General features: G+C 45.9%; 2 protein-coding genes and 2 pseudogenes across 2 annotated transcripts; 3 read left to right on the plus strand and 1 right to left on the minus strand.

Moving 5' to 3' along the window:
* The first annotated feature begins 16,630 nt into the window (after positions 1-16,630).
* Positions 16,631-17,604, plus strand: LOC136188189 (uncharacterized; annotated as a pseudogene).
* Positions 17,605-35,436: 17,832 nt separating this feature from the next.
* Positions 35,437-37,334, plus strand: LOC136188190 (uncharacterized). Its single transcript, XM_065975919.1, has 4 exons — positions 35,437-35,463; positions 35,517-35,628; positions 35,684-35,751; positions 35,803-37,334. The coding sequence occupies exon 4, from the start codon at positions 35,823-35,825 to the stop codon at positions 37,332-37,334; it is 1,512 nt and encodes a 503-aa protein (XP_065831991.1). The 5' UTR covers positions 35,437-35,463; positions 35,517-35,628; positions 35,684-35,751; positions 35,803-35,822.
* Positions 37,335-37,522: 188 nt separating this feature from the next.
* Positions 37,523-39,018, plus strand: LOC136188244 (uncharacterized). Its single transcript, XM_065975959.1, has 5 exons — positions 37,523-37,754; positions 37,817-37,996; positions 38,050-38,149; positions 38,209-38,353; positions 38,413-39,018. Exons 1-5 carry the CDS (start codon positions 37,595-37,597, stop codon positions 39,016-39,018), a joined length of 1,191 nt encoding a protein of 396 aa, XP_065832031.1. The 5' UTR covers positions 37,523-37,594.
* A 20,482-nt stretch (positions 39,019-59,500) lies between these two features.
* LOC136188191 (uncharacterized) lies at positions 59,501-60,553 on the minus strand (annotated as a pseudogene).
* Between the last annotated feature and the right edge of the window lie 395 nt (positions 60,554-60,948).

Here is a 60,948-nt window from a genome sequence, read left to right on the forward strand (position 1 = left end):
AAGAAATCGATCGATCGTGTTCTGGCCCTCTTCGCGGCCAAATGCGTTGGCGAAACCAACGTCTACGAGCGCTATCTATTTTTGGATCGTCGCCAGGGCGCTTCTGAAGATTTTGAGGAGTATCTTACGGATCTAAAGGCCACCGTGCGTCGCTGCGATTACGGCTCTAATGAAGATGCCCTCCTTCGCGATCGCATCGTTCACGGCATCGTGCGCGAATCCGTGCGAAAGCGGCTGCTGTCAAAGAAGGATCTCACGCTCGAGAAGTGCGTCGCACTTTGCCGTGGCGAAGACCACAAGCCAAGCGCCGACGATGCGCCGTGTTTCGAATCCGAAGCAGACAGTGGACGACGAGCTTCATGTCGTGCGCTCATCGTCTCGCGGCGCCGCGACGCGCAGCACACCGGCTGCGAATGCTCCCAAGAACGCCCCTTCGGCGAGAAAGAATGAAACTGATAACTCCCCCCGCAACACTACGTCTCGACCGCGACGCATTGACTGCCACTACTGTGGTCTAAACCATATCTATGGATGCAAGCACTGAGCTCAGCACACGTCTTGTTTATAGTGTAGCCTACAAACACTTTAATTAACAAATCGCTAACGAAAGATACGTTTGCCGGGCCTTAGTTTACATACGGACTCAAACATATGCATTCAAACATTATGTTATATCGACTGTCTAGTGGATGACATAACAATTTCAAAAATTTAATTAAACCAGGCGATGAGGTCAAAACGTTGTACACGAACGGCGATCATCTGACAATCATCGTCGATATCAACTTAGTTGTGGCAATACCTTCTATTAGTCACTTTCTGACAGGGCCAAATAACAGTTATAGAAGATGTCGGAGAATGACTGGCAAGTGTTTTTCAGCGCCTCGCCATATTGTCGCTTTTTGATTTTCCTCGCACGCCTCTGACTTCAAGCAACTCGCGAGCCTTCATCGAATGCCGCCAGGAGAATGAGTTGGCACCGTTCCGCGACCTGGTGCTGGGCTCGCCGCGCGCACGGAAGGAAGTGCCCAACATCATAGCGTGCGTACGCCAACGTGCGGTGCACGAAATTTCCGGAGGACGCGCTTCCGCAGCTGGCATATCAACGCATTGTTGTGTGCCCCGCGGAACCGCGCGGAGGTTTTGGTTGGCGCAACGACAAGTGGTTTCGCAGATCAACGGTGGCAAACACATGCAGTCAATAATGGTCTCGCGCCGACGGAAACATTCTCGGGGATGTTTTCTACAACCGCGAATCGTCTGCAAGATGCGATGGTCCGATCCGCCCACTAGCGGGCGGCAGCGCAACGGCAACGGAAAGAGCAGCGACAGGAGGAGCGGTCACATCAGCAAAATGAGCACGTTGGCGCGTCTTTTTCGCCCGCGGGAATGGCTACGAAAAGAGAAGAGCAAGAAATTCGAAGATACGTGCGAGGAAAGTGAGCCAACACAGAGCGAAGATCACAACTATCATTTCAAAAATTACATGTGCCAGTGGATTTCTAAGGTTGACCGAGGAGGCCTGTTGAAAGTCAACGGAAGCACGTACGGATTTTTCTACGCTATGGAATCTGCTGCGCGGCTGAATTTACTTCCTAAATTGTCAAAAGTGGAACATGCTAGAGAGTCGTCTGCAGTCGATATTGTACGTGGTGATCCTGCAGTAAATCGGTACTGGGATTTAATTGCTTCAAGCCTCACTTATTGGAAAGTGCACTTCTCTCTCCAGTTTGAGGCTAGCAAAAAATCGGTATGCCTGATCTGAGACACAGTTAGTCCTTCGCCCTGTGCTAGTCTTGCGTGGCTATGGCCAGGCTTTGCCGTAGTGAGGGTTAGCGCTTCACTCGGGAGAGAGGCGCTAACACGCGCTTCACAACGCGAAAAGAAGAAATAATTGCATCCCTAGAAAACGCCGGTTGCTGTTTCCAAGAAATTTTGCGTCAGCAAATCGACAAGATCATTAAATGAATACTGGATCTACTGGTAAAATACAAACCTGACAGAGGCAGACCATCTCAAAAACGACAGCGAGATGGAAAAGAACCCGACGTTCAAGAGGCTCTTGCCTTACGGCTAAAGCAGAAAGCCCTACGGCTTAAGCAGAAAGTTCTTCGAGGAGCGATAATATCTCGGGTCTTGTTATAAAAGTCTTTGATGTCCGATGACGCTGAAGTGCGTACATGTATAAGCAATGGAAAGAAAAAAAGATAAGCTCCTAAGGAAACGACGGAGTTTCATCCAACTTCGGCCGACCTAGCGCGCGATTGCGGACGACCCCCCTGGCCCCAGGAAGGGCTGTACACTACAGACATTTTCGCCTATCGCCACTATGCATTTGTAGACACAAAAACATCGTATGAATTTGAAGTTTGCATCTGTCGTTTCGGCCGATTGACTAAAGCGACCAAACAACCGCTATGTTTTGTCGCTAAGGGCGTAGAAACCTGCCTAATTTTGAGCCTCCGTTCTCGCCCTATAGTTACGCTGCGATAGTGTCTTGAAGACGACTTTTTCCGAAGAGCAAGACTAGAAAAAGACATGTGTGACAATCCGGAAAGACGTTGCAAATTAAAATTTGAAACTGAAATCTCACAGGTATCGGTAGGCTCGAATCCGGCTTGTTATCCGGGCGGCTCTTACTGCGTGAGCCTGTTGTCCAGGCTCACACAGTAAGAGCCGCCCGGATAACAGGCTGGATTCGAGCCTAAGGTATCGGCAACAAAAAAGTTATCTTTTTGCGGAACTTTCTTCGCGATTTGCCGCCCAATTTGCCATCTCGTTGCGCAATAATGCATACAAAGGTCACGTGCTGCTATATGATAAGCTGGTAACGTACGCGACCGTTAGGTTCCCCTGGTGACGCCGTAGCGTCGTACACCTGAGTGCCGTCGCTGCAAATGCAATATGTTTGTGTTGACTGCATTTATGGCTTCGTAGGGTGGCTTCCCAACAAAGCATTACCCTGTTGGTGACTAAAGACAAGTGCATTGTCTCACTTCGCGGAACGGTATCCGCGATAGGTGATTGATAAAAAAGCCGAAAAGTGAACTAATAAACGGTGTTTTGTGCCGCGTTAAACAGCTCAAAACTAATGTATTTTTTATTAAGTTGGACTCACACTTAGTAAAGAAAAAAATGGAGCTCCAAAAAGGGGCCTAAAGTAAAAATACATACACTATAAGACGAGTAAGCAGCTCACGTACGTTTATCTATCACAGCGATTGAGTTGGAGGAAAAAGATGGAACAAAACGGTAGGATGAACCGTCGTTTACCGTTCCGGGTTTTAGGAGTTTACAGGTTTCATACAAGTTCCTGCCATAAACTTCGAAAAGAACTAGACAACTTTCAACAATGATTCCCTCGTGTAGGGTAAGTGAAGGTAAATCCCGGACAAAACTTCACTCTCCCGGAAGATCGACCCCCTGCGCTCGCTTGACGGAGTTCCCCTAAAAACCCTGATACCGGCCTGAACCGCAAGGCCCGTAGCTTTCTAGATAGCCGGGCGTCGTATTTGGCTTGGTTTTCGAGAGAACCTCTCCTAAACCGACTCGAGCAAATCACGTGAGAGCGAACCAACGCAGGTAATTACCCGGACACGCTGTATCTCGGCCAAAAACGCATCAAAAATTCTACTTATAACGGTTTCTGGGGTAAAATTTACCGCTGAATCCAATGGTATAGGTCGTTTTAGTGCAAACGCAGCCAATCCAGCGATATTCTCGATTTAGTGCGTACGCTACCAAAAGTCAAACTAAAGCTCTAATGACAGAAAAACGACATCTAACAGTACTTAGACCTCACAGATTTTTACTAAAGAGTTATCGAAAATAACGTAAGGCTCTGGACTGCTGCCGTGACTGCCGTCAGGTCTCTCAAAGCGACCAAAAAGGCCTTTGGCTTGGGGACTGTAGGATTATAAACCTCAAAGTTTGCCAAACGCATCAGGAATGTTACTCTACGATGCAGCTGCAAGAGCATTTGCTTTGAAATCGAGCATTGCCTATTTATCTGGCTATAGAGGCCACCTGTACCTTCCCGTCTCTGTTAGTTGCGAACGGACTTGACGTACCGGCCCGGAATCCGTACATCTTTGCTTCATAAGTTTTCATCATGTCAACGCTTTTTTCTTGCGTTTTTGCGAAGTTTCTTCAGGAGGCGGAGTCAAGCTGTTTAGTTTGCGGAGTTTCCCGGTCGTCATTTGCATCCGAAAACGGTCGTTATCTACCTAACGGTGGCATTCAAACAATGGAAGCAGCGATTGAGGCCGTAAAGATCAAGGCCATGACTGTTAGAACGGCGGCCGATTTTTTTTCAGTTCCAAAGAGCACTCTTCACGACCGACTGGCAAAAGCGACTGCCGCACCCCAGAATGATGAGTCCCATAGCCGCGGAAGGCCGACAGTTTTGACGCGCACTGAAGAAAATGGCTTCGTTGGGATTTGGTTTAGACCGTAATCACGTGACTCAATTAGTGTCGCGTTACTTTGAAACGACTGGGAAGCCCAATCCATTCAGAGATGGGATACCAGGTCGATACTGGTGGGTCGGTTTTTTGGAAAGATGGAAGGAGAAGCTGGCAGAGAGGAAGCCACAGCACCTCTCAATGAATCGCGCTGAGGCATCAAATGACGACGTTGTTGCAGGCTTTCACGCTTTACTGGAGTCCGTTCTTCAAAAAAGCGGTCTCTCTGATTTACCTTATCACGAGGCAGCTTCGCGCATGTGGAACTGCGACAAAACTGGAATGAAACTTGGAGGATGCACCACGAAAAGCCGGGTCCTTGCTGCAAAGGGGTCCAGAACTGTTTCAGAAACTAGCTCTGGCTCTAGAAAAGAACAAATTACTGCTTTGATCTGTGGCTCGGCTATTGGACAAACCCTTCCACCACACGGAAACAAAGGTGCAGAAAAAGAAAGGCAGAGCCAAGTTGCGAAAATACGGAAAGGCTATTACAACAGAAGAGGGATTGGACAGGCTTATAAAGAAAGAGGAAGGCAAAAAACGAAAGAAACCAACGACTCAGCGAAAATCGAAGCGCGGAAAAAGGCAGATTCAACGCGACGAGGCCGAAGTAAATGAACGTTTGCCCATGTTGTGAAGGAAATTTTTACGATGATACTCCTGAGATACAGGAAGCCTGGATTGGATGCGACAATTTAGAATGTGGGCGATGGTTTCACTCTGTCTGCGTCAATTTCGATAGCGCTCACAGTACTGCAAATTACTGGATCTGTCCTAAGTGCAAAGAGTAGCAATTAATCTATAGTGAAGTTAGTTGGGACTTGGGAGAAAAGAGAGCTACAGTAGATAAGGAATTATTAAGTCTAAAGCAACTGTTTATTAAGAATCTGTGAGGTCTAAGTACTGTTAGATGGCGTTTTTCTGTTATTAGAGCTTTAGTTTGACTTTTGGTAGCGTACGCACTATATCGAGAATATCGCTGGATTGGCTGCACTAAAACGACCAATACCATTGGATTCAGCGGTAAATGTTACCCCAGAAACCGTTATAAGTAGAATTTTTGATGCGTTTTTGGCCGAGATACAGCGTGTCCGGGTAATTACCTGCGTTGGTTCGCTCTCACGTGATTTGCACGAGTCGGTTTAGGAGAGGTTCTCTCGAAAACCAAGCCACATACGACGCTCGGCTATAGTCCGCTAGAAAGCTACGGGCCTTGCAGTTCAGGCCGGTATCAGGGTTTTTAGGGAAACTCCGTAAAGCGAGCGCAGGGGGTCGATCTTCCGGGAGAGTGAAGTTTTGTCCGGGATTTACCTTCACTTACCCTAGGTCTTTCTGCGCACCACACCAATGACACGCGAAGTTTGTCCACCTTCCACCTCAGACATTTCAGGTACAAAACAATTGGTGCAATTGCGCGTCTGACATAGAATGAAACTACTAACGTGCGTGCGTTTTAAATACATCTCTTCTACCATGGTACCAGCTTGGCAGCCGAGAATAGACGCTTCTTCTTAGCGCTAGCCGTCAATCCCACTCTACCCTAAATCTTGCTTCAGATAGCAAGGCGTGGTGCCAGGAATCGAACGCAATTTGATTGTCTTATTGTGATAAGTCGCAAGAAATGAACAATCTCTCCCCCAAAGAGGCACCAAGATTTGTGCATTCTGTTGAATTTGATAATGAAATCGGAAGCGCGGCTCAGTGAGGCACGCTTCGGTCGCCTGCCGCCCTCTATCGACGATCCGGGAGTAGAAGAAGACATGTTGGGGTTTAAAAACTCCGGTTGGAGAGGTGTTGCAGACGAAGAGGGAAAACAATCCATTCAGACCATGCGCGAGAAAGCGAAGAAACCCGTGCAAAACCCGTATGCTTGGCCGTGTTCCCAAAAAGGGGGCCGCATTTTAATCTCGTTTATTTAGTAATCTTTAATTTTTTAGTACTCTATATAGACTAAGCCATCGGTAAAAACCTGTTTGGAAAATTTTAAAATTAGCCGGGACTTTTTTGCGCTCGGACGTGGGATGCACGTGTCTCTACTACTGTTGACATTTGTCCTACCCTGTGGCCGTCTTCGACTCTTGTGCACTTTCTGTATCGTTATCTTAGCCATCTCATAGTCTGGCCTGAGCGCTACGTTTCACGCGGAACCATGACTTAAACTTTGTGAAACACTGTCGAGCATGCGTTGTTGCGATAATTCGACTGCTTGGAGGTGTTTATTGAGCGGCCGAGTAACCTTCTTGCAAAAGGCCAAAAGCCCAAACTTTCAGCTCCTACAAACATCACAGGACGGTCAAGTACCTTACAGCGATTACTCCACAAAGATCTGTGAACTTTATTTCGGAAGGCTGGGCAGAAGAGTCAGCGACAAAAGACTTACTGTGGACAGTTGCCTTCTCGCTAACCTTTTTCCAGGCGACACTATTTTGGCCGATCTGGGTTTTGATATTCAAGACTCTGTACTGCGCAAGAATAAAATTCACGCCTTTTACCTGAAGCAAAAAACAGCTCGATAGAAGTCAAGTCAAACAAACACGAAACATTGCCAATTTGAGGAGTCATATTGAAAGAGTTACATGTATCGGGTTTCTGCGTCAAAAATACTCATATCTCGGCCCTACTGTACCTATCGCACGCACATGGGGCGGCATGGGGCGGGCCCGCCCCACACTCCAATGTGCGCCCGCACTACTGACTAACCGCCCCACACTTTTCAATGAAGCCAAATTATCATAGAGTGCATATATTTAATAATAAATAAAACGAGCTACATAATTTTCTGTTGTTGCCACGTCATCTGCATAAAGTGCGTTATTGAGAAGTTGTTGCTATGTCTTTGCTGACGTACTTTGAGCCAAAATCCTCGTCTGAGGGCAATTCGAAAGGTTCCTCTCGCCGTATAACTCAACCGCAATCGCCCGAGAAAAGGCCTAGGCTCAAAGATGAGAGCGACGATTAGATCGACGTCCTTTCTGAAGTCAGCCGTTTCTATTAGAGACAAATGCGGAATCTCACGCCGCCGTTTTTCGAAAAAAGCGGCATCTCATGCCGCCGTTTCTCTAAGAGACGAAAGCGGCATCTATTTCCGCCATTTCTCTAAGAGACGAAAGTGGCATCTTATGCTTCCGTTTCTCTAAGAGACGTGAACAGCATCTCATGCCGCCGTTTCTCTTAGAGACAAATGAGGCATCTCTTGCCGCAGTTTCTCTAAGAGACGAAAGCGGCATCTCATGCTGCCTTCTCTCTTAGAAACGAAAGAGGCATTTCATGCTCCCTTTTCTCTTAGAGACGAAAGCGGCATCTCATGCTGCCGTTTTTCTAAGAGACGAAAGCGGCATCTATTTCGCCATTTCTCGAAGAGACCTCATGCCGCCGTTTCTCTACAGGGCCGTCAGAGGCGGTGCGACTGGCACGGTTCGGGCCGTACCACTTTTTCCAGAACATATATAAATATATATAAATAAAATATGCTTTCTAATCATATACCAAAAAATAATTTTTTGTTAAGACGGCTTGCTTGAGATTAAATCTTTTTACTCAATCCGAGATGCTACGCAAGAAGACACTGCGCGAGAAGTGGCGACCTTCTATTTGAGAGTAGTCGACGACCGAATGAGTCTAAAACGGTTTCACTATTACTTTTATCGAACATAAGGTCAGCTTATGGTGACACAAGAATACGCTCGCCACGGATTTCTGCAATCTGGCTACTTTACAATTTCTTTATGTGTATACAGTTTCCCTTAAGCCTATTTCGCCTCTCGTTATAGCATACTACTTTAAACACTCGTGTACGCTTTTTTCGTCAATCGCGCTGTCTCGCACCGCCACCGTCAAGATGCAGCAATCGGATGCAGCCAAATATGCCAAAGCATGGAGAGGCTCGGCGTGCTGCGCCATCGTTCGAAAGGCCGCCTGGGAAACCGCTCCTGCTTAAAGGCGTAAGCGAAGGAGTACGCGAGCGGGGAATGGACAAGTGAAAAGTCGCTCCGTTCTTGATAAGGCCGAACAATGATTTGACGCGAATTCTGACCGCGATTTCTGTAACGGGAGCAGCACTAGCAAATTTACGAGGCCGTGCTTTGTACCGTTAGTGCAAATATTTTAAAATGAGAGGAGCTGTGAAGATGTTGTTTGACGAGATTGAAAAGGATAATCTCATCTATAGAATTTTAACCATGATATTCGCAAAATTCCGATTAGTGGAGTGTACGAGGTCAGAGTAACGGAGACGAATTGTGGAATGATGCATGTCAATTGGAGAAATAGACGTTGACGTCGAAGTAAGTGGACGTGACCACTGCTACATAAAGCATCTCATGCAGCGTGTGACTAAAGTCTAATCTCTTCATCGCATCATTAGAACAACAAAAGTCATCTTTGATTGAAACCACACTACCCCTATTTGACCGAATAAACGCCCGGGCGTCTATCAAACTCAAACCTTATTGGCTCCTTGTGCCCCATTTCTTTGCAACGAGACACGGCGTTTAAAAGACTTTCTCTCATATAGTTGAAACAGTTATTAGTTGCATGGAACTCGTTTCCGTTCAATCATTTACTACATAGCCAGCAGGTGCAACACCAGACAGGCACTCCCAGAAGGGGGTCCCTCTTCTGCATGCAACACCAGAGAGACACCACGAGAAGGGGGGCCCCTCTTCTGCATGCAACACGAGGGTTCTGCCCAGGTTTCCTTGTATGGGTCATAAGCGATGGGGGTTAAAAGGCACAGTTCCCAAAAAATTTCGGGGCGTGGTTTATGCGGATAAATTTTTACGCCATTTTTTACATTTAATTCAACAATCCAAACGCTTACCAACATGCTTTATTTGACGGAAAGTCTGCGATTCTTCTTTAGAGCCCACAGTTTAGCAGCATCTTTCAAGGGAAAATGTTCCAAAGAAGGACCGTTTACAGCAATTCTTAGCAGTGCGTCCAGGGTTCTTTCGCTCATTCGATTTTGTATATTCATTTTTATCAAGTTGAGTTGAGAGAAACTGCGCTCAACACTCTCTGTGTGCATCGGAATAACTCTGCAAATGCATGCTATTGATGAAAGCTTGGGAAACATTCTTTTGGTTTATAAATCACCGCTTAGATCGTCCAGAACTTCTTTGCAAGTGTATGACGCCGATTCTTTCCTTTTTATAGCTAGACGCTCCTTGTAGCTTGACCATTCTTCAAGGCTTTCCTCAAAAGATTCGTCTGCGTAAGAGGGATAAAATGAGTGAAGAGATTTTCTATTTCACGGTTGCCGTACTCGGCAAACTCTTCTCCAGAAAATCGACGCCATTTCATTTGTCTGTTGTTTAGGTGGTGCCTAAGAATGGAAAAAATTCCGAGCGACGACTAGAGAGAAAGAGCCGGGTGAACGACGATCGTGAAGTTTATGAGCCGTTTTCTCAGCATCTTCATTCTTCTGTAATTCGAAAAGAACAGATATTCTTCCATTCAGTAGCCTGAAAGACCCCAGTTCATGAAATCACATCCAATTGACGGTTAAAACTAAAGCGTACGCCTATTGGCAGGCGTATGACAGAATTAGTTTTGAGCGTTCTCGTAATCTAGCGTTCTTTCTCTCTGCGGAAGGAGTCTTACACTTTTATCAATTCTTTCCAAACTATAGCTAAGGCAATGAGAGCTTTGTATGTGCTCGCAGCTCATCTTCTACAGGTGAAAGGGAGACTGAAGCGCGAAGAAACATGAGCTACGCTAAGTGTGACGTGCATCTTGTCAGTACGCTGAATTGACAATTACTGCGTCTACAATAGAGTGAATGATATAGTAAGTACGGCTATAGTGCGATTCTCCCCTCACCTTTGTCGTTTTCACTTTCGAGACTAGATAATGCAGTTTCTCCTGTTGAAGTCTCCATCTCCTCTACTCCAGTCGGTTCACTGGTAGTCCTTGGTCGAGAGATGAACGCAACACGTGGCGACGATTCTCGCCGTCGGATCGAACGTCGAATGGAAGTCTGGACGGACTCAGCGTGTAGAAGATATCAACATTCTCAACTGAGTCGCTTTCGAGTTGCGTTCTCCAGCACGCTGGTGCTATACTTCGAATGAGCTGCTATCGCCTACGTCACAATGAGACACTTCGCCTGCAAACAATAATGTGATAGTTGCCGTCGCGCTGCATGATTCAAATGCGTAAAACTGAAGCACAAATATTTTTTCTCGGTGATTTGATCTGATTTCGGATCCTTCTGTCTTGGAAAAAGAAGCAAATATTGCAACAAATCATAAGATCTGTGAATTTTGGTGATGTGTTTAATTGTATTCTCTCTATTAGAAAGGACGATGTGGCGATATCTTTCTTGACCTTTGGGTGAAATACAACCTCTCTTTTTTCCGTCTTCGTGTTGACAAATCAAGTGAACTGTAAGAGAGTCATTTGACCTTTCGGTTTCAACCTTCAATTTGAGGCGGCATTCCTGTTTGAATTCGGATAGATGATCTTAGTAAAATATATGGAGAAACTGCCGCATCATAAGAGATATGGGCGCTGACCTCGTGTCACTGGACGCCTGTGACCTGTCGCCCCAGGGGCCCACCGGCCGTAGCTCGCGCGCTGGTGCGTGCCTTATTCGATGTACCGCAATGTACTTCGGCGCTCCAGTCCTTCCCGGACGCGGCGTTTGCCGCCTACAGACGGGTTTTCCTTCTCTGGTGATGTATGATCGTACAGTTGGTCGACCAAGGTAATAGACTTGTTATCTGCTTCTGGCGTAAGAGATTTAACAAAGTGATACTGTATGCACAATTCGTTCTTGGCCATGGCGACAAAGTTGGGCGTTGTAAGCCCGCTGACTTCCCATTCTCCAGATGGTGTGTCATTGGGCTTGTACTGCAGACGAAAATCTTCACCAGGTTGATTTCACGGATGCAGCAACAAGTCATTTCCAGTGACTAGAAGCAAAATGCTTTGTAAAATACTATGAGAAAAAGCTAAAGCCCTTCTTTTGACATGTAATTATCGGCAATTTTATTTGAAAGTTTTTTCCGGCTAGTGAAAAAGGTCTCAAGGTAAAAAGTCAAAAAACAATTCAAATGCCGCACCTATATTAAATAAAGCGTGGCTATCCGCAGAACCAAACACGACCACTCGCGCTATAGCTTATGTCATTGTTTTCAAACAATTAATTTTATACGCTGCTCGCATTTTTAGCATAGTTTTTTTTCAAAGAGTACGCGTATAAGATTTGTTTTTGTTTTTGTTTTCGAAGACAGCAAGAGAGTTCGAAGTCGATCCGAAGCGAATTCGTGAGTGGAATTCAAAATACGAGGATCTCATGAAGTTGAACCACGGCACCTCAATTCCAGGGCCGCTGTAGCGTCACAGCATCTTGATAGCAGAGTTTTCTCGTACCTAGAGAATCAGCGTTGAGAATGTTTTTTCGTTTCCAACAAAGATCTTCGAGCATTTGCTAAAAAAGTTGCCGGAGGTTTGGGATTGTCTCATTTTGCTGCGAGTCCACAATGGCTATCTCGTTGGAAGAAACGAGTTGGCGTAGGCCTAAGAGTTGGGACCAATACTTCTTAGTTTGTCTCCACTGATTACGAAGAAAAACTGCACGCTTTTCGCCGGTGAAGACGAATTTCTATTTCATTGACTGTCGCTTTATTATAACTAATTTCTTTAGGTCAGTGATCTTTCATAGAAAAACTTAGGGCGTTAGCTCCGATCGAATTGCTAACATGGACAAAACTATTGTGAGGTTTGACATGCCGTCCATACGAACCAATGCCTTACGAGGTCAGAAAACAATCCGAATCAAGACGACCAAAGCCTAAAAGAAAGGTTTTACAGTCGCCTTAGCAGCGACAGCAAGTTGGTAAAAATTTTTAGCTTTTTTAATTAATTTTTCAAAGAGAGAAACAGCAAGCTAGGTGACAGAATAAGGAAATCGTTTAGAATTCCGGATACTGTTCGTGTCCATGCAAGCAAGAATGGTTGCATGACAAACGAAATGTTTCATACGTGGCTTAGGACAACGTATGGAAAGAAACCAGAATGTCGTTTACTTATTCTTGACGAGTACCGTCCACACCAATCGAAAGAGAGCCGGCAGATCATGATCAAAGAATGCAATTCCGATGTAATCTTAATTCCAGGAGGCTGTACTTCAATTGTCCAGCCAATGGATCGTAGCCTCAATATGCCTTTCAAAAAACATATTCGAGACTCGTGGAGCTCCTGGATGAAAAGCAGTGGAGGTGAAAAAACTTCATGGCAACTTTAAACAGCCTTCAAGGCAAAACGTCATTAATTGGGTCTCGGCTTCGTGGAGACAAATATCTGATGGAATCATTGTCAAATCATTTCTTGTTTGCGGAATTTCCAACGCGTTAGACGGCAGTTAAGATGAATACGTCGACGACGTTCTTGTCATTGAAGAAAATGATGAAGATAATCCGGATGAAGAAGCCACGGAACCAGACTCTAGTTCCAATTCTGAAAGTGATGTTTCTAATCCTGAAAGTGATGTTAAGGAAATAGGTGTTTTTAGTGACTTAGAAGACTAGCGCCGAAACTGTACCTTTCATTTTGCGCATTAAGGCCGCGATAGGGGTAGTCAAGGGCGTGGCCACCGTATCCAGGAAAAGGCGTTTCTTTTCTGATTAGAAACAACAACTCCGGGCGTCGCTTGACGTAAAATGACGCATAGGCATAGCACTTTAGTTCTGGCATTCAAACGGTTCGAGTCGTTCGAGAGCGTTCGTACCCCGAACGCTAACAATCGAGGGACATCGAGCGACTTCGAACCGTTTCCTTCCTTTCAGGAGTAGAACTGGGCTGAACTGGGCGAACGATCGCGATCGACACCTTCTTCCGCACACAACTACGACGGCTTTTTTCGATTGATCTCGTTGGCTGTCAGAAAAAGGCCGAAACGTGAATGAAATGGCGCTTAGAACCCGTACTTCGGCCGAAAACTCGCTCTATTTTTCGAACGAAGTAACTTATCGAAAAAAGCGATCGTTGTTTTGTGCGGACGAAAGTGTCGATCGCGATCGTTCGCCCAGTTCAGCCCAGTTCTACTTCTAAAAGGAAGGAAACGGTTCGAAGTCGCTCGATGTCCCTCGATTGTTAGCGGTTGGGGTACGAACGCTCTCGAACGACCTTCGAAACCGTTCGAATGCCAGAACTAAAGTGCTATGCCTATGCGTCATTCTACGTCAAGCCACGCCCGGAGTAGTTGTTTCTAATGAGGAAAGAAACGCCTTTTCCTGGATACGGTGGCCACGCCCCCTGACTACCCCTATCGCGGCCTCAACGGGTCCCTGAATAAAACATTTTAATACATGGGCGTTTACTACGTGAAGAGTTTATAGTAAGCGCCTACCCCTATCTTCTGGACAAAAGTTGTACAAACGCCCATGGGCGTTTACTCGTTTACGGTATTACAATACACGCGCATGCAGCCCCATTCTCAGTCCTACAAGCGCATGCGCCTGTAAACCAGAGTCTACGGTATATTGCATGTGTATACAAAACAATACCAGCGTGGGAGTTGACCAACCTGAGAAAGCTTTAACTCCGCTATAGTCTGTTAGCTTTTCTTTAACTTTTTTCCTAATCCTAACTTAAACAATTTGGTCTTGACACGTTGGACCGTTCCAAGTAAAATATGGACATCCGGCAAAACTGACGTTCAAGCTGGGACTCCTCAACGTCAACCAGTTGCTCATTGATCTCCAAATTAGCCAAACACCCCCCATAACTTGTTACGTTAACGCCATATCTAAGAACCTCTTTGTCCATCGTTGGTGAAGCGCCCTCATGTTCCATGCCACCGAGATAAAAGTTTTCCAGAATGTTGGACAAATAGGCGAGCACGTCTATTTCGAATGTAGTTCGGTGAGAAACTGCGTCGACTGTAACAGCGAAATTTGTCGTGTCTGTTGTCATGTTGACTGTGTGCCACGCGCCGTTATATAAGCAAAAGAGAAAAGAATTATCTTCTGACTGGTCACCCTTCTTGTACCTCAAATTCAATTCATCGACGCGTGACTCTATGAAAGAAAACCTCTTTTTTTGTTGCTGTACGCGGCTAGAAAAAGACCGTTCGGCCAACTCGATCGCATTCTGAAACTGACTTGAAGCTGGATGCTTGACGACGACGAAAAAGTTCATTTCGCGTATCCAGTGCATCAGAAATGCATTCCTTTGTCAACCGCTGAAGGACAGCCATTGGAGCTCTAGCTTGCGCTTTTGAATTTCATCTCTTTTAAGAGTCTTACTTCAAAGAAGGGGAGGCTCTGCTTGGGGGGCTTTAGCCCTCCTAGCCCCCCCGCCTGTTTCGCCACCTATGGACTGGGAGGGCGTTTTCTTCTCAAACGAGCATCGGTTTGTTCCGACTGAGAAACACAGGCGCATCGTCTGATTTAGCAACTTAGTTGAGCACACGTGATTTAGGATTGTCGCGTCGCACGAGCGCGCTACGACAGACGCGGGCGTAGTGTCCATGTTTTCCACGGATTCCGCATACTGCGTTCGCGGCAGGGCAATAGACCATATTAGATAGGAGGAGCCTGTTCAGGCATGCGCATACGTCAACAGTTAAGTCCGGAACACCTCGTCTGCTAAAACAAGCCTGTTTCCAAGATCAGCTTCTTAACGTGGCAAATTGCCGCTTTCCCAGCGGTTTCGCACGTTCAATAGCACTGCGTATCGTGTCTTTAGCTATGTTACAGTGCCCGTCAGCATAAACGCCCGCGCGCGTTAGTTCTTTTCGAAAGCGCGCAGTTCAAATTTTAGAACCTTTACGTGTTCCTAAACCGTTTCTTCTGACGATGCATTGGTATAATACGCATTTCTACCATCAGACGTTTCATAATTCATAGTCAGACTATTTATTTTTTCGGAATTTTCTTAAAACGTCTTTTTTCTCATACGTCTTTGGTGAGGCGTTTTTGAGAAGAGCTGCTTTTAGCACACTTTTATGACCTCTTTACCAGCGAAATTGTCAATGTAAAAAGTCGATCTTTCACTTTGTTATCAAAGAATCTGCGCAAATCAATCATTTTAGGATTTCTTATAGTTCTTCTGCTTTGGTGTCAATTAGTGACATCTTTGGAAGAGAACGTGAGGAAGTCGTGATTGTCGTCTTGTTCAGATTGGCATCTAATTAGCGCCCTTATTTTCTAAATGCAAAATTTTTTATGTAAACTGCTTTGGCACGTGACGTGTGACGTGCCTTATTTCTCTACAGCGCAGTCTCGATGGCTTTCTCTTCCTTTTTCGTGAATTGCCAGCTTCGCGGCGTCCGCTTTCGAAACGGATACCGTTCCGCGGAGTCAGACGATGCACTTATTTTCAGTCGTCGACCCACTAATGCGCACGACCGAAATGCAATCGTTGGTCTGTACGGTGGAGCCGAACTGGGCTACGTTGAAGCAGACGTAGCCGCCATTCTCAGTCCTCTTATTGACGAGTACGCGATTGGCGATTTCTTGTCTAGACGCATTATTTCTCCAAGAGCTTCTCTTTACATTTCTTCGCGGGACCCCGTACTCAAACAATCCCAAAGCATATCAAAGCTGGCGTTTTCGATTCGAGTATGGGACATCGAATTAGAAGTCGAATGCCAAGGCACGTCGATTCCTGAGGAAAAAATGACGTCCGTCTTCGCTCAGTTCAAAGAACGAGGAAACACGGTGACGTGGAATGAAAGCAGCGGTCGACTTACCAAAGAGCCGTCGGAATCGGTAGTTTTTCCAATTGACGACGATCTGTATGCTTGTATGCTCTGAAGGCGCAATGACTACGTGGTTGCTGCTACGTAATGTTCTTCGAATGTGTAGAATCCAGCAGTAGAGCTGATTTTAATTAGACTGAGAATACAAAGATGCGGCTTAATGCTGAAGAGAATTTAGTTTCCTTGTTCAACATTGTCGATTTTTTGCACAAAGAAACAGCCTATACGTACAAATAAAAATTGGTTTGGTACTGTAATACTCGTCCTCTTTAGAAAAACTTCGATTGTTACAACATTGCTGCTTCTCGTTTGTTTTGTACTGCAGCCGTTGCCGAGGAAATCAGTAAACTCCGTGCTCAATTTCACTCTGACTGATTCGACGTAGAGAATTAGATGTCTGTTCCTAAGCAATTGTTGCTTTTTAAATACTTGCTGCAAACTGCTCAAGAAAAAACTTACGATGGTTACGGTTGTTTTATCGCGTTCACTGATCTCGCAGCTATCCAACTGCTACAAGTTTGTGAAGCTGTTTATCGCACACAGCTCCAAGTCGGCCGCGCAAATATCTTTTCACCGCGTCAAACCCGAGTCCGTAACAACAATCGGTACAGTGTATTCGTAATTGAATTGTCATCTCGTCTCGATTGAACCGCGCAAAAGTCTCTGATTTGAGAAGTATCTTACGTACAATTTAAGTATCTGTACTTTTAGGTTGCTCTAGTGGTTGGATTCCTAATGCAGATTTGGTATTCATTTCCAAAACCAACACATCTGATTATCACGATGAAATGAACAGCACTCACTTTGCTGAGTAGTTCAAAAAAAAGCTTGTTCCAAATTTGCCACCACGATCAGTAATTGTTCTCGATAACGCCCCATATTACAACGTGGTGGTTGAAAAAGTTCCGGTGAAATCTTTCACGAAAACGTTCATGAGAGAGTGGCTAACCAAGCATGAAATTCCTTGAAACAACGGAGATCTAAAAAAAAAAATGTTTTAAAAAGATAAAGAAACATCTTTTCAAAAAAAGTATGGTGTCGATGGCATTGCAAAGACTGCGGGCCACAGCGTTTTAAGGTCACCTATTGCGCACTGTTAATTAAATCCGATAAAACTTGTCTGGGCGAGCGTAAAAAACTACTTGAATTAAGAAGCATAACGCGACCTTCAGGCTTACCGACTTGAAGGAGCTTGTTGCGCTCGCTTTTAATAACGTTACTCCCGAAATTTGGTCGAACTGTTGCCGGAAAGCCGAGAAAAATGAGCAACGGTATTGGAGAAACGACGGTCTGCAAGAGGACGCCGTTGAACAAGTTCTCATTGATCTCGGAGAAAAAGATGACAGCAGTAGCAAAGAGAGCTCAATGGATGACAGCGAAACAGATAGTGAAGTTATGGACGAAGACGATAGGAGAGCTGTGAGTACATTCTAAGAAGTGCTGCCTAATTAGATAACTTGATTAGGACGTCACGAGATCATGACGTATTCGCTGACACGCCTCTTCAGTCATGCACAACGTCGAAGTCAATTCCATTGTAATTGGAAGCTCAAGCGCGTTAAAACCAAGTTAAAAACCGTCCTAATCAGACGTTCTACGACGAAGATATGGCCGATTTTCAATCGGCCAAGTGAACGTGAACGGACTGTACATATATTCCTTCGTTTGATGAAAAGATGTTAGAGTGCGTGCAAGAGGAATCGAAGAAGAGTCGAAGCGGTTTACGGCAGCTGCGTGCAATATAGGGGCTAACCCCACAGCGTAATTAAAAGCAATTGCTTAGTCCAACTCCACATCCTCGTCGATCTCCTTGTTCGCCTTTTCTCCTTCCGTTGCGTCGGCGACGTTGGGTTGTTCTTTCTGGCTCTCCGCGTCAGCGTTCTCCGCTTGAACCTCCTCGTGCCCCTCGTCGCTGTCGGCGTTCGCTTCGGAATTCTCCTCGCGGGCGTCGTCTCGTCGTTCGTCGTTCGCTGGCACGTCCACCTCTTCCCGAATGCACGATATCGCCGCTCGTTCCGATGCTCCTCCCCTTCGCTCGACGTCACGACGTGGGCATTGGCGAGCGATGTGACCCGTTTCGTTGCATTGAAAACACTTTCGCGTCGTTCCTTCGCTGCATTCCCTCGCCAGGTGACCATCCTTGCCGCAATTATAACAGGAGCGAGTCTCACTTCGCCGACGCGCCTCGAGCTCGTTTTCGCGCGAATCGCCTTTCGGCATTCCGCAAAGTTGTCCTAGCATCGTTTCGATTCTTTTCATCCTTTCTTCAAGCGCCGCAACTTGTGGATCCTGCGCCGACGCAACGGCGCTTATGCGCGGCGCACTTCGCTCTCTCGATCGGTGTCCTCCTCGATACGGAGCGGCAAAAGTCGGGTCGCCAGAACGTCTTTCGCAAACAGCATCAGCTCCGCCGCGCGCGTAATTGTCTGGTCGAACGTGTCGACGGGGTTCACCTCCAGCTCGAAACTGATTTCTCCAGGTAGTCCGGCGACGAATTTCTGTATCAACTGATCTTCCCTTGTCGCGTCGTCCAGATTCGGAAGCGCTTTGTCCAACAGTCGCTTGATTTCGCGCGCGTACTGCTCGATTGACTCGTGCGTCTTCCACGTTCGCTCGCCTAGCTGCCGACTCGCCAATCGTCGCTGCTCTCGCGTGTCCGGCACGAAGGAACGACTGAGAGCGTCCCTTAGCTGCTGGTAAGTCGCCGCACCGCCTCGCTGCACGCGCTCGAAGATCGCCCACGCGCGACCCTTTAGAAACGTCGGAAGCATTCGACGTCGCGTGGCGTCGTCCCAAACGTTTGCGTCGCTGCACGCTTCGAATTGTCTGATCCATCGTTGGAAGTCGCCGTCCGAGAATTTGTCAGGCGTCGCCGCCTGTCGCTGTATCACATTGACCTCCGTCCGCAACCGCCGCATTTGGCACGTTCGCCGCCGCATTTGGCGCGTTCGCTGCAACGTTCTGCCCTCCGCCGTCAGCGTTGTTCGCTGGCGCATTCGGTTGCGCGTTCTGTCCTCCGCCGTCAGCGTTGTTCGCAGGCGCATTCGGTTGCCCGTTCGGTTGCGCGTTCTGTCCGTCGCCGTTCATTTCGCTTCGTCTTCACCAGTCTCTTCGGAGTCGTACGGTTTGGATCCGAGTCCTGTCACCAATGTAACGTCGTCGCCTCTTCGGTTCTCGATCGTCGTCGCTCGCTCGCTGATTCGCTTCGGTCGCTCCGCTCGCTCACGAGTTCGTTAACGTTTTTATTGAACTTCACTGCTCGCACACACTCGACTGGACTACAGACTCTCGACTACTCGCACACGCACAGACTCCCCTATTAGCACGCATACGCATCCAATCATCGGCCGCCTCCACTTAACTAATTAAAACATAAATGTCCCGGAGTGCCCTTCACTACATCCGTTCTTCCTTCGAAGGACGGATTTTCGTTCAACATGTAGGCTAAATGTTTTTTATAATGATTTACTTTTCTTTAGCTGCATGGAACTTTTAGTCCAATTTGTCGTTCATTGAATAAAATCGTCATTAGAATGGACAGCTCGAAAGCCGGCGATTCCTTGAAGAGATCTTTGCCTCTGTGGTCTCCAACGGGCCATACCCCCACGTCGAAGTCCGCTAGAGCCGATCAGCATGAACCGGCGGCACCAGCTGCGAGTCCACGAGCGCGAAAATCACTTTTCGAGCCATTAAGAGCACGCTGGTCGGAAGAAGAGGACATGGCCTTGCTTAAAATAATTTCGAGCGAAAACGAGCGGTGGCCGCGAGACGCGGGCGTATTGGCGGTTTGGATCGACGCTGCTGCAAAATTGACAACGGAGACGGGATTTCCTCGTACAGGTATAGCAAGAACATCAATGGGTCATACTATCGTCATACCATAATTATGCGACCAGCTGCATCGTGTCGAGCTCGAATCATGAAAAAATATAGATTTCGCCATAACAGCGCAATGGAAGCTTACCTCTTTTTGGAGACGGCGGTTGTCGAAAATCATTCACGTGCAACGCAAACGGAGAGGCAAGAAATTTTGACGGGTGTTCAAACAGACAGTGTCATTGCTGACATCGATTTCCTCTTTGGCACTTTGTCGTCACGAGAAAAGGTTTAGTAAGAGTATCTTTTCCTGCAAAGCATTAGCAAAGGGTTGCAATTGGCAGATACAATTTATGAATAGGGCATTTTCTTTGCTGTGCCAGGATAAGGGAATCCACCAAGAGTGTAGTGGCTTCATCGAGGACTCATTGAACGGAACGAAAAACCTTCAGAACGCAGGTAAATGCTATCACTTATTACTTTCTTCAAAGTACATGCCCGTGTTTAGGACGATCTAACATGATTGCAGGACTGGCACGCTGCATTGGCGTTAAGACCAGTCAAGGAAATGAAGCAAGATTGCCATTAGATCGCATCCAACGGGTCTGATAGAATATCAGATACTCTTTTTCAATTCCTCGCACCGCAACACGGTTTGTTCTTGCATAGAGTTTCAAATTTGAGATAATTATGTTGTCTAAATTTAAGATTCCTCAGTGTCCACCAGACTACCTGTCTTGGGCAGATACCATGTACCATAGCTTCGGCAATAGGTGGTTCAATCTTCATCGAGGTCCTGGGTGGTCATCTATACCTCCCCTACTGATGACGTCGTGTCGAGTATGCATGACTACTTGATCGTACCAACGCCATTATTCGAATGGATTAACCACTGTTCTGCAAGCTAAGATAAACGTTGCAGCGCCTTCTCTCAGCAAAATTTACCGTGACTTCTCTGAAGGCAAATATAACAAGTCGTCTGCAGTACAGGTAGGGCATGCAGCGTCACATAAACTTACTCTATAATTAGCGACTTATTTTTGAAGACGGCAGCACTTGATGACGCGCAGAAATCGCTCCCAGATTCCCACTATTGGATGAAAGCCGACGCCTGCGACATACTGGCTGGCGTGCAGGAATCTGTAAAGGGAGAATGGTCGGGTGATGTTGACTTGAACGACAGGAGTTTGGAGGCGGAGAAGGAAATATACACGACATTGAAAAAGAAGATGGTAAATCTTGGAAAGGAGGACAGTCATGAAGCATTGACTGGCGATGCTGGCTACATTCTATCAAAACTGAGCGCATACAAACAACGTCTTCAAAAGAGTCAAGAATAGTTCCGTTCAATTAGCCATTAATTATTTCCATCATTTTTTTAGAACTTGAAGACAAACAGAAGTCCCTGCGCAAAAGCAAGAGCTCCAGCGACAAAGAACGTCTGCCTCTTCTCTGGGAAATTCATGATTTGAAAACGGCAATCGACGACAACGAGAAAATCAAAAGTAGTCTGTTGATAATACAAGCATCCAACGAAGAAGACTTCCGTGATATATTTCTACTATCGCAACGGTGACCGTGAAAATTTTGTTAAAATGTACCATGCAGCAGAGTTAATACTGCGTAGATTCGTGAGGAGGGTCCGGCACTTCTTGAAGGAATAACACGTCTCGTCAGAGTTCCAGCGACGCACGCAATGGTGTTTATGATAAGTCCAGAGGAACGAAGCAAGAAGCCTTATGCTACGCCGGTCCAACTAGTTCCTTGTAGAGGAATGACCGATGCTACAGTTAGAGATCTAACCAACGGAATTAAGCGTGCTATGGTGGAAGGAAATATGAAAGTTAGAGGTAATGTACATCGGAAATGTATAAAATAGACTTTTATTTCCAATAGGCTTCGTTACGGACGGAGAATTTAATTCTCTCCGTTCACGAGGTGAATCACGGCCTGTCCATATTTTTCAAATTCGGCCAGATGTTCGCAAGAAAGTCAGCAGTTGGAGTTTGACTACAATGCAGAACATGTTAATGCCATCACGTACGTTTCTCAATGGTATTGAAATGGTGCAGGCCATATCTGGCTTGTTTATAGGAAATGAGGAGAATCCGGTAGCCGTGACAAAAAATGACAACGTCACACAGGACATTCTGCGCTACATTCGACGCGAACTAAACAAAGGACGACTTTGGCTAACAGCGGTACGAGAGATTCGTATGAAAATGATTCCTGAAGGCTATTCTGTGGACAGTTTGGAGTGGCGGTAAATTCATTCCACGTTATGTAGCATATTTGGCGCTATGATTACTTTGATGCAGACATCCTCGCAAATGCTGCCAATGAAAGCGAGAAAGACTGCCTTCGATCGCTTTTGGCACAGAGGCGAACTGTTGGCGTAAGCGGCGGAGAACGCAAAACCGCGAAAATGGAATTTCGAGTATATTTCGCTAAATTTTCTCGCTGTCGATTCTATGAGGACGAATAATATTGGACGCACATATCTTCTCTTCGCTTTCGCTGCGTATAAACCAACTTGAAGAAGGCGGGGTTAGGAAAAAATTATTAATTATTCTTATTTGCAATAAAGTAAATGATTAGGCTCACTTGGTGAATGTTTGTTCATAGTTGGTTTTTCGGTGTCTGGAGATTTCTCACGAGATGCTGACTCCATCGTTGGATCCGGAGGAGGATTCGGATCGCTTTCTATCTCGAGAGGCTCTCTGTGCTTGGTGCGACACGTCAAAGACTTCTTACGAGGCATACCCTAAAAAAGAGTTGGTGAGAAAACGGCTTAAATAAGACGAACCGCAAGCCGCAGCAAGAAAATCGTGTTTTTATACGGGAAAGCCACTGAGGAATCCATAACGACCCTGGCAGGGCGGACAAACCCGAGCGCATGTGTTTGTCCGCTCTGCTCTCTCGCGCAGCAGGGCGGACTTTCAAATACGCATGCGTCGTAGTTAGGGTGATATCCCACTATCTCGCGTTCCACGTAGGAGCGCAGTTGCCCTCTTAGCTGTTTCATTTAACGATTTTTGTAAAGAAAAATTACCGGTAATTTCTGACAGTTATCTTCTTCATAGTAAGACTCTAAGAGAGAAGATTTCGACATAAATTCGAAGAGCTCTCTACAGCATACTACAACCCGAGACACGACCACAGTTTTGAAAACATTGGACAGATGACCTCTGTCTGCCCACATTGTTCTGCGCTGAAATGGAAAGGAGAATGCGCGTCTATGTGCTGCTCTCTAGGAAAGGTTTCACTCAATGCTCTCCCAGATCCACCCAAGCCTCTCAAGCGTCTCTTATCTTCCCCTGAAGCAGACGCTGCACATTTCAGAAATCACATAAGACTATACAATTCCTGCTTTCAAATGACATCTTTCGGAGTTAAGAATAGGGTGTTCGAAAGAGGCTTCATGCCCACGTTCAAAATTCAAGGACAAGTTTACCATTCAATAGGATCTCTAAGAGAAATTCCTTGGCAGCTGCCTGCTTTTCTGCAAATCTATTTTATAGAAAACGGCACCCAACAGGCACAGAGAAGAATGGAATTCTTTCCAACAGAGCGACAGCACATTCGCAATAGCTTGCTCTTACAGTTGCAGAACATGCTCCACATTTTCAATCCTCAAGTCGCGAATTTCAAAACAGCACGAGAACGATCTGTCCTAGACGAGAATTATCGAATTGTAATACGTGCTGACAAAACACCCATAGGAGAACACAGACGCCGCTACAACGCTCCCACTGCCAGCGAAGTTGCCGGGCTTATAGTCAACGAAGATGCGGGACAGAGAGATGTCGTTCTTCACTCAAGAAGTAATTCCCTTCAACGTGTATGTCAAACTCATATGTACTGCGATTCTTGGCAGTATCCCCTACTCTTTCCGCGCGGTGAAGAAGGATACCACCTGACTATGTGGCTAATTAATCCCGCCACAAGCGAAGAACGACCAGAACATAAAATATCTCCAAGACAATACTACGCTTACCGAATTATGCAGCGATCGGGGAAAATCCATACTCTCCTACGCGGAAAGGAATTATCACACCATTATCACACCGGTATTTAGTCGACATGTACGCAAAAGTTGAATCCGAGCGACTTTCCTTCTTTCGCTACAATCAAAAAACTCTGAGAGCAGAAGATTACATTCATTTGAGAGACGCTGTTAGAAACGACGGCAATGTTCAAAATGTTGGCCAATTAGTTGTATTGCCTTCAAGTTTTACAGCCGGACCTCGCTACATGCACGAAAGAATGCAGTCATCCCCGAACACCCTTAGCACGGTGTTGTCCGATCTCTGTTAGTGCCTACAGCCAGTGCATTTATGATTATGGGAATCACATTGCCAGCCACACTTTAATCTGCCCGGAAATATGTATTTTCTGTAAAAATCGGAATAGGGAACCTAGTGGCTATGCCTTTGCACCACAGATTTTAGGTGTTCTGTTTACATGTATATATCAAAAGAGCGATTCACCTGTCGAGTAAAGGTGGCAAAGAGTTACCCTTCCCTGCATGGCCCCCTCGGGTGCATGATCAAGTGACACGTTATCAGCTCGCAGTTGGGTTTGCGTGTTTAGAGCGAAGACAAACCCAACGTGCTCATTTACTGCGTTCCCTCGATGAGCGTTACTACTTCCGAGTACGAAGTCAGCTGGAATAGAGAGTAATTAAACTCAAATGTTATGTGCCAGCTATGCTATGTAATATGCCTATATATGTACTCGTTACAGAAAGCTTTGTACACAATCCGAAGTTTTTATCTCTGCTGTGTTACTTTGGGCCTACGCACTGTTTTTTGTTAGAGGCCTTAAATAGAAAAGGGGCGTGGTCCACAATTTTTTGCGCGCTTTGCGCGCGAACATCAGCATCCACCTCTCCTTAATCCTGGCTACGCCACTGTCTTCGACGCTGGGGGGCTGGCTTCTGGTGAGAAAAGGCGTGATGAAAACGTTTAAATTCTGTAAGGATGCCGACTTTGCCTTGCTCAAGCATCTTCTCGACGACTTGCTGCCTCTAATTTTCTTTTTCTATTCGACGGTGATGAGAGGAGGCGACTACCACCTGTTGAAAAATTCTATGATACAATTAGCGTTTATGTTTCTTACTCAGAAGCGGCATCATTATGACTAATCGACCATCTCGGTGATCAGCGATCTAATCTATTGTGAGACTGTGATTCCACTTTGGAAAGAGCAATTCAAGAGTCACTTAAATGTTTTTACTGAAAAAAAAGTAGAAGTATTTCATGATATGCTTAGAATTAGTCGAAAGATACTGCTTTTACCTGGTAGAGATTTCAAACTTCCGTTTGATTCATCTCTCCAAAGTTTGATAATACACTTGAACGATGTGTGAAGATCTTTAAAGAAGTCAATTTTTTTATCAGTAACTACACTTTTTTGACGCTTTATGATGTACCACAGATGTTCAATTGGATTGAGATTCAGACTTTGGGCAGGCTATCTCATGACTTTAATGTTTTTCTGTTTAAACCATCACCGCGTAGCTAACGCGGTGTGCAAGGGAGCATTATCTTGCTGAAACTCGAAGTTTCGGCCAATGAGTTTCTGTCCGTCTTGAAGTACATAGACATGTGGAAAGGTGACCTTACTACTCTAACAGCTAAAAATTAGTGCTCGACCAGTCTTATTTCATTTTATGATTTGGATGTCCCTACATCAGAGACAATATCAAGATGCTTAGACGCCGCAATTTGATCTTAGAAAAAATTACCTAGTTTTATTATGCAAGAGCGAGTGAGCGATTACGTAGATTTAAACGTGCTGAGCACACAGTTTTACTCTCTTGATGCTCTCCAACTGTGCAATTCGTTATTCAATTATTCAAGTTTTAGACTGTCTTTTTGAATACGAAATGAAGACTTTGTGCTGTACCACGGATTTTAAGGCAAACCTAGAATCGAATATTTGTGGCTGTACCCTGCGTTTAGTACCTGAAGGCAACACGCAGACTAAAGACCTTGATTAAGCGAAGCCCATAGAATTTATGTTTCAACATAAACAACAGCCTAAGTATATTCCAGAGTATGGTGGTTTTGCAATAGAACCAGCTTGAAACTATTTTTCTCAACAAGGACATATGGCGAGTGTCAGTTGTTAACGAAACGATCCATTGAAATCAATTTTTAACTTTAAACACGTACTTCCTGCATAAGGTATAGTTTAACATGAATACGTCATGTAATGGAGGAAAACTTAGTATATTCAGCATTTCCATCCACCAATTAGCAAAGGTTCTTCTTATTTGCGACCACATTGCTTCAATTCGCTGATTGAATATAGACCATCCACTTCTATAACGTTTTCGCCACAAAGAGCAACGTTGTTGTGACGTTCATCTGAAATGGCGCTAGAAACTGAGACTGCAGCTAAAAAAGTAGAGAGGTAGTACGCAAACAAATGGCACTGTGTATCTATTCACCTGTGGTACAGTCTGCGGTACAGTACAGTAAAGAGTGATTGACAGATATCCTTTGCCTTCGTCGACCAAGTAAATCGACTTGTTGTCCGCTTGGGGTAAGAGAGTCAATCAAAAGTGTTATGCACAATTCATTCTCGGCAAGACGGAAGGTGGAATCCCAGTGCTGGAAGCGATCGATGATGGGGATAGTCATGTTCTTAGTGGAAATGAGAAATTTGGGTGCGGTATGGCTGCTGATTTCCCATGCACCCACCCGGAATTAGAACGATCTCCGAGTTGCATTCTTCTGACGCAATTTTTCGACTGTCGTCTGCCTTATGAGGGCGATATTCATCTAAAATCAGCAACTTTCGTTGTTGATGTCTTTTGTATACCGTTCTCAACCAAGTGTTGAACAGTTCACGGGTCATCCAGCCATTGGTAGATGCAAACACGCAAACATTACCGGGATAAATCAAATTTCTCCTCACTCGTTGCCCAAGTTGGCCGCTGCGTTCTTTGAAGATCAGAAATGCCGGAAGTTTGTCCCCTTCAGCAAGAGAAACAGTGAACCCCTTCTTTTCCGCGCGAGAAGTTTTTATTCGAACAGTCTTGTTTCCTTTCAACTCGTTTGTCCTCCTGCAGGGCATGTCAAACCGAACCATTGTCTGATCCATATTGACAATTTTATCGGGGATAATGGAATGCTTGATCCTTGCAGCAAAAACGGAACTGAGACAAAAATTAGAATCCCCCGCCATGTACGAAAAGGCAAATCTTACCGGCGAAATGCTGCAAGTTTCTCCGCGAAATCGGCCGGGAAAAACTGGGATGAGTTCGTTCCTGATCGATATCCCAAGTGGAATCGTCGTTTCCACCGCCACAGCCATTTGGAACTGGCGGCAAATCGTTGCATTTGCAAGCCGCCAGCAATTTCCTTTCCTCGTGCCCGGAGAAGACTTTCAAACGTTGTCGGAGTCATTCGTAAGTAAGAAGAAAAGCCTTGCTTGTCAGACACGCAAAGCTGACGAACGAGGCAGTGATACGCACCGTGCGCACGTCGGCATTTATTTCGTGCTCGGACCCAGCATCGACGCCTATTTTTCGACTAACGGACTCTCTTCCAAACGAACCACAAATGGGTCACAATAACGAGCTTCTCCTCCGAGGACAAAATTGAAAAAATCATTATACGACACGTGCCAGAAATGCTAGATTGTTTAAAGTGCGTTAAAATAGTGACGCTAGACCAATAGTTAAACACTGCGCTAAATACCGAGAACTTTCAATTAGCTGCGCGCGCAGAACGTGTCACGTGGTTTTGCTTTTCAGCAATTTTTTGCTCCTTCTTCATGGTGCGTCGCCTACAGATGAGAACGAGTGGCTGCCTTTTCGATCGCAGCAATGGCACAAAAGGTAAAGGCGTTACAAATGACGGTACAGCGCTGTACCCTCTCCTCGTCCTCCTGGTGATACTGGAAGTACACGACGTACTGAGGATACAGACCGTACCCACTCCTCGTCCTCCTGGTGATACTGGATGTACACGACGTACATAGGGTACAGACCGTACCCACTCCTCGTCCTCCTGGTGATACTGGATGTACACGACGTACTGAGGGTACAGACCGTACCACTCCTCGTTCTCCTGGTGACACTGGATGTACAAGACGTACACAGGATACAGAGCTGTACCCACTCCTCGTCCTCCTGGTGATACTGGATGTACAAGACGTACATAGGGTACAGACCGTACCCACTCCTCGTCCTCCTGGTGATACTGGATGTACAAGACGTACACAGGATACAGAGCTGTACCCACTCCTCGTCCTCCTGGTGACACTGGATGTACAAGACGTACACAGGATACAGACCGTACCACTCCTCGTTCTCCTGGTGACACTGGATGTACAAGACGTACACAGGATACAGAGCTGTACCCACTCCTCGTCCTCCTGGTGATACTGGATGTACAAGACGTACTGAGGGTACAGACCGTACCCACTCCTCGTCCTCCTGGTGATACTGGATGTACACGACGTACATAGGGTACAGACCGTACCCACTCCTCGTCCTCCTGGTGACACTGGATGTACAAGACGTACACAGGATACAGAGCTGTACCCACTCCTTGTCCTCCTGGTGATACTGGATGTACAAGACGTACTGAGGGTACAGACCGTACCCACTCCTCGTTCTCCTGGCGACACTGGATGTACAAGACGTACTGAGGGTACAGACCGTACCACTCCTCGTTCTCCTGGTGACACTGGATGTACAAGACGTACACAGGATACAGAGCTGTACCCACTCCTCGTCCTCCTGGTGATACTGGATGTACAAGACGTACTGAGGGTACAGACCGTACCCACTCCTCGTCCTCCTGGTGATACTGGATGTACACGACGTACATAGGGTACAGACCGTACCACTCCTCGTTCTCCTGGTGACACTGGATGTACAAGACGTACACAGGATACAGACCGTACCACTCCTCGTTCTCCTGGTGACACTGGATGTACAAGACGTACACAGGATACAGAGCTGTACCCACTCCTTGTCCTCCTGGTGATACTGGATGTACAAGACGTACTGAGGGTACAGACCGTACCCACTCCTCGTCCTCCTGGTGACACTGGATGTACACGACGTACATAGGGTACAGACCGTACCCACTCCTCGTCCTCCTGGTGACACTGGATGTACAAGACGTACACAGGATACAGACCGTACCACTCCTCGTTCTCCTGGTGACACTGGATGTACAAGACGTACACAGGATACAGACCGTACCACTCCTCGTTCTCCTGGTGACACTGGATGTACAAGACGTACACAGGATACAGAGCTGTACCCACTCCTTGTCCTCCTGGTGATACTGGATGTACAAGACGTACTGAGGGTACAGACCGTACCACTCCTCGTCCTCCTGGTGATACTGGATGTACAAGACGTACATAGGGTACAGACCGTACCCACTCCTCGTCCTCCTGGTGACACTGGATGTACAAGACGTACTGAGGGTACAGACCGTACCACTCCTCGTCCTCCTGGTGATACTGGATGTACAAGACGTACATAGGGTACAGACCGTACCCACTCCTCGTCCTCCTGGTGACACTGGATGTACAAGACGTACTGAGGGTACAGACCGTACCCACTCCTCGTTCTCCTGGTGACACTGGATGTACAAGACGTACACAGGATACAGAGCTGTTACCACGCACCCCTAGACCTCTTCAGTCTGTACATGACGTACATATGGTTCAGAGTCGTCACCACCCGTTGGCCGTCCTAGTCACACTGGATGTACAAGACGTACATGTGGTACAGAGCCGTTAGCACTCTTAGACCTTACTAGTCAATGTAGATGTACAAGACGTACAGATGGTACGGAGGCCGTTGCCACTCTTAGACCCTTGTAGTCACTGTGGCAGAGCCGTTAGACCTCTTAGTCACAGTGGATGTACAAGACGTACAGACGGTACAGAGCGATTATTGCCACTTGATGTACAAGACTAAAGCCGAAGTTTTAGATGACAAATAGTGTGGGCAGTATATCCGCTCCACTTGCGCAGACGTTGTAGGTCAAACTTTGAAAAATCCGTGCAGAAAATAATGCGAGATTTTCTTCTGCGAGCGTGCTTGTGTTTTCATTGGCAACATGCAAGTTACAGACAGCTCAACGGAGCTTAAAACATAGAGAATAAGATCGTCGGTAACAACACAGTTCAGGAAGTCAAAGCACTCAATAGGTCAGCTTGTCTGTCTTCTTTCGATTCCTTACAGGCCCCAAGCTGGACGGTGAAAGAGAGTCTTTCAACGATTCCAGTTCTCTTGTTTTATCCACAGTTGGATTTTCTAAAGTAAACCATTCAGCAATTATTCCTAGGTCTCGCTTTCAACTACTGTATATATAAACCTGGCTTACGTTTTGGTTTTTTACTCTTCTTCTCATCTTGTCGGCCCTCTTCCAGTTTCTTCCTTTTCATCTTTTTACGTCGCTCTTCTTCCTGCTTCTTTTTGGCATCCTCCCTTTCCTTTTGTTTGCGTCGCTCTTCTTCTTCCTGCTCCTGCTTGGCATCCTCCCTTTCCTTTTGTTTGCGTCGCTCTTCTTCTTCCTGCTTCTTTTCGGCATCCTCCCTTTCCTTTTTCTTGCGTCGCTCTTCTTCCTGCTTCTTTTCGGCATCCTCCCTTTCCTTTTTCTTGCGTCGCTCTTCTTCTTCCTGCTTCTTTTTGGCATCCTCCCTTTCCTTTTGTTTGCGTCGCTCTTCTTCTTCCTGCTTCTTTTTGGCATCCTCCCTTTCCTTTTGTTTGCGTCGCTCTTCTTCTTCCTGCTTCTTTTTGGCATCCTCCCTTTCCTTTTGTTTGCGTCGCTCTTCTTCTTCCCGCTTCTTTTTGGCTTTCTTGTCTTTTTTGCTTTGACGTTCAGCTTTCTTTTTCCTTGCAACGTCTTCAATTTCTTTTTGTCGGCGACGCTCGTCTTCTTTGATCTTTTCCAAAAGACGCCTGTTTTCCTCTCTTCTCTGTTTTTCTTCCTCCTCTTTTCTCCTATTTTCCTCGTCCCTTTTCTCTTTCAGAAGACGCATCGTTTTGTGAGCTTCTCTCTCGGGTGAAGGAAGAATCACTAATGATAAAAAGAATTTATGTTGTTATACAACGCAATTTTAGCGGCGTTACTTTCAACGTCAGATGCATTGTCCTCATTGTCTTCGTCGTCTTCGTCGTCGGCTTCTTCGTCGTCTGCTTCTTCTTCGTCGTCTTCGTCGTTGCCATCGTCTTCATGCAAACGTGAACGTAGTATAATGCGGCTTCTAACACCTTACCGCTTTCAGTCAATCCGTATTCGTCTTCGTCTTCGTCGTCTTCTGATCATTATCATGAATGAGCCTATAGTTTAGAAGCGTCTGCTTACCATCACCGCCAAAAAGAGGTGGAGTCAGGAAGGATTCATCGCTCATTGGACTGGCTGTATCTATAACAAAATTGGTCATTACCAAGTTCACAACTTGGGCAGAACTGGATCCGTACAACTTTTCGACTTTGTAGTCGTCAGTTCCATTGCAGCACCTTCAAGTTCTCGCAGCTGCATTTCCGTACCTCTCTTTTGGAGAAGAGTCTCTTCGTTCCTACTTTCAGTGTCTTCAGAGTCTAAATGTCATCATGAGATCAAGCAGTGTAGTTATCACTTCGCGAACTTGTTTACCTTTTGGCCTACATAACTTTTTCTTCTTCGGAGCCGGACCTTCTTCAATGGCGTCTTCTGGATGCATTTGAATTGTGCGTCTTTTGATAATTTCATCAGGCTGCCTGCATATGCTTACCGCCATCGCTTCGAAAATCAGACGGCATCTCAGGATCGTCTTCTGTTGATAGAAAATCGTCGTCCTCGTCTATACAAGCAAACGGGAATTTATGCAATGACAGATTGAGGTATATTTGCTTTAAATTAAACCGCTTGAAATAGCGCTTGTTCCAACAGAATGACAATCTTCATCTTCCGAGTCGCCAGTCGGGAGATCACTTTCATCAATAATGACGTTGGCTTTCCATCCATCTTTCATAACTAGAAATTACAATCAACCCCAGTTGCAATTAGTTTGTCTCTCTCCATTCTATTAATTAGTACACTTTATACCTCGTTCAAGTTTGTCTTGCATGCTGCTGGGAAAGCTTTCCAGAAACAGGTGCGGATAATGCGCTCTGGATCCCTTAGCCAGTTTGCCTTCGGCGTTCATAAAGCGCGCTTGCTTAAATTTTCCAATCGGCTTTTTTGCCTCTTCCCGCACTTCAAAAGCGCTCCTTAAGCTAGCGTCGGACAATTGAACGGGTAAGGCCAATTTTGGAGCCAATGGAATCTGCGACGCATCTTTCATGGCGTTAGAAAACCCAACGGTATTGATGGCAAGGGCTTTTTTCATGTCGCGCGAACGCGCGGCCACAATACGAGCAAATCCGGCAATCTGCAAGTGGCAAATCAATTCAAGCATTCCCTCTCCGCATGTGGTTGATTAATTAAATGACGTACCTGTGCTGTCTCTAGCTTTAGCAAGTTGACCGTCGTCACTAACAACTTGCCAAGATCAAAAAACATCTTTTTGACGTCAACTGGTCCTTCCATTGTTTCACCAAGCGCAGTGTCAACGAACGCCGCTATGCTTCGCATGACCTTCTTGACTTTCTTTACGCCTTTTTTGCCCTTCGTGTCGTTTGCAATCTGTCACGGAAAATTATTCAAACAAACAAGAAAAGGGAACAATTAGACTAACTACGACCTTTTTGGCAAACCACAGCAAGTCGGCGTAGGCCGTACAGACTCTTTGAACGCAACTCGGAAGCAGTTCTTTCATTTTTGGAAGCGCTTTCGTAGCTTCGCTTGCACCGTACTTCTCATACAGTTCTCCCAAACTAACGAAGTAGGGAATCGCTTTCGATGCGCCATCCATCTTCTCTCCGATTCTGGAGTGAGCAACCAACTGCTTTGTGCTTCTAAAGCCAAGCTTCTTTTCAAATGGAACGACAATGCATCGGCTCAGAGTCCTGTTATAGACATGAAGCATATGTCAAGGGTATATTGTGCGGGTAAGCGAAAATAATTTTGCAAACCTTTCGTCACTACGCGAAAGCTTTGTGTTCGTCGTAATGAGAAATGATGTTGTGGCTTTTATTGAACCTCTTTCAAAGGTTTTCCGTGTTGACCGATTGTATATGTCGACCATTCCTTCTTCAATGTTGGACAGGTACTTGGGATCTTCCAGAAGAAAGCCCAGAGGGGCTTCGATGCCAGCTGTTGTTACGAGGTTACTACCGGAAACGTTGTTGATCTTGGCTCCCTATAGCGTGCAGTCGTTATCAGAAAAGGAGCTTCTTAGTTTCCTTTTCGCTGACCTACCGAAAGTCCCATGAAACTCAATGCCAGCTGCGCAATGCTTGTTTTGCCGGCGCAGGTGGGCCCGTGGAAGCAAAAGATTGGCGTAGCGCTCCTTATGCGGGCAATTAAAGACGAATGAGTCATCATCGCCACTGACGCCATTGCGAGATAGAAATGGCCCATTAGCGTCGGCAGCGTCGTTTCCACAAACTCAAGCATACTCTGAATGACTGGAACTGCCGATTTAGCGTCTGGCAGTGGGTTGCGGGGGACGTGAGGGACAAAAATGCTCTCCTCCACTCGAAAAAACATCGGTAAATCATCGGCAGAAACCAAGTCTCCTTTTTTTGTGTACACGACCTACAAAGAAATGAAATGCACACAACAATTTTTTAGACTATACAGTACTCGAATTGGTTTACGTCACCTTTTTGCCTAACACCCACAAGCCTTCATCTCCGATTTTCTGCAGTCCGACGTGATCCACGGCATTAACAATGCGTGGCGAGCCGCCCGCTTCAAATTCGTTTAGTGCGTCCCGAATCATGGCGAAAAATTCCGATTCGGACAGTCCAAGAACAAGAGTCGTCTCGTCAAAAAAATTGTCATTGAGCTCGTCGACGAAGCGTTTTTTCGACTGAAGGAGTGTTCTTGGCACAAAGCATTCTCTACATAATGAAAAAATCAATGATAAAAATGTCCCATTTGAGGTCATTTCATTTTATGTGCGCATGCTCAAGGTGCCTCCAGCATCGAAGCACTAAACCGTGCCTCAGCAGTACGCCAAGCGTAGCAATTGCTTCGGCAATCGCTCTAGCGATAAGAGATATCGGTCGAAGTCTATCGAAACATCTGGCTGCTCGGAAGACGAGGTCGGACGAGTTCGAAAGCGCTCGCCCGACTTTATGATCATGACACGCGTCTCTCACGCGATCTACTTCAGTTCATCTCGCTCCAGGTATACGTAATTAGGTCAGAAAGTCTCGTGGTATGGTCGTTGTAGCTCGCGCGCGAGCGGCTTCATCGGCTTACCTCTCGAGATCTCCTCCCGATTTTTTCACTCGAATGATATATCCCCTTCCCACTTTCTTCTTGCGTGGCTTCACGAAGGCAACAAACTTGAACGTAAAGTTCGATCTCTCGTCCGCTTTCTGTGTGGTCTCGCCTCGGCCTGACTTTCGCGTTATCGTATCGTTCAACTCAACTAGCGTCCCTCGTTGGTCCATTCCTACAGTACATCGTTCATAAATTACACAGTCACGCACAGGGAGGGGAGGATGGGCGGTGAGAGCTGCGATTATTAGAGGCGTGCAAGAGATCAAGTTACAAAGCAAAGAGGACTGTAGGGCCAAATTTAACGTATGCTAGTAGAAGGGCGCCGCGCCGTGTGTTGGCGCACCAGCCCTTTTATCTATGCGCGCTGTTAAAGCCCGGCACGTATAGAACGAGTGCGGCTCCTCGCTTTGTTATGTGCAATCAGATCCCCGAACAGTTGAATGAAGCGTGGGAAAACATCTGGCATGGGGCATGTGCTCTTTGTTTCGCCCGTGCTGCCTCTCCTCGACGCTATCCTGGTATAAACAGGGCGATGCTCACTTATGTATCGCCTGAGTCGCGGCCATATCAGCGCCGCCATGGGCGACGGATCGACTGCGCCTTTAGTAAGGCTTACGAGTGGCGTGTCTTCGACGCGCGTTCGTGGCTACCGCACAATGTATCGAGGCGGCAACGGCGGTTACGGTGAAGAGCGCGCGGAAACATGCAAATACAAATAGGTTGCAAATGCGACGTCCGCTTATCCTGTAACGTGTGTATCCTGTACATCATGTACACGGTGTCAGTGTACGGGTTGGGGGTTAGGATCGTAGGTGATACGGCGAGGGCGCGGAGCTGGCCCTAGCGCATGCTTTTCCATTCTTACCTTCGGCAACTGGGAGAGATTTAGATCGAGGCTGGAATCGACGAAGTTACTAACGAAGTTCCGTGCGCGTGCGCGCGTGCTCTCAAGGACTCCACGTGCCTTCCCACGCTGCCGCAATGGCTTCTTTCATCTGCTTTCAGCCGAGCTGCACCTTCAAGACGTTCAGGGCGGCTACCCTCCGCCGTCACCTTTTACACGAGCATAAAATGCAGCAGACTGAAGTGAAAAAAGAGTTCAAAACTTTTCTCGGTTACATTCACGATGAGAATCGCTTGCTTACGTAGTAGCCAAGTTACTCCTAGATTTTTCTGCTTGGAAGGCCAGCATTGAGAGCGACAACAAAGTCAACTACAGCAAAGCTTCTGGGAAGAAAGTAACAGAAGGATGTACCATTCACACCTACTCCTGCAACAGGTCGGAAATCAGCAGGTCACGCAGTAATAGGAAGCAAACGAGTTTCTAAAATTAGATCTGGATTGTACAAGAGGAAGTCGAAGGGAGTAAGGCAGACGAAGACCCAAGGAACCTCTAAAATTGGTGAGTCAGCTGTCTTCTAAGTAAACATGAATAAAGAAATCGTATTTATAGGACATCAATGCACATCCACAATGAAGGCATCAGTGAACAACTCCACTGGCGTAGTTGGCGTATCATACTATCCTATGCATTATGGTCACTCTCGTGATCTTGGCCATCTTCGATTGACAAATGCAGACAGGCAGAAGATTGCCACAGAAATAAAAATGGCCGTCAACCCGCAAAAGATTCTTTGCAATCTGCGCTCGACTTCACTGCCTGAAGGAAAATCGTTTGCGAGAGTCAATCTCGCTACTAAGAAAGATCTTTGGAATATTACGAAGTCGTACGGTTTAGACCCAGCTATTCGGCATGGCGACGACGGCACGAGTTTAGCTGCGCTCTTGTCGGAACTTTCTCGTGAGTCATACAGTCCGGTTCTTCTTCAGAAATTTCAAAATGAAGTCAATGCAGAGTTGCCTTTACTTAGTGAAGAAGACTTTATTCTGGTGCTTCAAACAAAAATGCAACTGGAATTGATGAAAAGCTTTTCTACAGATGGTGTGGTCTGCATGGACTCGACCCACGGAACGAACGAATACGGGTTTCCGCTAATAACACTTTTGGTCGTGGACGATTTTGGACAGGGGTGTCCAGTTGCATGGTGCGTCAGCAACAAGGAGGACAGAATTAGTCTAGTCTACTTTTTACAAGCCGTGAAGCGAAACTGCGACAAAGCACCGGAAATACGTCCTTCGTGGTTTATGTCAGACGACGCTCCGCAGTACTTTTCTGCTTGGACAGAGGTGTTTTCAAGTTCCAGTACGAACTCACCACCTCCTACGAAACTTCTCTGCAGTTGGCACGTCGAACGGGCGTGGAAGGGCCATCTTAAAGCCATTTCTGACATCGACCTGCAAAAGGCTATTTACAAGCAGCTGAAGGTTATGATGCAGTTCAAAGACAAGCAAAGCCTGCACCAGCTCATAGCCAAGAGCATTATTGAGCTGAAGTCCCGAAAAGCTACCCAAGCGTTTGGAAAGTACTTCGAAAAGGAGTACGCGTCAAGAGCTGAGCAGTGGGCGCAGGCTTACCGGAAAGGAAGCAAAATCAATACTAACATGTACCTTGAGGCCTTTCATCGCACCCTGAAACACGGCTCTAGCTACATGCACGGCAAAGTCAATCGTAGAATGGACCAGTTAGTCTATGTCCTCCTCCGATTTGCAGAAGATCAACTCTACGATCGTGTCGTGAAGCTCGAGAAAGGAAAGAGGAATTTTCGGTTGGAGGCAATAGCAACAAATCACACGAAGAGCGAAAAGGTCGATCCGAAAGCAGCGGTTGCATACAATTTGGAAAAAAAGTCTTGGACTGTGAGACAGAACGACAAATCACTAGTTACTGTGCAGAAAACAGACATCGACAAGCCCTGCTGCAATTTAATTTGCCGACGCTGTTGCACGTGCGTACACCAATTCCTTTGCTCGTGCTCTAAAGGGAGCATAAACGACACAATCTGTGAGCACGTTCACATTGTTCAACAATTCTTGCAGAAAGAGGAGGGTGATTCCTGCATTTCGAGAACAAGTCTACTGCTCTAACAACCGATGACCTTGTAGAAATTAAAATATCCGACGCTGCGCCAACAGAAGTTCAAGTGAAAGAGAAATGCTTGCAGCAGCTGAGAGAGTTATTCCTTTTTGCTGAAAGCTGCAGCGACAATGAAATCATTAAACAAATCTGGGAGAAAGTCAGGCAAGCTTCAAGTGTCGTTGCTGCTCTCCGTGGCCACAGCCATCTGCCTACAGTTGCAAAACGAGCTTCGCCAAACAAAAGCGCGTCGCCTCAGCGAAAACGAAAAATGCCGCTTTTTCGAACGTCAAAACGCAAGCATTCAAAGCGAGACCGTCCATATCGGAACCCGACGGAGGAAGAAGCGGCCATTATTGTTGAAAAAACTCTCTCAACAGGCTATCTCCCTTATGAGAGAAAAAAGAAAAAGCTTTCACCTGAAAATGAAGGTATAGAATATGCGCTCTAATTTCATTGATCAGTTCAACAATTAAATAATTCTTTTTTGCAGAATTTATGACTTGGTTTGCCGATGCGAAAAGCATTGAACGAGTGGTGTCTGGAGGTCATCCAATTGACGAAAAAGAACTTTCCTGTGATGTTCCGGATGAAGCCATTGAAGTAGACGTCAGCGCTCTGACGGTTAGATCTTTATTCACAACTTGCGCCTGGAAAGAAGTCTGCCATACACGTAATTAACCGAAAAGCAAATATTCTGTATATTAATTAATGTGACACCACCAGTTACTGCTATGAAAAAGGAATGGACTTGCTCTTCCTGTTTGCAAGTAATTGCCAAACTAAGAATGATTCAGTGCGACGACTGCAAAAAGTGGTACCACTGGTGAGTAATTGCAGTGGTCAGGTTATAAATGCATGCACGTGCCTTACGTGCAATTTTAGTAACTGCGTCAACGTGTCAGAAAAAGGACTGCCGGCATGTGATTGGAGCGACGTCATCTTTGTTTGCCCAAGCTGTGACCAAAAGCGACGGTTGTTGGCACTAAACAAGACCCACACTTTTGTCCAGCCAGTTTATGATAAAAAGGTGACACTGTACCGGAATATCATTATTTTGCTTGCTTAATTAAATGCTTACATATGCAGGTTGGTACTTCATCTTCGGATTTGGGTGACTTTCAAATCACAAAAGTTTGCCAAGCTCAATTACGCCAAGATGAAAAGACCGTTTCAGGGTTTCTAAAATTGCACAACCGCAAGCAGAGGAAAGTGAAACCTGATGGCAATTGCTTCTACCGAGCGGCTGCACTTCAACTCTTTGGCAAAGAAAGTCTTCACCATAAGCTAAGATTGTTCTTAGCCAACGTCGTCCGAACAAACGCCGATCACTACTCGAATTTCTTCATCGAAAAGCCCGGCCATACCTTTTTGCGGCACAAAGAGACGATTCATCAAACCGGAGTATGGGCCACTCAAGTGGAATTCTTCGCAATTGCCGAGGCGTTTGGCATTCCCGTCTATTTGTGTTCTCCAAATACCTCTACGAAAATGTTTTCCTGGGAGAAATACCACGGTTTTCAAGAGATCCTAACGCCCAGCTTAGCTGTGTACGGACTGCCTCCGGCATCAACGCCATTGGCTCAAAAAGATCAATCTCATATTGAAGTTGCGCACAATTCCACTAGAGATCATTTCGATAGCATTGCGCCTGCTGCTGCTACGACATTGTTGACTTTTCCTCAGAACGTCTAAATCACGGTTTTCTGTTACTGTTTACGCTTAGTCGTTTGTTCCAATAATAATAGCCTACGTTAGTTAGAAGCCCGTATGTCCGGGTAGGGTAAACGGCTTTTCAAGAAGAAACAGGGAAAAACCGTTTACCCTACCCGGACATACGGGCCATTTCGTGAAGTCACCAGCTTTCGGTATCCCGTGTATAATCGGGCACGTTTTTTCCTAGAGGCCTTTTTCAACCCGGACATACGGCCATCATGCAACTGTACCTCCAAGTTTTATTTCTACATCAACAACGCGACGGGACAACAGTATTTACTAAGAAATTAAAAACGCGAGCAAACACAATGTAATTACATGAAGTACAGTACTGCATCTCAGCCTATTTTGCCCTTCTTGGGCCGTTTTTTAGCGGTCATGCTCAGGACCTCCACCTCCATAGAGAGCGCTTTCTGATCACGGCCGTCGGGGTCTTCCTGAGGACCTTGACTTCCTAAGATGAGACGGTAAACGCAAAGCAGCTATTGTACTTACCTGATTCATCTGAAGGGCCTTTCTTTTCCACAGATGGTGGACGAGCTGCTCGCAGAGTGCCGTCGTCGATCGTGAAAGACCAAATCGATGAGCAACAGTCAGTGCCATGCGTCTGAGATGAACCTTGACGTCAGAAGACGTGCTGTATGATCCAGAAGTCATCGTAAGTATCGATCAGAGCAATAGATTGCCAGAATCATTTGAACCCGTAGAAGGCCAAAAGAGATTACCGTCGTTAATGCACAGTGACTTGATGTACAAGACGTACAGATGGTACAGAGCCAATACCACTCTACGTTTAGCTCTAGATCACAGCAGATGTACAGGAGGTACAGAAGTACAATACTTGAACCATCTTATGTAGCAGAGGTACAGAAGGTACAAGAGGTACAGCGTTAGAGCCGAACCTCCAACAAAGTTTTGACCGTCTATCGGCGCGTTATCTTTTGATTTTGGTACAGTAAAACCTCTCAATAGCGGACCACGTTTTTGTCCGTTATAGAAAGGATGTCCGCTATAAGAAGGTTTGCTAGCTTAAAAGGATCATCCGTTCCACGGTTGGTGTCTGTTATTAGGAGGTGTCCGCTACACGAAGTGTCCGCTTAGAGAAGTTTTAATCAATTCCTACGAACAATAGATGGTAGGGAATCGCTTGTGCCAATAGATTGCAAGAATCGATTCCTACAATTGTTACAATCGCTTGCTACATTATACATGTGACTGTGCACAAACGTTGAAAATGAGGAGGAGATTACATGCACCAGCATTTCATTTCCCGACAAAGAATTTGCAAGTAGAACAAGAATTTGAATCTTGCGAGTCTGAAATTACCGTAGCAAAGAAGCTTGCTAATGTTCTCTCGGGGTGTATTATTAAACTATTATGTCGGTACAAAAATCAGGAAACCACAATCTAGTGGTTTTACGTGCACAACTCATTTAGAGGCAAAAATGGGAAATAGAATGAACGTTTGGGTCACTCATTCACTACAACAGTTACAAGATTACTCTTACGTCTTTAAGTTGCAAAAAGATAACAAGAATAAAACGAAAGACTAATGCATTCCTTTGATTTCATCAGCAATAACACGGCTTGCTCAGTCAGCCAGATATACGCGTAGCATAAGAAGGTTCAAGCTTTGTACTTATGTACCTCCTGTACATCTCCTGTGATCGAGAGCTAAAGGTAGTGGCAAAGACTCTGTACAATCTGTACGTAGTGTACATCCACTGTGACTAGGAGGGTTTAATTAAGAGTCGTTTCTGTACGTCTTGTACATCCACTGTGACTAGGAGAATCTACGAGTGGTAAATCTGTACCATCTGAACGTCTTGTACATCCGCTGTGATTAGGAGGCCGAGGAGTGGGTAACGGCTCTGTACCATCTGTACGTCTTGTACATCCACTAAGACTACGAGGACAAAGAGTGATACAGCTCTGTACCCTCCGTACCTCTGGTACATCCAATGTGACCAGGAGAACGAAGAGTGGGTAGAGCTCTGTATCATCCGTACGTCTTGTACATCTAGTGTCACCAGGAGGACGAGGAGTGGGTACAGAGTTGTACCCTATGTACGTCTTGTACATCCAGTGTGACAAGGAGGGCAGAGAGTGGGTAGAGCTCTGTATCCTTCGTACGTCTTGTACATCTAGTGTCACCAGGAGGACGAGGAGTGGGTACGTACGTCTTGTACATCCAGTGTGACAAGGAGGGCAGAGAGTGGGTAGAGCTCTGTATCCTTCGTACGTCTTGTACATCTAGTGTCACCAGGAGGACGAGGAGTCGGTACAGAGTTGTACCCTATGTACGTCTTGTACATCCAGTGTCACCAGGAGGACGAGGAGTGGGTACGGTTTGTATCCTCTGTACGTCGTGTACATCCAGTATCACCAGGAGGACGAGGAGTGGGTACGGTCTGTATCCTGTGTACGTCGTGTACATCCAGTGTCACCAGGAGGACGAGGAGTGGGTACGGTTTGTATCCTCTGTACGTCGTGTACATCCAGTATCACCAGGAGGACGAGGAGTGGGTACGGTCTGTATCCTCTGTACGTCGTGTACATCCAGTATCACCAGGAGGACGAGGAGTGGGTACGGTCTGTATCCTGTGTACGTCGTGTACATCCAGTATCACCAGGAGGACGAGGAGTGGGTACAGCGCTGTACCCTCTGTACGTCGTGTACATCCAGTATCACCAGGAGGACGAGTGGGTACGGTTTGTATCCTCTGTACGTCGTGTACATCCAGTATCACCAGGAGGACGAGGAGTGGGTACGGTCTGTATCCTGTGTACGTCGTGTACATCCAGTATCACCAGGAGGACGAGGAGTGGGTACAGCGCTGTACCCTCTGTACGTCGTGTACATCCAGTGTCACCAGGAGGACGAGGAGTGGGTACAGAGTTGTGCCCTATGTACGTCTTGTACATCAGTGTGACAAGGAGGGCAGAGAGTGGGTAGAGCTCTGTATCCTTCGTACGTCTTGTACATCTAGTGTCACCAGGAGGACGAGGAGTGGGTACGGTTTGTATCCTCTGTACGTCTTGTACATCCAGTATCACCAGGAGGACGAGGAGTGGGTACGGTTTGTATCCTCTGTACGTCGTGTACATCCAGTATCACCAGGAGGACGAGGAGTGGGTACGGTCTGTATCCTGTGTACGTCGTGTACATCCAGTATCACCAGGAGGACGAGGAGTGGGTACAGCGCTGTACCCTCTGTACGTCGTGTACATCCAGTGTCACCAGGAGGACGAGGAGTGGGTACAGAGTTGTGCCCTATGTACGTCTTGTACATCAGTGTGACAAGGAGGGCAGAGAGTGGGTAGAGCTCTGTATCCTTCGTACGTCTTGTACATCTAGTGTCACCAGGAGGACGAGGAGTGGGTACGGTTTGTATCCTCTGTACGTCTTGTACATCCAGTATCACCAGGAGGACGAGGAGTGGGTACGGTTTGTATCCTCTGTACGTCTTGTACATCCAGTATCACCAGGAGGACGAGGAGTGGGTACGGTTTGTATCCTCTGTACGTCTTGTACATCCAGTATCACCAGGAGGACGAGGAGTGGGTACGGTTTGTATCCTCTGTACGTCTTGTACATCCAGTATCACCAGGAGGACGAGGAGTGGGTACGGTCTGTATCCTCTGTACGTCGTGTACATCCAGTGCGATCCGGAGATCGAGGAGAGACGTACCGTCGGTACGTCTTGTACATCCAGTGCGATCCGGAGGTCGGTAGGGCATCCAGTGCGATCCGATGAAAGACGTATACCTGAAAAGCAAAACCACGTGACACGTTCTGCGCGCGCAGCTAATTGAAAGTTCTCGGTATTTAGGGACTCTGAATAGTTAATGTGAACGGGTTTACGCATACGCAGACGTTAAGGCGCTTTCACATAAGAGACGCTCTGCGAGCGTCGCGTTGCGAGCGTCGCGTCAGCGTCGCGTCAACTTTGCGTCGTAGCATTCACATAACGATCTCATAACGATTCAGGGCCGTCAGAGGCGGTGCGACTGGCACGGTTCGTACCACTTTTTCCAGAAAATATATGAATAAATCTAATTCTACTTAAATTATTTTCTTCTTTGACTGCCAGACTGAGAGCATGCAAAAAGCAGATATATCTGCAGCAGAAGGTCAGGAGGTTGCTACTATGACAAATAGAACCCTTCAGTCGTTGAGAACGGATGAGAACTTTAGCTGTTTTTAGGAAAAAGCGATCACTTCGGCTGAAACATTAGAAGTCGGTGAACCTAGTTTGCCACGTCGCCGAAAAGTCCCAAAACGGTATGAAATTGGCAATGTGCAGAGTCAGTGTTACTTTCCAACAACTGTAGAAGAGCACTACAAACGACTTTACTATGAGGCTATGGACCTCATTACTACTGTCATAACGGAAAGGTTTAATCAACCAGGGTACCGAATTTACCAAAATGCTGAAGATCTTCTGCTAAAATCAGCCAATGGCGAAAATTTTGAAGCTCAGTTTGAATTTGTAACGAAATTCTACAAGTCCGATTTGCATCCTCAGCGACTGCACCAGCAGCTTCAAATCCTATTAACTAATTTTCCATCTTCTGCTGCGAAAGCTCGGTTGTCCGATCTAATGGAATATTTTGGAAGTTTAACCAAAGCTCAGCGAGAATTGCTGTCGGAAGTCTGCACAATGTTCAAGCTGGTTCTTGTTATGCCTTCAACGAACGCAGCAAGCGAGAGATCTTTCAGCACGTTGCGCCGAATAAAAGCTTACCTTCGCTCAACCATGACTCAGAAAAGGCTCAAGCACCTCATGATTTTGCACATTTATAGCCAACTCACGGACGAAATAGACTTGATTAAAATTGCCAACGAATTCGTTTCGCAGAATGAGTATAGAAAAGCCCATTTGGGAAGTTTATGCGATCTGCTAAGGTAATTTGGGTATTTTATTGTTAATTTTTTTAAAAAGTCTTGCAAAAGGAATTTTACATACTGTAACAAAAATGAAATTTTTGGGGCGTAGCTAGCAAAAAATTTTTTGCGCGCTAAATGGCCGTACCACTACCAAATTTACTCTGACGGCTCTGCGATTGGCCTAGCGTAATTGTCGTAGCGCGCTCTTATTAATAGAATTGTATCTAATTTTCTCTTATTACTGCGATCGCAGTTATCCGGAACCTCCCATCGTTTTGTTGGCCTTCTGATGCTTTGTCCATACATTTCAACACATCTTCTAAAAAGTCCTCCTCCTGTTGAGACTAGTTTCCCGTTCCATGACAAAAATTGACTCACTTCCTTTGTAGTTGGTTTGATATCAATCCGGTGTTGTTTCTCTAATGAGAAACGTCATTGCAGTAATTTACCTGACTGGATACGATGGTTTTCAGGAGGACCCATAGCAGAACGTGGCATGTAACAACCACGTTGTTTCTTGATCACCAAATGCATGAACAGCAAGAGAATCTTGTGCTCAGTCACTGGCACCTCTCGAGTCCAGTCCATAATATACCGCAACGGTTTGTGATCCGTTTGCAAAATAAAGTTGTCCCGGCCTTCCAAGTAATATCGAAATCTTTTTACTCCCCAATAGATAGCCAACGCTTCTATCTCAATCTGGGCGTAATTGCGCTGTGCTTTGATGCCAGCAAACGACGTACGTGTACAGTACGCCGTAAGCTAACGCACGTGTCTGGTCACGTGTAGAGAAGGAAGGAACGAGGGGGCGGATAACTTAAGGTCCCGAGGATCTACTGTACCAGAAAAAGTCACGTGATAGCGCGAGTTAAGGCCGATGAACACTAGCGACCCTGGTCTCCGAGGCTACTGTACACGCGACATGCATTGCAAGTCCTATTCTCTTGAATTTAAGCGTCAGCTTCTCGACTCTCTCAAAGAAAACGACGGAAATGTTTCGAAAACGGCGAAGCAGTACGGAATTCATCGAAAAGTCGTGCAGAGGTGGCGACAGCAGGAGAGAAGGCTTGATGAAGCATCCGAAAGGCGTGATGTCTCAACGCGCAAAAGGAGACGCCTATTCCGAACCGGACACTTGCACGGAAGACATCCTGAGTTAGAGAAATTGCTTGTTGAATGGATCAAAGCTCGACGGGAGGAACGAATAACAGTTAATTGTCCTGACGTGCAGTCAAAAGCACTGGAATTGTACGAAACGCTTCACGGAGGTTCTCGCGAAGGACAGTTCAAGGCGTCAAAAGGATGGCTTAGCAGGTTTTTGAAACGAAACGATTTGTGCACACGCGTCATTACTTCTGTGGGCCAAAAGATTCCCACTGATGCTTCCGATTTGGCAAAGAAATTCATTGACGAATGTCAGGTTTCTCTCGCAGAGAGAGAATACCCATGCAATGTTTGCAATTGGGAATATGGACGAGACTCCCATGTGGTTCGACATGCCCTAAAACAGAAGCATTGATTTTAGAGGGGTGAAAACTGTTTTATCGAAAACGACAGGGAAGGAAAAAATGAGATACACTGTCGTTTTGGCCGCGTTAGCAGACGAAAGTAAACTTCCTCCTATGCTGATTTTTCGTGGCCTGAAGAATGTTCCGAAAGTTTAATTTCCCTCTGGAGTTGTAGTCCAGGTTTCCAAAGGCGGCTCAATGAACACGGAGCGCCTAGAATACTGGTTGCAGAATGTTTCGAAGCGCCGAAAGAATTCTCTCTGTCGTCAGCCAGCTGTTTTGGTTCTTGATCGTCACGCCAGTCACCTGCATGCTCGAATTCAAAATCAATTGATGCGAGAACATCAAACTAGAGCAATTTACGTTCCTACCGGAATGACAACACTAGCGCGACACGGTTTTTTAGGAGAATATGGAATAACCTGAACGTCGGCTTCGGGAAGTGTGACGTTTCCCGCAAGCTCAGCTTTATTTCTTTAACCTGAACTATTTTTTGCAGTCCAACGTCACGTTGTAGCTGGTGAGTTCTGCTGCCACCAAGGCTTTGCCTCACCTCGTTGGTGTTACAATGATTGAATTAAGTCTTTTGTTTTTGTGGCACCGAAACGGAGGTTGCCCCGGAAGCATATTGGTTGAACTGGCGGCGGCGGACGAAAAAAAGTTTTGAAATGAACCGCGATTTCTTTTATAGCAAAAAATGTGGTAGCAGAGCTAGTACAATACCGTAGACTCTGGTTTACAGGCGCATGCGCTTGTAGGACGAAGAATGGGGCTGCATGCGCTTGTATTGTAATAATAATATGTATGCGCTTATAAGCATGCGGAGCATGCGCAGTGGAAGACAAAAAAGGTCACCTCGAATTCGCCTGCTTAATCGACGTTGACAACAAGCCCTTTCTTAACTCTTTCAACGTCTATGACGATGTTGCCAGAGTCATCGCCGACGTTCTTCTGGGACACTTCGACGACGAACGCCTCATCACCGCGTCTGCCTTCAACGCTAAGAACAACGACAGATTCATCATCACCGAGGCATCTCGCAAGTAACTTAATCTACATTCTTGCTTTGCCCTGTTAGGTAATGTTAGTTCTTATGCCAATAAAAAGTAGCTTTTTGATCACGTGCATTGACGCCAAAAAAGGAAAATTAACGGCAACGCCAAAACGCGGTATCCGTTAAAAAATTAGTTAGGTAAAAGCGGTTTTTCTATCTCAACAATTCTTTGATTTTGTCCTGTTTCTTTCACCAGGCCGGTACGTTCTGACATACAGAAACTTAGGCACAGTTGAAGCTTAATTAAAAACCCATAGACACGCAGATTTCGAAGATGTTTCTTTGTCGCTAACGCGCGCGCATCTTCTCCTTGCATTTTCCGGGTACATCTGAATAGAATACTACCATCTGTCATCAAATATTTCCTATACGTTCGGTAGGGTCTGAACTATCGTTGCGAAGAGCGTTTCTCAAAGCCTACGCCCTCGCGAAACGAAATAAAACATGATTTAATTGCTATTGGTCGAAGCAATTTTGAATCTTTCGCTTCGTTTAGAAGTTATCATGCTCTCCACTATAAGTGACTGGCTGCACTATAAAACCGTCTTACCTGAATAGATACCGACCTTCTCCATATACTTGAACGTCCTTAGTGAGAAAAAAGTGGTGGTTTTCCACAGCGTCTTGAAAATGCAGTGCCCGTCTTGGGCAAGTGCTAAACCGATTGCACAGTTTGCGCACGTCCTTAGCGCAAAAAAGTTCGACACAGCTTTCGCGGCAAATTTTTTGGCACCAGCAGCAAAAATGCTTGCAAAACAAGACGTGTCGCACCTGGCGGGAAAATCTGCGGAGTATCTGGTAGCGAAATTCGTCGACATCTTTCAAAACAGCACAACTGGAGAGATGACAGAATCAAAGACCTTCAAGCTAGGCATCCTTGGCTGCACCTTGATCAACGCTCGTTTCCACTTGGATTCTCCACTTCAAATATACCCTCTGACGATTTGCTGTGCGACTTGGAAACGTGCTCCAGCCAGAGTGACACGGCAATACTGTTCAGCTGTGGCCACTCATTCCACCAGGAGTGCTTAGCAGCAGCGACGTCGTGTGTCTTCTGTAAGCGGTTTCTGCAGAAAAAAGTAAAAGAACTTGGACAATCCTTTTCCAAGTCTTTAGCGCCCAACCTGTAACTTCAACTATCGAACAACCTATGATCAAGCACAGCATAAAGTCGATGACGATGGAGAAGAGGACAGAGAAGAAGCGGATGACTACTACACGACAAGCGAGTTTCTGAGTCATCTAAGGACGGAAATTGAGTCCGTATCCGCCGCAGCAGCACGAAAGAAATTTGCGTCGGCCACTCAAAGAGATCAATACCTGGACCACAACTACATATAATAAACCCAAATTGCAAAATATTTAGCCTCATACCTAACAAACAACGGACGTATTGCTAACAGACTTTCACATTGAAAAGCGTGTTTTCCAAAACAGCGATATTAGATACAGCTTTTGTGGGTGCGGTCCATCGTCTTCTAAAGCAATTGCACACCTCTTCGCGCAAAAAAAATTGAAAGAAGCGCGCCATTGAAATTCATGTGCTCAACAGCTGTCGTCCGTAGCTTGAAAATCACTTTCCGTTGTGATATACTCTTACTGGAACTAAAAAAAAGCCATTTTCGTCGTTATTGATTATTGAAAGCGACAATGTCGTCAGACGCCTCCTCACTAATAGGAGAAAGCCAGTGAGGTCTATTAAAAATCTAAAACATTCAAATATGCTACCGAAAACGTTACGTCACAGTAGATAGTAATTCCAGATTAGGGATCAACAGTTTGCAGCATAGATATAACAGTACTGTTATATCTATGGTTGGTTGCAGGTTGCCACCAAGGATAAATATACATAACGGGCACCTAGCAAATAGTTTTATCAAGGGAATGCAGTAAAGGAGCACGTTGGGTTTGTCGTGCTGCGAGCGAAGCCCGCAGCACGCAAACCCAACTGAGAGCTGATAATGGGCCTCGTGATCGAAGGGGCAGGGATTGCGGTAGGGAGGTGTAGCTAGCTATGAGTCGCATAAAAGGCCAGCCAACTAACGTCGTTAGGCCATAGATAGAGAAGAAGGGAGGATTGGAAGCTCCCGTCGTCACGTGACAAGTGCTTGACTCTAGGCGCGACTCATTCTAGATGGAGGTAGTTAGAGATGCTTTTCGCGGTCTTCTTCAGTCGGAAATCAGTTCAACTTTGTCGCCTCGCCATCAGCAGGTGCAGAAGGATCTTCGATTTCTTCTCGCATCGTCTGAGAGCGAAGTCTTCGAATTATTCGCCGAGAAGCTTACAGGCGAACTTGCTCAATGTCTCCCTGCTCTAAAAAAAGGATCAAGACAGCCTTCGATTTGCGAGCAGGCTCAAGTAGCCTTTTATAAGTCCTCTTTGGCGGAGCTGAGCGATTCGTGGGCGTGCCTATACTTCTCTCTTGGCTTACCCTTCAACGATCCTCTCTTGTCGACGACGTAAGATACTAATAGAAAGTGGAGCGAACCATGTCAGATACTTATAGAAAGGAGAACGAACGATGTCAGATACTTATAGTAAGGGGAACGTACGACGTCAGATACTTATGAAAAGGGGAGTGAACGATGTCAGATACTTATAGAAAAGGAAACGAACGACGTCAGATACTTAGAGAAAGGGAAGCGCACAACGTCAGATACTTATAGAAAGGAGAACGAACGATGTCTGATACTTTTAGAAAGGGAAGCGAACAATGTCAGATAATTTTAGAAAGGGGAAAGAACGTTGTCAGATTCTTATAGAAAGGTTAAGAACTTATAGAAAGGGGAGCGAACGATGTTAGATACTTATAGAAAGGAGAACGAACGACGTCAGATACTTATAGAAAGGAGAGCAAACGACGTCAGATATACCTATAGAAAGGAGAGCGAATAACGTCAGATACTTACAGTAAGGAGAGCAAAAAATGTCAGATGCTTATAGAAAGGGGAGCGAACAACGCCAGATACTTATACAATAGGGAGCGGACGATGTCAGATACTTATAGAAAGGGGAGCGAACGACGTCAGATACTTATTGAAAGGGGAGCGAACAACGTCAGATTTTGAGAGAAAGGGGAACGAACGACGTAAGATACTTATAGAACGTGGAGCGAACGATATCAGATACTTATTGAAAGGGGAACGAACGATGTCAGATAAAGAGACCGAACGATGTCAGATACTTATAGAAAGGGGAACGAACGACGTAAGATACTAATAGAAAGTAGAGCGAACGATATCAGATACTTATAAAAAGGGGAACGAACGATGTCCGATACTTATGGAAGAGAGAACGAACGATGTCAGATACTTATAGAAAAGAGAACGAACGACGTCAGATACTTATAGAAAGAGAACGAACGACGTCAGATTTTTGAAGAAAGGGGAACGAACGACGTAAGATACTTGTAGAAGGGGGAGCGAACGATGTCAGATACATATAGAAAGGGGAACAAACGATGTCAGATACTTATAAAAAAGAGAACGAACGATGTCAGATATTTATAGAAAGGGAAGCGAACGATGTCAGATACTTATATCAAGGGGAGCGGACGACGTCAGATACTTACAGAAAGGAAAGCGAACGACTTCAGTTACTGATAGATACCGCTTCGAAAAATGTCAGATACTTATATATAGGGAAGCGAACGATGTCAGATACTTTTAGAAAGAAGAACGAACGACGTCAGACACTTATAGAAAGGGGAGCGAACGACGTCAGATGCTCATAGAAAGGGGAGCGAACGACGTCAGATACTTATAGATACGGCAGCGAACAATGACAGATACTTATAGAAAGGAAAGCGAACGACGTCAGATACTTGTAGAAGAGGGAGCGAACGATGTCAAATACATATAGAAAGGGGAGCGAACGACGTCAGATACTTTTAGAGAGGAGAACGGACGACGCCAGACACTTCTAGAAAGGGGAGCGAACGACGTCAGATGCTCATAGAAAGGGGAGCGAACGACGTCAGATACTTGTAGAAGGGGAAGCGAACGATGTCAGATACATAAAGAAAGGGACGTCAGATACTGATAGATACGGCAGCGAACGATGACAGATACTTATAGAAATGGAAGCAAACGACGTCAAAAGTGGAGCGAACGATGTCATTGACTTATAGAAAGGGGAGCGAACGACGTCAGATACCTATAGATACGGCAGCAAACGATGTCAGATACTTATAGAAAGGGGAGCGAACGACGTCAGATACTTATAGAAAAGGAAACGAACGACGTCAAATACTTATAGAAAGGGAAGCGAACGACGTCAGATACTGATAGATACGGCAGCAAACGATGTCAGATACTTATTGAAAGGGGAACGAACGACGTGAGATACTTATAGAAAGAGGAGCGATTGATGTCAGATACTTATAGAAAAGGGAACGAACGACGTTAAATACCTATAGAAAGGGGAGCAAACGATGTCAGATATTTATAAAAAGGGGAACGAACGACGTCAGATACTTGCATTTTTTTGTGAGCGATATGTTGCCATCTATAAAAACAGTTCGTACAACGATGGCACTAGCTCCTTTTTATCGACGTCAAAATGGTGGTCAAAAGAACACCGGCTAAATACACGAAAAATGAACATGATGACCACAAGTTCACAACAAAGCATGGCCGTTGCAGTAGTCGGTGCACTCTCCCACCTTCGTTTCTTGCAGAAGCAACTGGATTCCGTTTCCGTCCATAACGCCGTGATCCTTGACGTAGTTAGGAATGAGCGAAGTGATCAATTTTGTTCTCCTGATATCATGTTAAGGATGAGGTCAATACCAGACGTATTGCATCAGTTCGAATACACGTTGAACGAGCAATCAACCGCGTAAAGACGTTTCGAATCCTGTCACAAGTCGTCCCTATCAATGCACCGTGATTTGTCGAGGATATGGTTTATTTGTTGCCATTTGTCAAACTTTCTTCCCAAACTAATAGCTTAGATTACTTCAAAGAATGTTGGCCAAATCTGATATGAGCTATGAGAATATCAAAATAAAACGATGTGAGCACATCCAAACAGCTCTTCCACTTTTTTTTGTTGAAGTAAATTCGCTCGATTGCCATTTCACTTGGAGTCCAGACAACGAAATCGCACTAAGGCCTTCCCGAAATTGCAATTTGTCCAAGAACTTGATAGAAGTAATTATGTCCCTCTTTCAGGTGCATCTGTCCATCTGTGAATGAAACACAGGACGATTTTGCTTCTGATATTCTTGTACGGTCATTTCACGAGCACTGAAGGGACATTTAATTTCGAGGAGTCCATCGGTACTTAGCTTCTTAGCTGGATCGGTCACCAGTCGATCAAGAGAAGCCCCAAGCCAGCAAAAACGTGGGTTAACAAAAAGACCGCATTCCTGAGTTTTGCGCCCTGACAATGTTTCGTACTCTTCAACAGCATCACACTCATGAGACTTTCCCCATCTTGTAGAGGCGGTGTCAACTGATTTGTTGCTAAGAAGACTGTTGAGTAAAGATGTTGGATGACGTGACCTAATTCGTTTGAACACTCGTCCGAAGTTTGAAGCCGTTAGTCTCATTTGCCTCATTTTTCTCCACAGAGGACTCTCCGCCTGACCTCGGGTGGCTTGTTCTATTCTTCTGCACATAACGTCACATAGATGGTGTTTTACTGTCCCTATGTGATAATGTGGTGCCGATTGACGAAGAATTCTTTTGCGTCAATGGGATGCTAAGTGGGGATCCTGTGCGTATCCGTGTCGCCTATGAGTCGAACCATCTTCTAATTAGAGAAGTGCAGTGTTTGATTCAGATGATAGTTGGGTTTGAGCTTTCAAATTAGTGCAAAGAAGAATTTTGTTCTGCTGTTACGATTAAAAGATCGTTAGTCCCACGCTTCATGAGATGCCCGCGCTCCACCTATCGGCATTTTGCGAAGCAGCAAATTCAGTTACTTGAAGTCTTTTATTTTCTGACCGCACTTTTCTGGGATTTTAATTAAGTGCGACTGCTTAGCTGGTTGGCACGGAAAGCTCTGCAAACTTCCGTGCTCTGAAGAAAAATATACGGTTCCAACTACCAGAATGGTAGCAAGTACAGTACATCCTCGATTATCCGAACCCCAATGTTTCAGGAGGGGTTCGGATAATCAAAATTTCGGATAATCGAGGACACTAAAATCGAACGTACGGTTCAAAGAAAGCAATTTTGGAAAATTGCCGTAATTTTTTTACGTCAATGACGTCATTTCAGCTTAGCGCGTTAGAAAATTAGGTCACGTGACTTAAAATCTACGTTTCGGATAATCGAGGATTCGGTTAATTTAAACAAGGTTCGGATAATCGAGGATGTACTGTAGTGCAAAGCAAAAATTAGTTCTGTAAAGGTTTTTTTATTACATGTCTAAACAATGCCGGTTGCGATTCAGTGTCTGGAACTTGCACATGCCTTCTGGCATGAAGCGGTTCAACTTGTTTTCCAGAAAAATGTGGGTCCAACTGCAGCCACTCCTCCAAATGCATAGATCTTGGACAGGCACGTCAAACATTGTTGTCAAAAGAGCGTTCAATTATGGGCGAGTTCGCGATTACCAGACCCAATACGTATTTCATTAGAGCATGAAGGCATTTGGGCCTGCGTCCGGCACTTTCTCAAAATTACATCAAGCACCCCGTGAATCTGATAAACAGACAGTGAGCCAAGAGTGGCTTAGTGATAGGTGGAACAGGCCTACCCCGAATATAGAGCAATAATAAATCTTTTCCTCAAAGCTGTAAGACGGCGATAAATTTGCCATTGCCACTGTGATAATCTAATGAAATTGACTCCTCTGCTTGATCAGCTCCTTTTTAACGAGTAGCTCTTCGCTCACAGTCTTCTGCAGCGTTTCGAGTTGTCGAGCAAAGCTTCCCAGCAATCGCCCATCCACTGTTGCTATCAGCTCTTCCCTCGGCGGCGTCGGCGTCCCAAACTGATCCTTCCAGCGTTCCACCACAGCTGCCCTGTTCCCGTGTCAATCTTTGCACCGCGCGGCCTCATGAAATCAAGTCCAATAATCGGGTTCGCCAAAAGAGCGCTCGTTACCCCAAACTCGTGTCTCGCTTCCAGTTCGCCAATCTTCACTACCATATTGCAGCAGCCGATTATCGGAATCTCTTCTTCTGCAGCCGCTCGTAATATGCTTCGTGGGGTCGCCGGCTTCATCGCATTTTTGTCAGCGAACGAACGCGAGCACAATGAAACAGTTGCGCAGGTATCAAACAGGTAGGCGGCGTGAGGCGTGCCAATTTTTTCTACCGCGATAAGCGGATCGACGACGGCGCACGCGATGATCGACCCGATTGCTTCGCCTCATCGCGTTCCCACATTAACAACCGAAACCTTGTGTTCCGTGATTCCTCCGTTTCTTTATCGCTTTTCTCTCGGACATTCTCGCAATGTCGCCTACTTCGTTGCAATTTAAACAACGGCGCCCCTCTCGCACAGAACAATTTCCAACGTAATACCCGGTCTGTCCGCAACGGTAGCAAACTTGTTTGCCCGTATTCGACGATTCTGCCGCGTTCGATGTCGGCAGCGCTCTTTGCAGCGCGATCTGTTCGATTAACAGCTCCAGACGTGTCATTCGCTCATGCAAGTCGGCGCTGTCACTTTCAACGCCGACTTACTCCACTCGTCTGTCACCAACGGCACCCCTAGACAGGTCGGCTGCGGCGCGAAATCTTCCTTGTTGACTTCCACGCGGCGGCAGTCGTCGTTCCCATCCCGGTCGCGCGGCGGCAGCGTCTCCTTCCCGGCGGCGATCTTGCAGCAAACGCAAGTCCTCTGTTTTCTCAATTGTCGCTTCGAACGTGGCGGGCGGATTCACTTCCAATTCATGTCGCAGCGAGCTCGGCAGTCCGGCGACAAAACGTTGCTTCAGCTGATCTTCTCTTTGCTCGGTCGAGCGTCGGCATTGCGCGTTTCAGTAGCTTCTCCAGGTCGTGCGCGTATTCATCCACTGATTCACACCCGCGTCAGAATTTTCGCGCCTCCAGAAGTCGGTGCGCGTGCATTCTTTTCTTCCGCGTATTCGTCCCGAAAACTTTTCTCAAAGCGGCGACGAGGTCGTCGTAGCCTTTAATTTCTTGCTCCTCGCAGTGCTCGAACACTACCCAAGCGCGGTCCTTCAGGTAGGTGGGCAAATACAGACGGCGAGCGTCAGCGTCCCATCCGTACGCCTTCGCGCAAACCTCGAACCGCCAGAGCCAGCGGTCAAGATTGCCGTCACCGAATTTTGATTGCGCGATTAACGACGTGGACGATCGGCCGCGCAGCGGCTGCAGCCGCGTTGGCGTCGGCGTTTTCGTCGTTTTCATTCATCTCTTTGGAGCGTGCGAGTTCGAATCGCAGTCCTGTCACCAATGTAACGCAGCCCTGTCACCAATGTAACGCAGCGTGGGGGACGCTTTGGATTTCTCCTTTCATTAAGGCTTTGGAAGAGGAAGAGCGACGCAAACACCTTTGGTAGGAGTCGCTGCGCCAACAGCGCAGGGTCTGGATCGTCAAATCCTCGATGCCTGCGTCCGCCGCCGCGGTGGCGGCGCCGATCCGGAAGCTGTACCCTGTGTACTTGCTGGCGTTGATTCCGCTTTGGATAGAGCTTGCTGCATACGCCGCACCAAAGCGTCCTTCCCGCGCGCGCCAGTTGTCCACCTGGACGTCCGCTAAGCTGTGGTGCAGCGCTGGATCAAACGGGGCGACTGCCGGCACCTTGAACTCTCCGGCGCGCAAAAAAACAAACCACCCGAAGCAACATGCCGTCCAAAGCATGCGGCCGTCCCTTCGTGGCTCTTCGTGCCCCCATGTCTTTCGGAGAGCTCGCATTGTGTCCGCCGTTACTAAAAATAACCCTTCCGATAACTCTAACCCCTTAAGGAAGAGACGCACGATGCTGGATCGTCTACGTCTTTGAAGACGACGCCGACCTCGCATACTTTAAAAGAATCGTCATCGAACGACTCCGGCGCCGCCTCATCGAAGGCAACAGTAGCGTCGTATACGATTCCAAAGATCCAACCAGTTTTTCCGGAAACACAAAAAGACTTGGAGTACAAACGAGACGTCTACGAAGCCCTCGTTGAATTGAGGATTCTCTCTGTAACGGACCTGATCCGCCTGAGTCACCAAGGATTTCATTAATTAAAAACTTCTTTTGCTGGAAATTTTTTAACAGAAAAATATATCTGGGTCTGGAAAAAACCTTCCGTCTACAATTTTCAAACTATCGATCAATTTCAGAAGAGATTTGCCTTTTCGTTAGGCATCGTCTCTCCTACTTTGCGCTGCGTTAGTGCTTCATTCAAAGTCAAATTAACATTGCGATAGTCAGTTTTTCTTCGCAAATCCAGTTATTTAATGGTTTGAGCTTTGCGACTGGGGTGTTTTGCAAACGGTAGCTTGCTGCAACAGGATCTTTTTGTAATCAAACTTTATTAGAAGAAATCGCGTAAAACAACTTGTGAAACGGAATTCTTAGGTGAATAATTTCTAATAATATTGAGTATGTCTGCTGCATATTTCTTCTGCACCGACAAAGCCAGCAAGTCATCAACTGATGTGATTCCTAAAACTGCTTTCACTAGTTTGTCTACTTGGACTAATGGCATGACGCTATCAAGTCCTCTCAACCGATACCCGCATTCCCCTTGCTGTTTTGGAAAAATAAAATGTTTTTTATGTTTGTCTTAGCTTTAGCTGTTAATAGAAAGGGGAGCGAAGGCCGTCAGATACTAATAGAAACGAGAGCGAAGGCCGTTAGATACTATTAGAAACAAGAGCGAAGGCCGTCAGATACTAATAGAAAGACGAGCAAAGGCCGTTAGATACTAATAGAAAGACGAGCGAAGGCCGTCAGATACTAATAGAAACAAGAGCGAAAGCCGTCAGATACTAACAGAAAGGGGAGCGAAGACCGTCAGATACTAATAGAAACAGGAGAGAAGGCCGTCAGATACTAATGCAGCATTTTGACGCCAGTTGCGTTCGTTCACTGAAGTAAAAGTAAGACCCGATAGAGACTGCGAATGAAACGGTTTGGCACAAACTCCGTATTGTAGGAAAGCAACGAGAACATACCGTAGCTCGAAACGTTGTATTATCCTACAGTTACTTTACTCAAAAAACTTAACGCAATCCCGAAACTCTTCTACAGATCAGAGTCCTCTGGTATTACAGGATAGAGCTCAGATGACCATCTTGCAGCGATGACAAAATTACCGAGACACTGGTGAGAGCAGAGACGAAGCGAAGTTTTGACGTTGTGAATCGAATGAATGAAGTGGAAAGGTTAAGAACAGCTAGGGAAATCTCGCATCAATGAAACGACATTCCACCCGTAATGTGTCTGTCGGACAATTACGATTAAAGGAATTATGAGGAAAAACTCTTTAATGTAGAGGAGTTGCTATAACGCAAGGGTTCCGATTGCAGGACCGTTAAGCAGTCTCTACAGCTGACAGGCATAATCAATATGTATGTACCAATACCTGATCTGTAGGTAAAATGTACGGCAGCATATGTGTTGGCCAAACAGAAGGAGTTACGTTCTACGGCAGACAAAAGTCGAAGATCTACTGGAGGATTCCACCAATCTCCTTTCCCAAAGAGAGATCGGCAATAAATAGAATTTTCGCAACAGGAGTTGGCAAAACAGGAATTTTGGGTGGGTGCATTGCCCGTGGGAGTACGTATACACGGTTGGCGCGGTGGTTTCCCATATTAAGGTACACAGGAAAACCTCTCCCCCGCGTTCCCATCAACGCAGTAACGTTTTGACAAGCTTGCATCAATAACGAGAAGAATCAGAATAAAGCAAATGTAACTATATAGATTTCAAGAAAAACATTGTTGTTTGGAAAACAACTTCAATCGGTTAACTCTGCGTCTTACAACGACTCTTCCTAGATTGGACACTTTGGGCTGGCGAGAGATTCCTACAAAGTCAGTGGCGTGTTCAATAAAGGAAATAGTTGAAAAAACATTTGTCAGGTGAGCCGATTTTCTAAGATGAACATTTACTATAAGATAAAGTAGTATGCTTCAGTGAAAAATTGAAGTTTCTGCTAAATATGTTTTTAGCGCTTTTTAATGGAAAGCCCTGCCATGGAAAAGGGCATGTTCAACTCTTTATGACAAGAGACGAGCAGAAATTGGATATACCGGTAGATATACCATATTTTGATCCCGTAGAGAAATGTAGTCGCGAGAGCTCATGTTCCGCTGAGCAGCGGCGTCATCTAGACTTCTGCAATCGCGTTGGAGTCGCCGAATTGCCTGCTAGTAAACATATACTACCGGCAAGCTTATTTTCCGCTGCACTTGCTTATTTAGGAGGGACTGCTCGCAGCCAAAGTTTGGGCAATATTCCATCTTTGTGCCGCCTGCCAGCCCTTTGCTAACATAACGCCGACAAGCCTCCCCCAACTGACAGAAGTTAATGTGACTGCTCTGTTGCAGTCAAACTTTTATCTAGTTTTAAAAATCCAGAACTTTCTACAAGGCTTCTGATTGTTACGTCAGGGTATACCGAAAGACAAACAGACAAACACGTTTAGATATTGCAAGATCTCGTTTGAGAGCCCCTCTCACCAATGTTCAAGTTAGGCGTGTAGTGTACGTGCATACATGTATATTGAGACACATAGTAGACGTTACATCATCAGACATCGTGCTTACCAGATCCTACGTGGTGGCAGGAGTGGGGTTTGAATCCACGCCCACTTTAGTGGAGCAGAGCTCGGTGACAGGAGTGGAAGGCTACAATGCTGAATTTGGAAGGATTACATATGCCTACGTACGGTGATTTGGCGGTGAGAAACCCGACCAGCGGGAGAAGATATGCCGGACAACATCAAAAAGGTCTGTGCTTCTGCCTGATATTGGTGACAAAGGGCAAGACGCCTTTGAGACGTTCAAATCGGATTATGAAGGGGAAAAGGACAAATTCGCTCTCGTGCTCGAGAAATTCGAGAAATATTGCATCCCTCATTTAGACGAATCTTACCTGCAAACGATATCAATTCTTCACGCGATATTAGGAAATCGGCGAAACGGTTAAAAAAAGACGTGACGGACTTGCGTAAGTTCGCACAAACGTGCGCGTTAGGAACGATACGGGTCTCGTTGATCGGTGACAGATTGGTTGTGGGGCTTTTGGACCACCGGGTGACAAAAAGACTCTTCTCCGCAGATGATCTCATCCTTGAAAAGGCTTTGGAAATATGTCGCTCAGAAGAGATGGCGGTGGCACAAACGAAAAGAATGGAGGACGTCAAAAGGAAAGCAAACGTGGACGCAGTGGTCACCGTGCGAGATGAACTTCAACCAGAAAGAATTTTTGCGGTACAGAGGCAACAGGACAGTAAACAAAGTGGGAAGAAGGAATGTACACGATGCGGAAGAAAACATGCTCTCCGGAAGTGTTTTGCATGGGAGAAAACGTGTTTGAAATGCCAATGGACGAATCATTTTGCATACCACATGTGTCGCACCGAAACGGTAAATTCCGTGGTGCAGAGAAAAGGATGCGAACAAAAGAGAAATCTGAAGAATGCGATCCAACCACAGCGGAAGACCAAAGAGAGAGAGTTGAAGTAACACCGGCGTTAAAACAGCAGTCGGTCGATAAGGCAAAGACAAGAAAACAAGGGACAAAAATTGGGAAGACGCACGAGGGGAAAATATATTAACTGGTTGTATTCGGTCAAATAGGGGTAGTGAGATCTCAACCAAAGATGGCTTTTGTTGTTCTAGATCTAATGATGCGATGAAAAGTTGACAGACTACTCTCTGTCCAGCCTGAGTTGGCCGATCAGAAAGTGCCAATAAAATCTCTATCCTTGGGCGTAGACGCGCCGCTCTTACCTTGTTCAAAAGCGCGGAACGACGGGAATTTTGGTGGACTGCTTTCGCGTTGATATCTACAAGTCCTAGTGTGCAGCACTGGTTACGCATGTCAAAGAAGAAGTGGGTGTTGCTAATTCTATTATGCAATTAAGTGACGTCAAGCTCCGTAACGAGATTCCTCTTTTTCAGTTCCTTATCCTGTTCGTCTAACTCGTCTTCGGTCTCGTCATCGCTGTCTTCCGTTGCATTTTCGCCCTCGCCGTCTTCCACCTCGCTGTCAGTCTTTCCCACTTCTATAATAAATCTCTCTACTGCTTCTTCTTGTAGGCCGTCTTTCTCCCAAAATTGGCGCTCCTCTTTTTCTGAGTGACGACAGAAAGCTTCCCACATTTCAGGTGTAACAGAATCGAACGCTTGTGGTACCATCTCTAAAAGATCTTTGAGCCTGAACGTTTTGTTGTTTTTTTCTCAGATACCCTTTCACCTGCGCCCATGCCAGCTCGATCGGATTGAGCTCGCAGTGAGCTACAGGGGTACGGAGGACATCAAATCCTTTCCGATGAGCGAGGTTATTTACAACAAATTTTTTGGTAGGCTGCGCAAACGAAATTTTCTCGAAAAGTCTTTTTTCAAGTCGTAGTTGTCCCACGGGATTTTGTGCTGAGTAAGCCATTCCTGCATATCAGATTTACGCGACAATTTGGTCGGAATTTTCTCAATCACAAAATTATGGTACGGGACGTTGTCAAGAACAATTACAGAATTTGGAGGACAGTTCGGCAACAGCTTCGTCTCGAACCATTCATTAAAGTGCGAGGAGTTCATTTCATCGTGATAGTCTCCACTATGCTTTTTTGACAGAAAGACCAAGTCGGCGTTTGATATCCACCCCTTGCTCCAGCCTACAATTTATATACTATTTATTGTTCCAAATTTTATGATTAATGTACCTGCATGCAATATTATCAATCTTTGGCCTTTGCCGCTTGGTCTTTTCCACCCTCCTTTCCCATCGTTATCGATCCAGATTCTCTCGGGTGCGATATGTGAATTTGCCCACGTCTCGTCAAGGAAGATCAAAGGCCGCTCTTCAGCACGGTATTTCTTAATGGCTCGAAGGAATTTGTGCCTCTGTACGATAATCTCTTTTCTTTCGTAAAAATATATTTTATCGTTTCGTTTAAGATATTTGAATCCCATCCTTTTCAACAAAAGTGCTAAAGTGGATCGATCACCATCGAAGACGCTTTTTTCTTTAATGTTCGCCAGCAGCATTGACAAGGTCGGATAAATTTTATTTTAACAAGGATTCATTCTAAATCTTTTTGAGATCGATACGTTATGGTCAGATACCGAACTAATTAAAAGAATCAAAGACGAATTCCTTGAGAAATTCGACTACGATTATGACGTTGGGTAATGATAACGTACATTGACTATATCGTACGTGAATTACGTTTTTAGCGTTGAACTCCACATGGCCGTTGGCCTTTAACTTATCAGGCCAAAACTTCCAGAAGGAAAACAATTGGGCGGAGTAACAGTGCAAAAGTTCTTCAAGCAAAAGATTATTTACGTCATTCCTGAACGAGATC

The sequence above is a fragment of the Oscarella lobularis genome, chromosome 6 (assembly GCF_947507565.1).
Source record: "Oscarella lobularis chromosome 6, ooOscLobu1.1, whole genome shotgun sequence".
NCBI classification, from domain to species: Eukaryota; Metazoa; Porifera; class Homoscleromorpha; order Homosclerophorida; family Oscarellidae; genus Oscarella; species Oscarella lobularis.

Coding starts and splice junctions, on each gene's coding strand:
- LOC136188190 (XM_065975919.1), top strand. CDS start 35,823: ATGAAGGCATCAGTGAACAACTCCACTGGCGTAGTTGGCGTATCATAC.
- LOC136188244 (XM_065975959.1), top strand. CDS start 37,595: ATGCCGCTTTTTCGAACGTCAAAACGCAAGCATTCAAAGCGAGACCGT. Junction 37,997..38,049: donor GAAAGAAGTCTGCCATACAC/GTAATTAACCGA, acceptor TGACACCACCAG/TTACTGCTATGAAAAAGGAA. Junction 38,150..38,208: donor TGCAAAAAGTGGTACCACTG/GTGAGTAATTGC, acceptor GTGCAATTTTAG/TAACTGCGTCAACGTGTCAG.